Here is a 69,561-nt window from a genome sequence, read left to right as displayed (position 1 = left end):
TCTCTGGGCACGGCCAGGGTTTCTCAGGGCACCACCAGTCCTTCTGGGCACAGCCAGACTTCCTGGGCTTCTTAGGGTACCACCAGTCTCCCCGGGCACAGCCAGGGTTTCTCAGGGCACCACCAGTCCTTCTGGGCACAGCCAGACTTCCTGGGCTTCTTAGGGTACCACCCGTCTTCCCGGACACAGCCAGGGTTTCTCAGGGCACCACCAGTCCTTCTGGGCACAGCCAGACTTCCTGGGCTTCTTAGGGTACCACCAGTCTCCCCGGGCACAGCCAGGGTTTCTCAGGGCACCACCAGTGCTTCTGGGCACAGCCAGACTTCCTGGGATTCTTAGGGCACCACCAGTCTTCCTGGACACAGCCAGGGTTTCTCAGGGCACTGCCACTCTCTCTGGGCACAACCAAACTTCCTGGACTCAGCCAGGGTTTCTCAGGGCACTGCCACTCTCTGTGGGCACAGCCACACTTCCTGGACACAGCCAGGGCTCTCAGGGCACTGCCACTCTCTCTGGGCCTCTCAGGGCACCGTGCTGGAACAACAGCACCTCACAGTCAAGGTGCTTACATATTCTCCATGGCGGCCGGTCAAGACACAAAAGCAAATATCCCCCACATCCACCAGTTCCACTACATGGTGGTATGTTCCCAAACAGTCAAATGGTCCATTAAATTAGGGAGGGAACCCATTCCCCATAGTCCACAGTCATTCACCAGGGCTGGCCTTTGGGTGAGGGATGACCTTGACCTCACCCTCAGCTCCCACAGAGGACTCAGCAAGCGTTGCCTCCTGGGACTACAAGCCCCTCATCCGGGCTGCCTCAGCAAGCACTTCCCAGCCCGCAGGGCCACAATGACCTTTGCTTTCTCCAGCCTGTGCTGGTTGGGGAACCGTCCACATCTTCCCACCCCTCCACGGGGGTCCAACTCTCCGGCAGCTACTCCTCCTGGTCTTCCTCAGACTGGGTGTTCATACGCACAAACTGCTCCAAGGTCCTTCAGAGAGCTTTGGCCAGCACCGTACCCTGCTCGCTGCGCCATGTGTCGTGCAGGGTGCCAGGCGGGGTCTCAGCTCCCGCTCCCCACATAAGAACGCAGGACACGGTGAGCCCAAAAAGGAACAGCCACGGAGCCATAGATAGGGGAGTCATACCACTATAGTCTCGCTGGCGGCTGGGTTGGAGAAACAGGAAGCAGGAGCCACAATGTTCGCAACCCTCACTGCACCGCTTGCAGGTTCAGCCACCATCTTCTTGCTAGCCCCATTTTTTTCTGCTAGCGTAGCCACGGCAGTTATATTAGTGGCCAATGGCTCACTGGTTACAGCTGATGGCCAACTAGCCCCAGCTGATGGCCATCCAGTCACAGCTGATGGCCATTTACTACCTGAGCCAGCACGTTTCCATGTGAGGCCGGGAGCCTGGAAACTGCTTTCTGGGGCTCTGTCCCCACAGTCACTCTGGGAGCAGTATGGACGGCTCAGTGGACAATGGAAATGTGGGTGTGGTAGGGGAGGCGGAGGCCCCTGGGGACTTCCTGAGCCCTCAGATCAGGCTCAGACACTGTCTGGCTTCCTGGACCCCTCCCCATGGCACCTGCTCCTCCCAGATAGAACAGGAAGACCCCCACAACCTCATGGCTGAGGCCCTCCCAGCAGAGACACAGCTTCAAAGATGGGAACTGGCAGGGGGGAGGTGGGGAAAAGGCCACAAAGGCCTCAGCGCACTGCCCCTCTCCCCAGGGACAGACAGATGGAGTGGTAGAGACAGAGACACACACAGCGTCTCAGGGGCAGATTCAGAGAGAAGTTTAGAGGAAAGGAGAGGCAGACAGAGATGTGTCAGGGAAAATGGTTACAGTTTCCCCTGGGTTCTTTGCACAATGGTTTACAAATGGTCTTTGTGTATGCCTGCCCCCAGCTCAGCCCACCGCAGGCCGCCGCGGCCACCATGTGCCTGGGCCCAACCCTCCCTCTCGGCCCTGATGTGGATATCCGAGCACAAGTAAGGATATTTGTGTCCCACGCAGGGCTGGGGACGGGAGGGCCGATGCCCCCCCATGCAGTGCTCACTTGGCCCCAGCCCAGTCTTGGGGGCCCAGCCAGCCAGCTACACCTGGTCTGGGCTGGAGCCCCCAGCACCCACCCTGAATGGCGGTGGAGATGCAGAAACACAGAATCCTAGAAAAGACCTTAAGGTGATATTGGCCTCTGCTTGAATACTCACATCGACAGGGAGCTCTCTACCCCTAGAGGCAGCCCACTTTTTCTCTGGGCATCTTAGCACGTTGCGTACGGCGGGGTTTAAATCCCTCGTGAAGATTCTTGTGATCCATATGCAACGCGTTAAAGTTAGAAAGTAATTCTTGTTTTGAGCAGATTCTTTCTCCCTGTCAGCACCCTGCCCCACAGTTTCCAGCATTGCTCTCTGGAACTCCGCACACCACAAACATTGATTTGACAAACATTTATCAAGTGCCTACTATGTGCTAGGGACTGTTGCTGGTGCTGGAGCCATCCCTTAGGGAGAAAGAAGTCCACCGAGGCCAAGCCAGAGGAGGCAGGAGCGGGCGTTGATCCAGTCTCCCCAGCGTGCCAGTTCTCAGGCACCCTCGTGACAATGTGGGGGACTGTTACCATCCCCACTTCACAGAGGAATTGGGCCCCATGCTGGACCCCGGGCAGGGCGGATGAGCCTGCCTTGGCCGCGTGATGGGCTTAGGGATGATCATGTGACCCCATTCAGGCCAATGAGAGCCACTGGTGAGGGTAAGGCTCCTTTTGTGCTGGACCCAGACTGGCCTGGAGCCATCTTGCTACCAACGGGGGCTGAGAAAGATGCCACGACAGAAAACATTGGCTCCCAGTGGCGAAGAGCACCTGGTCTTGCTCGATGACAGCATTTCAACTCCTGGATGGAGCCGCACCTGAAGGGAGCCTGGAATTTTCACCTAAGTGAACCAACTGACTCTTTTACTTCAGTCAGTTTGAACTGAGTTTTCTGTCACCAGCATTCTAAAGAACCCCAAGTTCAAAGAGTTTACTGTTCGTAAGAAGCATTTCTAGGCATGGGTGTGAGCTGGAGGGTTGGAAAGGAAGGGGGGACCCCACACTGGTGTTACACCAACATTTACCCAGTGCTCAGACTGTACTGAGTGAGGGTTATGCATGGACCAGCCCCTGAATCTCTACAGCAACCCCATGAACTAGATTCTGTCACTCTCTTGGGTGTTAATAGGGTAAGTAACACAGCTGCTATGACACATGACCCCCATTAAATGTCAGTGACTTACACTCAGAGTTTATGACTTGCTCGTGTGACGTCCAAGTCGGTGTTTGGCAGTCAGTCTACACGTGGTGATTCAGGGACCTGGCCCCTTCCGTCCTGGGGCCCTGCCATCCCCCAAGGCCTTGGAATCCGCCGGATCTGGCTGGCTGGCCGACAAGGAATGACAGACAGGAGGAGCACTGTTGGAAGAGTCTTGTGGTCCATGCCCGGTGGTGGCTGGCATCACTTCTGCCCACATTTTGTGGCCCACAACTCAGTCATGTGGCTGCACCTACCTGCAAGGGAGACTGGACACCGTCATCTCGCTGGTACCCAGGAAGAAAAGGAAAGGTCCAGTTCTGCTTTAAGAGATCAGCTAGCGACATTCCAAGTCACACAGGTGGGAGAGGACACAACAGGATCCAGGATTAAAAACCAGGTGCTGTTTCTTAAACAAAACCACGTGATCCCACCTCAGACCCATCAGATGGCTACTGAATGCAGCCAGGTGGGTGAGGACGTGGGGGAATTGAAGCCGTGCCCACTATTGTGAGACTAACATGATGCAGCCGCTGTGTCGCTGTTCCTCAAAGAATTAAACACAGAATTAATGTGTGACCTGGCAATTCCACTTCAGAGTCTACACCCAAAAGAATTGAAAGTAGGGACTTGAAGAGATACCTGCACCCCATGTTCACAGCAGCATTATTCAAAGCAGCCAACAGGTAGAAGCAGCCAGGTGTCTATTGATGGAAAATGTGGTCCATCATACAGTGGAATATTATTCAGCCTTAAAAAGGAAGGCAATTCTGACACATAAAACATGGATGAACCTTGAGAACATTATGCTGCGTGAAGTCAGACAGTCGTGAAGGACACATCCTGTGTGATTTCACTCACACGAAGGATCAGCGGATGGGCCGCCGGTGGTGCAGGCGGTTGGAGCTCTGTGCTCCTAAGGCCGAAGGCTGACAGTTCGATTCCCACATGGGCCAGTGTCCTCTCAACCACAAGGTTGCCAGTTCAACTCCTCGAGTTCCGCAAGGGATGGTGGGCTGTGTCCCCTGCAACTAACAACGGCAACTGGACTTGGAGCTGAGCTGCACCCTCCACAACCAAGATTGAAAGGACAACAACTTGGCTTGGAAAAAGTCCTGGAAGTATACCCTGTTCCCCAATAAAGTCCTGTTCCCCTTCCCCAATAAAATCTTAAAAAAAAAAAAAAAAAAAGAAGGACCAGGGGAGTCAGATTCACAGAGACAGGAAGTAGATGGTGGTGCTGGGAGCTGGGGGAGGGCGTTGGGGAGACTGAGTTTAATGGGGACAGAGTGTCAGTTTGGGAAGATGGAAAGTTCTGGAGACGGACGGTGATGATGGCTGCACACCAGTGTGAATGTGCTTAAGTTGGATGATGGTAATATGCTGACCACCTACTCGCTTCCACTCAGTGGCCACACCACCCCTTCTGGACAAGCCTCCTGAGTTAGTTCCCCACCGCTGCTGTAGCAAATTATCCCAAACTCAGTAACTTGAAACAATGTAAATCTGTTTTCTTATAGTCTGGAGGTCAGAAATCTACAGAGAATCACAGGGCAGCAGGTTCCTTTTGGAAGCTCGAGGGGAGAATCTATTCCTTGCCTTTTCTAGGTTCTCCGGGCTGCCTCCATCTTCCAAGCCAGCAGTGTCATGTCCTCTTGCCTCTCTGACCACCTGTCTCCCCCTTGTCAGGACCCCGGTGCTACATCAGGTCCACCTGGATGGTCTCAACAGCCTTCACCGACTCACAGCTACCAACTTCCCTTGCCACATGACGTAACCCACTCACAGGTTCTGGCTATTAGGACAGGGACATCTGTGTGGGCCATTATGCAGCCACCACACCTGGATCAGATCTCAGAATCTTTTTTACCTCAGTGGTCCGGAAAGCCACAAGAGCCAGAGTTAGCCCTTGTGTTGACACAGCATCACAGCACACATGTCCCTTGCTGTGCAGAGAACGTTACCAGGAGCTACGTGTGGGTGAGGGTGTGCAGGGTAAACTCTTTCCTCTTGTATGCTTTGGAATGTTGTCATTTTTACAATGACCATGTACTCTTACAATCAGATAGAGGATAGATAGATGATAGATAGATAGATAGATAGATAGATAGATAGATAGATAGATAGATAGATAGATGGATAGGAGGTGGGTGGTCAGATAGACAATAGATGGATGGATGGATGGATGGTGGGTGGACAGATAGACAATGGTTTTTCTCTGAAGGTGCTGGAACACCGGCTGCAGCAGCCAGTCTTCATGGAGGCTCAGATGGCCAGTGCAGGGCTGGAGATGGAGTGAGTGTGGAGCCAGTGCTCTGCTGGTGGGTCGAAGGGGCAGCAGTGGGAGACAGGGGTGAGCTCCGTGTGCACGGAGGCCGGCAGGGGCTGCCGGATGGGATCGAGCAGGGGGAAGAGGGTGGATGGAGGTAGGGTGCGGTGAGGTCTGAGCAGGGTGGTGGCTTCCAATCCAAGTCTAGGATGGAGGGGCTGGTCAAGCCTCCGGAAGCCACCGTGGGCGCTGAGTGGGTCCTTTCCACCTTTTCTCCTTTAATTCTCACTCGCTGTGGCCCTTAGGAAGAGGCCCAGAGCCGTGCTGGGACTTGCTCAAGCTCACACAGCTGTGACAGAGCTAGCACAGCCCGGAGCTCTCACACGACAGGGGACCGGGGGCATGGAGGGACAGGTCACTCCCGAGAGGTGGCACAGGAGCCTGAAGGTAGGTTTGGGGCATCGCTGCTGGAAGCTCACAGCCAGGGACCAGCCCCAGAACCCAGGACTCACAGAGCCGGCATCGGGCGGCAGGCTCTCCATCTGGCAGGAATTCAATTAGGTGGGAGAGCCATTATTAATTTTATAGGTTGTGCTGGTCTGGAGGCTGAGCCGGGGGTGAGATCCCGGGACTGCCGCTTCCCTGGGAGCCCGGGGTCAGCCCGCAGAGGCGGTGCGAAGGCACTAGTGGAGCTATTAATGAGATGCCTCTAGGTGCAAATAATAGTTTAATAGGTGTGACTCCACGGGCCGCTCCCCTCGCTGCCACGCGCACCCAGACGGCTGCACCGGCCTCCGCGCCTTGTTAGAATAAGGAATTAGAGTGTACGAACACTCACTTTGACACTTTAATAAAGTGTCAGCCATCACCAATTTGGTATTTAATAAAATAAAATTAAATATTTATTGCATTTTTTGTATGTATTGTATAATATTTAAAATACACTCGTCCCCCACTCACCATCCCCGCATGGGCCCCCAAGGTCTTAATCCCAAGGAAACCCCTTCCCACCTCTCAGAAACCACAACATGGCAGGAGGAGGCTGATAACGGGATGTGTGAGGCAGAGTCGGCGGGAGACACCTCCAAGGCCAGGGAGGGGAACAGACCAGACAGGCCCGGGAGGGGTGAGGTGGGGCGAGGCAGCCTGGCCAGGTGAGCAAGGATGAGGGTGCCACAGACACCGTATGAGGTTTGAAAGCAGACCTTTGTTTTCCTGCCTCCCTGTAATTCTGGGCCAGGACTTGTTCAAAAGCCCCACCCTCCACCCTGAACCCGCCTTTGGCAAATGGCCACTGAGACCCCTGCCAAGCCAGCTTGGTACCTGGCATGGGCCCAGGACAGCAGGTCCCAGGTGCTCCCCTCCCGGGGGAAGCGGGCAGGTGTTGGAGGCAGTGGAGGGGCGGCTCCACAGACCCAGGCTCAAGCATCCAGAGACCCCAAACAGTGTCCACCCCACCCTGGTGACCAAGAACGGGAGTGTCCTGAGGGTCTGGTGGGTCTGGGGAGTTGGGGTCACTCTGTTCCACGAGTGGTGGAAACTGAAAGGCCCCCCGTTCCGCCAACCCCAGCATCCCCCCAAGGTGGAGCCTCACTCTCCCCCCTTTCCTCCCTGGTGCCCCCACCCCATAACAGCTACAAAAATGTTTTCTGATTACAGAAGTGACAACCAGGGAGATTGGTATAAAAGGAAAGATGGCAGGTGAGCAGCAGACATCACGGAATTCAAGCAGAAAGTATTAAACAGGAGCAGGAGGTCCCATGATAACCAGAACAGCCCACCAGGACCCGCCACAGGGCGGCATGGGTCTGTGCACAAAGCTTCGGACCATCCCAGGCGCCCATCCCAGGGCCAGGGCAATGGCAGTTCTCAGAACGTGCTTAGCTGCACTGCCCGTGGTGGCCAGAAACAAAGACCCCAATGCCGGGACCAGGAGGAGAGTACTACGTGGCCAGGAAAAAGCACAACCGACAGACCTATTCATGCTGATTGAAAAGAGCTGGACGTCACACTGGGGTTCCACTTTTAAGACGATCCAGACCTGATGGTGGGGAAGGCAGGTGTGGCTCCTTCCACTCTTCTGATGAGCCAACAATCAGCACTTGGCTTGAAGCCCCTCCTCAGAGACATCTTGGAAGTGGCTCCATCTCCCTCTGCAGGCCTAGACACAACTGCCTCTCCAGGCTTCACCTGCCCTGGGCGGGGTTAGTCTGGAGGGCAGGAGGCCCCCCGCCTTAGGACGCTAGGCAGTGCAGGGTCTTCCGTCCCCTCCCCCCGGCACCCCCTTCACCCACCCTCAGAAGGACACCTTTGTCCCATCACCCGCCCCAGGACAGACAATCCCCGCCCCAATACCCCAGCGCCATGCCCTTCCCAGCTGGCTGCAGCCCGCTGCTGACCAGGGGCCCCACCTTGGGCCCCTGCCATGCGGGCCTGCTGGGTTGCGGGAGGGGGCTGTCTCAGGGCCCCCAGCACCAGCTGCTCCAGTGCAGGACCAGAAACTCCCCTGGGTTAGAGTCTAACCCAGGACCACACCAGCCACACTGCATGGAGCTTCAGACCAAAAGCAAAACCTGTAACACACTTCTGTCTTTATTTTGCATCTTGATACTTCGCTCATCAGGGATTTTGTGTATTAATTTGGAGTATTTTAAATATTGGACTACGCTTGCTGCTCTTGGTGGCTGGGTGCGTGCCCCACTCAGCTCCCGTCGTCCTGGCTCTACTAACTCTCGGTGGTCAGCCCCGGACGCCGGGCCAGAATCCTGGGGCACTGTGTTGGGAGCCAGCAGCGTCCCTGCCTCCAGCCCCGGACAGAGGAAGCTGGGAGTGTCAGGGCTGGTTTTGTGACAAATACGCAGGGTTCTGAGAGACAGCTGAGCTGAGACCCTGACACTCAGCAGGATGGTGGACAACCAGCCAGATCTGTCTGTCTGTCTCTGTTTCTTTCTCTCTCCCAACCCCCCTCCCCGTTTGTAGCTGAACCCCTAGGAATTAAATGCCCTGAAGATGGGGTTCCACTGAAGTCACTGAGTTCCCTGTGCACTGGGCACCATCTCATTTCCCGTCATAGTGGCTCAGCCACCGGTGAGGCACCATTTCCCACGGCAGACAGGGAACCGAGGCTCTGCCTGGAGGTGCCACATGCCCAGACCGCCCAGTACAGACCGTCTTTGGGATCACAGCTCCCCTGGTCTTACTGTCCCCACCCCGTGAGCTGACACATGGGCACTTGCACCTGGCAGGCCCTGGGGGCCTGGGGAGCCATGGCAACCTGGCAGTGGGCACTAGGGACAGCGCTTGCTGACAGGGAGGTGGCGGGGTGGGGGGTGAGGTCGCACCAGCCACACCAGGCAGAGGGGGTCCCGTCACAGCCAGGGCCCTGTGAGGACACCGAGGAGAAGGAGCAGTGGGCCCTGGGCCCTCAACCCGCCTGACCTAGAAGCATCCCAGATCTGTCCACAGCCACAGTGCCTGGTTGCTAACTCCACCCCCACCCCAAGAACCGGAGAGCCAGCAGGGCGGGCAAGCTGGGCTCCAGCCTGGGTCCCAAATGTCCTCTCCTCCCACCCTCTGGGAACCAGGCTGGGTCCATGGGGAGCCCTGCTCTCCTCTCCTTCAACCCTCAGGCCCCCCCATGTTCAGGCCACTGTGCTGAGCTGCCCGAGTGCAGTGGGATGGTCCCCACCTCACAGACTCTCGGCAAACCTTTTGTTGTTGACTCTGAGCTGTGTGGCCCTATTGGTCGGTTTATATGGCAATGTGGGTGGGCTTCTTCCCTGCCTGATGTAAGAGTGGTCTGGCTGAGAGATCTGCACAGACCCCCTCACAGGCAGGAGAGCCCAGCCCCCAAAGATTTTCCCACAGTGCCCTGTGCAAAGTCCCCACCCCATCTGCCTCCCTCACCCCTCCCGCTGTCCCTGATGCCCAGTGCTCAGCTGAGGCAGCAGTGAGTGGGTGATGGTGACAGTGGCCCCACGCTGGAGGCTGGCCTGCCTGGCTCAACCAGCAGAAACCCCAGGACTGTGTTTCCCCCCTTTGGTCTCCAGAGCTGGACCCCCAGGCACCCAGCCTGGGCTTAGACTTCCCTGTAGGACGCCCCTCTCACACCACCTCCCTGGGCACTGGCGGGCAGAGAACAGATTCTCAGGCCCTCTGCCAGCTGGTGTGGGACGCGTGTGCCATCCAGCCTGGAGCCAACATGCTGGCATCGGTGCTGGGACTTCAGGCACCTGTTAGGAGGTAGGGGACTTTGGGGTCCTGTGGCCACCCCAGTCTCCCTGCTCAGTGGAAGCAGAGGAAGCTTCTCTCTCAGTCTCTAGTCTTCACCAGATAACTAACTCTTCCTGTGCTGGGGGAGCTGGTCCCCAGAGACACCCTTTTGCCACTGGGACGTCCCTGAGCCCTGTTGCCCAGCAACCGCCTGGTGAAACCAGAGTAACCGCAGTCCTGATCTCCCAAAGCCCGTGGTGTTTCCACTGCGTCAGCCTCTCGGCCTGGGAGCCAGACCCACCGGCTCAAAGCAGCGCCAGCAGCCTGTCCCACACCCGGGCAGGTGTGGATGCTCGGTTTCTCCCAGGCTGGCAGTTCGAATGGCCACGCTGGTGTCAAGTAGGGGCCCAGTGGTGGAGGCTCTCCCCTGGCCAGGGGGTGGGTGTGGCCCAAACAGCCCGGCTGTCCAGGCCCTTCAGGTGGCCGCCAGCCGGAGGCAAAAGGTGGTTTCCCACTTGGGACAGGCGGGTTCTCAGACCCAGGCTCTGTCACCATCAGGCTCTGGCAGAGGTGACCAGGCTTTGCAAACTGTAAAGTGCCCTGTGTCCTTGTCCCCAAGCGGTGCCCAATCTGAACAATTGCACAAACAGCCCTAGCTACATTTGCATCAAAATTGGTTGCACAGAGCAATTAGCACTTCATTAATAATCAATGAGGTGCCAATTTGCACATCGCCCAAGAACAGCTCCCAGCTTGGGTTTGGCCTGTGCCAGCCAGGCGGCGAGAATTCCAGAGGTGAGGTGGGGGTGCCGCTGGGGCCCTTCCCCACAGAGGAGGGCAGGCATGGGGAATGAATGAACGAATGAACAAATGAATGGGTTCTTCCCTTTGCGGGGCCAGGTGACTGCAGAGGCCACAGCAGGACCCAGGGAACTGCCCACCTCACAGTGTCCCAGTGACTCCTGGGAGGGGCCCGAGGCCCAGTGGGAGGAACCTGCTCCTTCACAGTGTTCCTGCGGGTGGCTGAGGAACCGGACCTACTGCTCCCCCTTGGCGGCCACTGGTAAGCAGCACCTTTGCTGAGCACCTGCTGTATACAGACCATGCTTCCTTCTTCACACAGGTGTCCTCCCGTCCCTACTGGGCTTGAGCGTGGCCCCGCCCCCACACACCTCGATTCTGCGTGCACCGTGGTGACCTCACTTTCCGTCCCCGCTGGCCTGTGGGCATCACTATTTGAGAGCCCCTTTCGTAGCATCCAGCAGAGGGAGACTGGCCGTAAGGCAGGGTCAGGCAAGGAGAGCTCCTTGGAGGACAAGGGGGTGAGCAGAGGACCGCTCTCGCTTTCCTCCCACAGACCAGGCTTTTGCCCTACTGTGCCCCCCACTGTGCCGCCACCTCTTCTCCTTTAAGGCTTAGCTCAAGTTACCCAGAAGCCTTCCCAGCCAAGCCCCAGCTCAGCTGCCCTGTCATCAGGAGTCATTTATCCGATGCATAAAGTGCTCCCACAGGCTGGGAGCACCTCAGGAGTGGCCTTGGGGCTGGCATGCAGTGGGTGCTCGGTAAATGGGGAGTGACACCAGTCAGGCAGGGCAGAGGCCGAGAAAAGACCCATGATGAATAGCTCAGATAACCTCAGAGAGTGGTCAGTGCTGTGAGCGTGTGTTGTCTCAGCAACTGGGGACAGCTTGGGGGGCCGGTGAGACCCCAGACTGGGAACATTTGGAGGCAGAGCTCTCCTGCCAGAGGGAACAGCTCGTGCAAAGGCCCTGAGGTGGGATGGGCACGGACACCAGGACGCCTTGGCATAAGGATCAGAGCAGGTCAAATGGGTGGAGCTTCAGAGTTGAGGGGACAGTCAGCCAAGACAGGGGTCTGGGTTTTATTCTGGCGTCTTCGGCAAGAGGCAGAGGATGTGACCTGGGATGACTGGGAGGAAATGGGCAGGAAACATAAGGAACATCTGGGTGGTGTCGTGGGGGGAGGCTCAGGGAGCTGGGGCCCAGGTGGGCCCAGCTGGGCAGCACAGGGAGTGGCCATGTTACCAGCTTCTCAGCGCCCTGCTTGTTGCTGGCAGGTGTAAGGAGATCCCCAGCTGGGGCCATGCAGGACTTCTCTGATTCCACCCAGGACCGGGCCCTCGCTGCCACCCACCTGCACCCACCACCCTCACCATGAGATTGAATTTACAAAGGACTCCAACACATTTAAATCCATTTATTGCAAAATTACTTTTCAGTAATTACATCACCGTGCCGACTGTGTTGCATAATGAAATTAGCATGAGAGATATTAGAGAGGATATAAAATTATAAGAAATATTGAAACGCCCCTTTCCCGCCTGTCTTCATGAGGCCCCACCGCTTAACTGGGAAGCAGGCGAGCCTGGTGGATGGGCTGGGATTTGCGGAGGGTGATGTCTTTCGTATAAATTAATTATAACCGTTATTGCAGCTTTCCATTATCGGATTGAAATTTCCAAGCCAATTAGGGAAGAAGGGGACCCCAGTTAGTGGCCCCGAGTCCCCTGGGCCCACAAATGCAGGGCGGCAGGAGGATGGCCTGATCTTTGGGGTCAGGCAGGTCAGAGTTCAAATCTTGGCCCTGCTGTGCGTCTCCAGTAAATCCACTTAACTTCTCTGAGCCCAGGTTTTCCTCAACACTAGAAAAGCCCACTGCTGACTTGGCCACACTGCTGGGGACGGACTGTGTGAGGCTACCCTACGAAGCCCCCTAAGCAGTGGCGTCACACGCAGTGAACGGTGATCACTGAAGTCTCTAGGGTGGGGGTCCCCCTTCCAGGTGGTTCCTGACACTGCCAGCTGCTGGTGGGGGCCTCAGCGCCTCCCCTTGGGAAAGGCCGCCTGAGTATCCTCACCACACGCTGCCCCAGAACAGTGACCCACAAGAGCAGCAGGCGCTCTGTGGCCCTGTCAGAAGTCATGCCGGCACCTCCCTGGACTCTGCTGGCCTTTTAGGCCAATGCATCTGGGGTGGGGGCTGCACACAGCCCATGAGACCAGGACCTGAGCCCCCTGGGAGCCTCGCGGGGCCGGGTTTCTCTCCCCTGGGGGTTTCACGGGTGTGGGTCCCCATAGGGCCTCAGCCTTGTCCTGTTCGAGGTGGAAAACACCTTATTTCCTCTCTGGTGTTGCCAGAGTGACGGGAGCCAAGTCCTGGAGCCCTGTGCGAGACGGCCATACCAGTGCCCCTGGCCAAGCACCACAGACTGCCTGGGTTTGGGGGCTTCCAGGGGGCTAGCACACGTCCCTGGGCAAAGTGGCCTGGTGGGACGCCGGACAGAGGAGGGTGGACACAGGAGGGGTGGGAAGTGGCAGTGTCAGCCCTCTCCATGGCCCGCAGGAACCCCAGCACAAAGCGTGTTCCAGGTTTGGACTCGCTGCAGCTTATGGAAAGCTCCAGGGTTGAGAGCAGGCTGGGACCCGCAGGGAGCCACAATCGAGAGAGACTCGTGCTCCCACCCCGCAGTTTGCCAGCGAGAGTGGGAACTTTACAGAAGGCCAGTGGCCCCGAGACCCCTCCCTCCAGCCTGCAACCTCTGTTCTCCAAACCCCCGTTATGTGCCAAGTCCTGTCCTGGCCCTGCCCTCTAGGAACCCTAACTCTCCCTGAGGGTGCGGGCAATCCAGGAAGACTTCCTCCAGGAGGTGGTTTGAACTGAGTCTTTGGAGCAGGAACTAATAGCAGGTACAGGCACTGCATGTTCCACCTGTTTTCCAGGTGAGGGGAAAGGAGGGACTCGCTCAGAGAGGTGAGCTGTGGGCGAGTTTTCTGCTTCAACCCATGTGACCGTAACTCTGAGACTTGGACAGATGCACGTGTGAGCTCCCAGTTTCTGTAGGCCAGGAATCTGGCACTGCTCAGCTCGCTGCTCCGCCTGGGGCCCCAGGGCAGCAACCGGAACACCGGGCCGCGTGCTCACCCACAGGCTGCACCCAGAGGGCTGCTTCTGCTCACACAGGTTGTGGGCAGCAGGTACAGGGTGCCTGGCTTCTCTGCCTAGGCTGCTCCCAGGTCCCGAGGTCACCCATCATTCCTGCCACAGGCCCTGCCACACGGCAGGCTGCTCCTTCAAAGCCAGCAAGGGAGAGTCTGTACAGTCAGTGTGCCACCTGGGCACTGTCTCACCTGAGGTAACCTGACCTGGGGGTGGCACCCCTCACCTGTGCCATATTCACTGTTTGGGACATGGCACAGGTCCTGACCACACTCACAGGGGGGCATCGGGGGGCTCCAAGGTCACTCAGCCCCTCCTGTCCTTCCGAGCGCTACTCTCTCCAGGTGGAGCGTCTGACTGTGGGAGGGCGTGGAGATGCTCGAAGACGAGGTCAGCAGGTGAAGGCAGAGAACAAGGAGGGGGTGCACCCAGGCCACACAGATCCTTCGAAGCTGGGGGGGCCTGCCAGCTGGGGTCAGGAAGATCGGGCTGGGCTGAGCCATCAGGAACCCCCATCACAGAAAACAGGACGAGGCAGAGTGGGGGGCACTGTTCCCCAGCATCCAGTGGTGATGGGGCGACTTGGTGGCACTATTCTTCACACCACCTCGCAGAGACCTTTCCAAGCGTGGCCTCATTTAGTAATGAAGACGGGAAGGCTGTCTGTGGCAGCTAGCGCGCAGCTGGGCAGCTCCACGGGCACCCACAGCCGCGTGACCACCTCTGCCGTGTTTGGAGTTGAGCTGCACTTTCCAAGGGGCTGTGGCCCCTACGTGCCCCCCAGAGACAGACAGTTGGGGTTAACAGATGCAGCTGTTTGCTCCCTGCCCACATGGGAACCCCCAAGGCTGTCATGAAACTACTGTTTAATGAGGTGCTGAAGAGCCCGTCTCCAGCCAGCCCCAAGAATCCGATCAGGGAACAAGAGCCTCCTGTGAGCTGTGGACACCCCAACGCAGAAGTAGGCAGAGGGGCCAGAGTGCTGGCTGGTCACTGCAGGGCCCGAGCAGACGGGCCCAGGGGCCATGTGTCTAGTGCGGCTGAGGCCCAGGCCTCCTCCCTCTGGTCCCAGATGTGCTTCTGCTCGGGAGGGTTGGTCATTGCCAGAGTCCCAGGACCCACCCTGGGTGGGTGGATGGGGAGGGGACTTGGGAGAGCCCCGCGGAGGGGAAGGTACCTCTTACACTTCACTGCTTCTGCCCCCGGCCTCACGCTGCACTCTGGGCCAACACCCCCACTGGGGCGGACCCAGCACTGGCTTCCCAGCCCGCCCTGACCAGCACAGGAGCCCATTCTGGGGCCCACCCCCCAGACCTGAGGATCCGAGCCTCCAGCCCCGGGGACCCAGCCATCCATAGTAATTTTGTTCCGTTTATCTATTTGTTGACAGTTAATGTATTCACAAAGTTTACGGTTTTAAAAATAGAGAAGGGTCCAGTGTATGCTCCCAAAAGAAGCAAACGGCTATCAGAAACTGGAAGCACCCAAACACCCAGCAGCAAAAAAGGGAGGTGACTGAAGTGTGGTGCGGGCGTGTGACGGAATACGCGGCAGTGAAGGAGCAGCTGAGGGTGCACACGACGGACAAGTCTCGGCCGTGCTGTGGAGTGCATGAAGCTGGCACGGGTGGGAACATGCTGCACGGCTCCAGGAGGCACTTCCCAGAGGGCCACGTCATGAGGGCGCGGTGGCACCTTCCCGTGCTTCGGATCCCCATTTCCCTAATGCTTGGTGGTTGAACATCTTTCCAGGTGCTTATTGGCCATTCGTATGTCTTCTTTGGAGAGATGTCTATTCAAGTCCTTTGCCTTCTTTCCAATCGGATTTTTGTGGTCGCTGTTGAGTTGTAGTTCTTTATCGATTCTGGGCAGTAACCTTTTATCAGATATCTGACTCACATAGTTGCTCCCGGTCTATGGGAGCCTTTGCACTCTGTTGAGCGTGTCTAATGCACAGTTTTTAATTTTGATGAATTTATCTGGTTTTTCTCTTGTGCCTGTGCTTTTGGTGTCATATGCAAGAAATCATTGTCAAATCTAATGTCACAAAGGTTATCCTCTGTTTTCTTTTAAAAGTTTTATAGTTTCACTGTTACATTTAGGTCTTTCATTCATGCTGAGTTAATTTTTTGTGTGTGGTGTGAGGTGGGGGTCCTTCATTCTTTTGCACACGAATGTCCAGTTGTCCCAGCACCATTGTTGAAAAGGACTGTCCTTTCCCTGTTGAATGGTCTTGGCACCATAGTGGTTTTTATTTGCTATTTAATGTCATTCTAAGCTTTAAAAATTAAAGTATTAGCATGAATTTTACCGTTCACTTTATATTGTGCAATGTCAGTTTTAAATGCAAACTGAGGACATGTAACTAGAATGCACAACCACCACATTACATGATTGGTATTTCCTTGTCATATGTCATGAGTATTTCCTTCTTATTGGAACAGTAACTGCATTTCCCAAGGATGGTGGACATCAGACATGTTCTTCCAGAACATTCCTTGTCGAGAAGTAGAGTCCATGTCCCCTCCCCTTGAACCTGGGCAGACTTCAGTGACTGCCGCGACCAGCAGCAGAAGTGACTGACAAGGGTAGGTCATGAAAATGCCAGACACTGCTTCTTTGTTCTCTTGGGACCCAGCTGCCATGCTGCGAGGAGGCCCAACTAAGTTCTGGGGTGGTTTGTTACACAGCAATTGGTAACTGATGCACCTGGAACCCTCCAGCATTGCACGCTGCCGTCCAGACATAGACAGAGGGACCAGGAAGCAGTGGGCAGATTCAGGACATGCTCAGGCGTAGAGTGGCCGAGTGGGTGGGATTGGATAGGGGACAAGGGGCAGTCCTGGAAGGCTGAGTGCTGAGCTGTGGCACACTGAGAATAGGACCTTGTTTGGAAGCAGGGTCGTTGCAGATGTGATTAGCTAAGACGAACTCATAGTGGGGTAGGGCGGGGCCCTAATTCAGTTGACTGGGTCCTTATAAAAAGCAGACATTGGATAGACAGGCACAGGAAGAAGGCCCTGTGATGAAGGCAGAGATGGGTGATGTGTCCAAAAGCCCAGGAACGCCCAGGATTGCCGGCACCCACCAGCAGCAAGGGGAGCTGCTCGCCTGGGGCAGACCCTCCGTCTGAACCCCCAGGAGGAGCCAGCTCTGCAACACCGTGATCTAGGACGTCAGCCTCCAGACCTGAGACGATGAAGTCCTGCTGCCCAAGCCGCCCTGTCGGCAGTACTTGGTCATGGCAGTCACTGGACACTGCCACAGACCATAGTCTCCCATCTGTTGATTGGGGGCAGGGGGTGGGAGCTGCCCAGTGGAATCTACTCATTGGCTGGCCCCTCCACACCCCTTCTGGCCAGTTGTGCCCCCAGTGGAGGTAGGTAGGTGGGAGGCTGGTGGGTCTTGACACCTGGGACCTGGAGCCAGCTGTGTGTCCCAGCTGTGTTCTCACCATCTGCCCAGCAGGAGGCAAATGAGCCCCACTGAGCACCAAGTCTCCGGGAGCTGACAATCATTGATTGGGCACCTGCTGTGTGCTTCTCACAGGCTTCATACATGAGGACAGACACTTCTGTTCACCCTTTGAAACCCAGCTCAGGAGTCACCTCCTCCATGAAAGCTTCCCTGCAGTGACTCCCAAAGAGAGGGAAGACCCCCGCCCTGTGTGACCTAGGTCACTTGGTCGTCCTCATTTTCCACTGTAGGACCCTAAACAAAAAGGACAGAGCAACTATGTGGTCCTGCCAAGAAGCTGTGAGCACTGAGAATCTTTTTCATCTCTGTGCTCAAGCACTTGACACAAGGGCTTGCACACAGTAGGTGCTTAATAAATGTTTGTTGAATGAACAGATGTTTGGTCTAGCGGATGTGGCAGTGGAATTGGGCTGAGTCTCTGAGTTTGCTCTTAAGAAGGTGTGGGGACAGAGCCCCAGAAAGCAGTTTCCAGGCTCTCGGCCTCACATAAAAAGCTGCTGGCTCAGGTAGTAAACGGCCGTCAACTGTGATTGGATGGCCATCAGCTGTGGCTAGTTGGCCGTCAGCTGTAACCAGTGAGCCACTGGGCACAAATATAACTGCCGTGGCTACGCTAGGAGAAAAATGGGGGCTAGCAAGAAGATGGTGGCTGGGCTGGCAAGCACGGATTGCTGTTAGGACGGCGGGTTGCAGATTGTGTGGTTCCTGTTTCCTGTTTCTCCAACCCAGCCGCCAGTGAGAATATAGTAGTATGACTCCCCTACCTATATCTCCATGGGTGTTTGTTGGGGCAGGGCCCCAGAAAGTAGTTTACAGGCTCTCGGCCTCACGTGGAGGAGTGCTGGCTCGGGTAGTAGATGGCCGTCAGCTGTGGCTGATTGGCCGTCAGCTGTAACCAGTGAGCCATTGGCCACTAATATAACTGCTGTGGCTACGCTAGCAGAGAGAGGGAGAGAAAGAGGAGGGAGAAAGAATGGGGGCTAGCAAGAAGATGGTGGCTGGGCTGGCAAGTGTGGATGGCGGTTTGCGGACAGTGTGAATCCAGCCTCCATTGAGAGGATAGTGCCGCCAGAGAGAATATAGTGGTATGACTCCCCTACCTATGGCTCCGTGGGTGTTCCTTTTTGGCCTCACCATATCCTGCGTTCTTATGTGGGGAGCAGGAGCAGAGACCCCGCAGGGTCTCCCGCACGACAGGAGACAATCAAGTTCTCACTTTGCTAAATACAAGAATGTGGCCAGTTGGTGCCCTGCCATGGGCACCTGCTGTCCACCAGAGTCTAAGGGGAAATCCAGGAGGTCTTCCTGGAGAAGGGGACATCTGAGACCACTCTCTGAAGCACAGATAGGTTTACTCTGCCCAAGATGAGGAAAGGGAGGACTTTCCAGAAGGAAGTGAAATGGTGGGGTACAAGACTGGAAGGGGGAGAAGTGGGTGGCTGCCCAGGGCCTCCAGGAGGGCCCATCCTGGCAGGTGCCACACTTAGAACCTGCTCACTGTACCCCATATTGCAGTCCCTGCCCTCCCACAGGCCCCATCCCCCAAGCCCTGGAAGATCAACAGCCCCATCTTTGTATGCACCTAACCCTATGGGGCTTCAAGGAGACAGGGGTGTGAGTGCGGACTTGGGGCCCACTGGGCTTACTGGTTGCCATGGATATGGCTGCTCCCCAGCATGCACCTGGGCTGTCCCTGCTCTCAACTGGATGTCCCCAAACTCCCCTGTGACCTCTGGCAATAGTGCTCTGGCCGGGGCCTCGGCTCCCCGGCTCCCCGTCTGTTCACGAAGGGGTCTCACCTAAACCCTCCTGACTCCCCTGCAGCTCAATCCCCCGCCCAGGGCAGTCTTACCCCTCTTTTTCTCCTGGCCTCGCAGGCCCTGGCAGCCTCCGTACAAACTGACCCTGACGTTGGCCGGGCCAGTACCAGGGGGCCTCCAGGAAACTCGGGCCAGGCGGTCGGAGGCAGCCGCAGCCTTGCCGGGCGCACATTCCCGCATCTCCCGGCTGTTTGTTTTCGTAACTAACTCAATATTTAAGACCTGGCCAGCCGCCGCCAAGCTCTAGGGCTCCCCCTTCCTTTGTCTCGGCTCCCCTCCGCCCCTCGCACCTCCTCCGACAAACCGTGCGGTTCTGATGGAAAATTCATTAGTCTGGTCTCTCCCTCCCCTTCCCGCGTTCCCAGGCAGCTCTGCGCCTGATGTGTCAGCCTCTCCGTCCTGATTATCTGGAGACGCCAATTTCAAAGAGACATCTTAATAGTGATGTCAACGAATTAATTAGATGTGTTAATGAGCTAAAAGCAACCCAAATTAAATTAATGCAGTAATAAGCGCAGACAGCAAAATTAGCTCCAATTTCTCTAAATGATTCTGAACTGTACACAACACCTCATCTCGCTAGAACATCACCATCCCCCAAAGCTAATCAAGAACCCAGCGCAATTAACTGCTTAATTACAAACAGGCGCGCGCACGGGCGGGCGGGCGCACGCACACGCCGGTGAGAAATTCGGCGGGCGGGCGGAAGGGTTTCGCCAGGGCCAGTTTTGGGGGTAATGCGGCCGCCAGATCCCCCGGAATGGCGCAGGTGACTGTCACCTCGCCACCCGTCCTTGTTCCAAACCCGCGAAGGAGGGCAGGCGGGGAGCGGGACGACGGGAGTGCTCCGGCCGCGCCCCGGGTGTCCACGGGGTGGGGCTGGCCGGGAGGGCCGAGGAGCAGGAGGTGGAGGGAGGCCGAGAGGAGAGGGAGGGAGGGAGGAGGGCGGGGGCGCGGGAGCTGTGAATGCTGAGTTGTTTATTGCTTGCATCAGAATCTGAGTTGCAAGTAAAAAGCTAATTGTCCGGCCCGGCTGATTTCCCACTGGGCAGGGAGAGCTGCTAATAGCTTCTCGAGCGGCTCAGGTATCTGATTAGCTGTAATTGCAGCTAGAGACAGGAGAGGGTGAGGACGGAGTGGGGAGGGGGTAGGGAGGGGCGTGTAGGGGACCGGGAGCCTACGGCCCAGCGAGGCCTGTGGAGCGCGGGCCCAGGGCAGAGGTGCCAGTCAGGTGCAGAGAGGAGGGCCTGTAACCAGAGGAGGGGAGGTGGGGGGCAGAGGTGACCTGAGGGGTCAGCCCGCCCGCGCGCGTGGGTGAGGACCCACGACTGGCAGGATCCCCAAAGTGACTGCCTTGCAGGCCACACCATCTCAGGGGAGGCCTGTCCCTCTGCAGGCCCATCTATAAAACGGGGGTAGAATCAGCCTGGCCAGTGGCCTGGCCGATTGGGGGGGCGTGACCCAGAGCCAGGACTACCGTGTTTCCCTGAACATAAGACCTAGCCAGACAATCCACTCTAATGCATCTTTTGGAGCGAAAGTTAATATAAGACCTGGTCTTCTTTTACTATAATATAAGACTGGGTCTTATCTAATATAACATAAGACCGGGTCTTATATTAATTTTCGCTCCAAAAGACGCATTAGAGGTGATTGTCCGACTAGGTCGTATTTTCGGGGAAACAGGGTAGGAGCAGGCCCAGAGCTGTACGCAGTCAGTGCCAAGAGACAGGGGCTGGAGCAGCTGCCCAATGGGCACAGGGCCGGTGGGCAGTGAAGTCCGGACCCCCCCCAAGTCTCCCACCCTCTCACGTTTTACAACAATGAGTTCAGTCTCCCAAGTCAAGGGTGTTTTTTGCTCATTTCCGATCCAGGTGATTGATTTGGGGAGAGAAAGGAGCTGATCAGTGTGGCCCTTCCCGCTGGCCTGCGGTTGCCTCGCCCCAGGGAGAGTGGCTCTCCCCAGAGCAGGGCAGGAGGCACGGACCCCAGGTGGACCACAGATGGGGTTCGGGACACAGGCGCTTAGCAATCCCCCCCCATGGACTCCAGGCCCACCCTCTTGCCTGCCCTGCAGAAGTCTCGCCCCCTTGCCTTCTCTATTCCTTCCTCCCTCCCTTCGTTCTTCCTCCTTCCCTCCCTCCCTGCCTCCTCTCTCCTTCCCTTGTGTCTGTGTATTTTTTGCTCTTGCATGTTCATTCATCCACTTGTTTGTTTTTCAACTTATTGATTCATTTAAAATATATCCATTTCCACCCAGTTCCAAACAGGAAGTGAGGTAGTGCCACCTCATAACCCCCTGGTCATAAGCTCTGCCCCTTTTGGGGGGCACCAAGCCCCCAGGGACCCTCCAGGTAACTAACCACTGTCCCTGCCCTTGCAGGCTCCTGTGTGCTGTGACAGGAAGAAGCAGTTGCAGCCTGTAACATATGCACTAATGGTGTAAGCACAGGGTTCCAGGGGCACCCTGGGGGGGCAGAGGAGAGTGGGGGTGCTTTGGAGGCATAGCATGTAGATTAATGGGCAGGAGGGAGAGATGGGGTGCCGGAGGTTCTGCGGCAGGAAAGCTAGGAGCTGCCTGAGAAGACATGCAGGGCGCTGGCCCCTCACCTTCCAGAGCCACACTGCTCACCCAAGGCGGGTGCCCCACATGCTGTGAGCACATGGACCACAGAACCCTGCAAGAAACTAGTGGGCCGCTGACCCAGACCCTCAGCCTGGGGTTCTGGGGACCTGTCTCCAAACCCCACTCCAAACGCCAGAGCCAGTCCTCAACCTGCAAAACGGGGAATGACAGTTGTGCTTCTAAGGAAGGGGGACGCTCAGGGTCTCCAGGGAGAGACGTGCTGCCGCCCAAACCGCTGCAGCCGCAGGCCCACAGAGGGGGCGTCACGCAGCGCTCAGGAGGGCCACGGCCGTGCCCACCTCGGTGGGAGAGTGTGGCCCCACAGGTCCAAATTCCCAGGCCCGGACCTGGCTTTGCTTCCCAGGTGGGAGTGTGAGGCTGGCTGCCGGGGGCTGCTCAGGATCACAGGGGCCCTAGATGCCAGCTCAGCTTTGGACTCTTCCAGGGGTGCGCTTCCCAGCAGGAAGAAAAGGATTGTTTGGCTCAGGAGAGTCCTCCCTCCACTGAGCTTCCCACTTCCAGAGCGAGGGCCACTGGGGGCAGGGACAGCAGGGCTGGGAGGGGCCGCTGTGGGCGGGGACAGCGGGGCTGGGAGGGGCCACTGCGGGCGGGACGGGCTATGGAGATGGGGCGGGGCTCACCTGGGTGTCCCTGGGGCTGCCATCCTGGGCACCAGTTGTCCTCCACATGCAGACCAATGCAGGGTGGGGGACTGGAAGTGGCAGCCACACAGGCCATCCTTGGTCCCCATCTGCTATCATGGGAGGGGGGCCAGCGAGTGAGCTGGGAGCTGCTGTCAAGGGAGAGCTATGTGGCAGGGCACACGGCGTGTCTGGTCATGCCAGGCACACACAGGACAGCGGCAGGAGTCAGGCAGGCCTCAGGGAGCGACCATCACCGTGTCAGGTGCACACCTGGAGGCCACCGCCCAGGCTCCCGCAGCCCAGGCCAATTAGGAACCCACTTTACGTTATTTTAATTTGTCTCTGGGGCCCTAGAAGAAAAGTCATGCGATTATTCGATTATTATTTATTTATTTTTTTGTCTGGAAACTCCAGCAGCCATTATATAAATTACATATAATTGAATCCATCAGAGGCTGTTTATTTTAAACAGTCGTGTTTTTATTCCCCAACTACAGGGCCACCCTCGCCCCATGATGCACCTCCGAACCCCTGACATGAGAATCTCCTGGGGGGAGGAGGAAGGCCTCCAGACCACCCAGGCCACCTCACCCACGGGGGCCAGAGATCTTTGGAATCCTCCCTCGCTGCACCACCCTCTCTACACTTCTGGCTGGCTTGCTGTGTAGCCTAGAGCAAATTGCCTAACTTCTCTGAGCCTCAGTTTTCTCGTCCTTGTTAGCTTCTGACTCAAATGGCTGGCTGGCATGAAGTCTAAAGGAGGTAATGCCTGGAATGCCACCAGTGTGGTGCCTGTACTGAGTGTCTGTTCAGAGGACAGTCTCCAGCCACCAGGAGTGTCCTCAGCTGCCACTCGGGCACCTAGTACTGGGGGTGTCAAATGGTGCCTGGGGTTTGTTTTAACCAGGTAGGGAAGACACACAGATCAAAGATGACAGTCAGGAAAGAACAGGTTTGTGTTATACTCACAGTCCCCTGGAAATAGGAGGCTGGACGCCATGCAGGGCCACTCAGGGAAGCACCAGGGTCCTCAGGAGGCAGAGGGAGGGGAACGGGGACAAGAGCCTTTACTGTGGTTTGCGTGGCAGGAGCGGGAGAGACAGGGTGATGGGCTTAGGACTGGCTGTTTGGACAACTCCAGCGGGCTCTGGGCACAGGTCCGTCCCATGGTGTCTGGTACTGGCCCTGGGTGATAAGAGCAAGTGGACAGTGGCCCAGAGGGTGAGAGCCCACGGAGGAGGGGAGGGTGTGGGCTCTGGGCCCGTGGGTTTTCATCTGAAAGGTGTGCTCCTGGGTGAGAGGTTCACTCTCTAGGACTCGGCTGGCCCTGGGAGGGGCCGTCCCTGCAGGGTCTGCAGGGCCCCGGATGTCAGGGCATCAGAACACAGACAGTAAGAAAACAGTGAATACATACAAGGGAGTGAAGCAGATGCCGGCCGCTGAGGGACCAAGTCCTGCCAGGCACTCAGCCCTCTCCGCCGGCCGTGGAGAGATGGCCCCACAGTCACCCAGTGGGGCTGGGAGGGCGCTTCCTGCTCCTGGAGCTAAGGACACTGAGGCCCAGACATGGAGGGGGCGAATGCCTGGACAGGCCCAGCACGCGTGGCCCTGGCGGGAATACTACGCACGCAGTACCTGAGAGGACACCATGGGGAACATGGCCGGTCACAGAGAAGCCAAGAAGAAGTAAGATGAGCGTGACACACTGCCACTGCCGGGACAGGTGAGAAGTACTTCAGTCCTCAGATGCTGAGCACTTCTGGACACACAGGGATCTGGCAGCGGCCAGGCACCCTGGTCTGCAGGGGCAGAAGCGTCACCTCTAGCCCTTGAGTTACTGCGGTCGCCTCCTCCCAGCAGCCTCAGTGCACTCTCGTTAAGGACGCTTCAGGCGTACCAGGTGTACAGCCGAGAAAACCGAAAATGTCCATCCATGCAGTCTGCACACCCTCATTCATGGCAGCATTGCTCATAGCCCAAGAGCGGAAGCAACCCAGATGTCCCCCAGCAGGTGAACAGATAAACGTGACCTTGTCCAGCCATAGAGGAACAAAGCAGTGACACACCACACTGTGGACGTACCCTGAAGACACTGCTCAGAGAAAGAAGCTGGACGCAGAGAATACATGCCGTAAGGTGCTGTTGATGTGAAATGTTCTGATAGAGACATGTAGAGACAGAGGCTGTGGCTTGGGGGGAACGGGGAGTGCCTGCCGATAGGGGTGATGAAATGTTCTCAGATTAGACAGCGGGGTGGCTGCACAGCTCTGCGAATACACTGAACTGTGCCATTCAGAGGCGGACTCATACGCTATTTTGTATGAGTTTCCTGTGGCTGCTGTAACCAAGTGCCACAAACCAGGTGACTTGAAACAACAGAAATGTATTGTGTCTCAGTTATGGAGGCCAGAATCCGAGATCAAGGTGTCGGCAGCGCCAGCCTTTCTCCAAACGGCCGAGGGAAGGACTCTTCCTTGCCCGATCAACTCCTGGGGTGGCCGGCAGCCCTCAGCATTCCTTGGCTTCTGGCAGCATCACTCCATGTCTGTCCCCATCTGCACGTGACCTTGTCTTCTCATAAAGTCACCAGGCATCCTGGATTAGGGCCCCCCCACTGATCTCACCTTAGTTTGACTACCTCTGTAAGGCCCTATTCCCAAACAAGGTCAATCCCACAGGCCTGGGGTTAGGGCTTCCACATATCTTTCAGGGGGTACCATTCAATCCACAGCATATGTGAATTATAGCTCAATAAAGCAATTTTTTTTAAGTTTTAAGCAATAAAATATAAAAAGAGAGAGAAGAAATACGCCCCACTGCAGGGAACCCTGAGCTGGAATCAGTTAACGGAGTGACCAACAGAGCAGCCAGGAGACCCCACTCAGGGAGGCCTTTGCCACCCTTACGCCACATCACTCAGATACTGTGGGCGAGCACCACTGCTGTAAGAACAACACCCCTGGCCTGCAGCTCTGCCTCCCTCCCACCCCCAGGCAAGCCTGTCACGTGCTGTGTTCCTTACTTGTGAAGTAACAACCCGTCACACCCACAACCTCTTTGCGCCCCAAATGTTCTCTGATCTGTGTAACCTGCAGTTGATGTCGTGCCGTTTGATAGTAATATCTTTTGTTTGTGTCAGGGTTCTGCGGAAACTAATTAAGGTGTGTTCTCGGCGTATCTGGGGTGTTCGAACAATCCCGCGGAGCAGACAATGCAAGCTGTTGACCTGCGCGGATAACTGCTCACTGAGGACTCAGGGCGGCATGCTGGGTACCAGGGCTGTTCCTTCCAGATGGGGCACCAGCCTGGCCGCATGCCGGCCACTCTGTGTACAGGCAGCAGTGTCCCCATCTTCACTGGGGGTGTTTATCATAGCAGCGACTCTCTGTATGTGCATCTGTGTGTATACACACACGTGCAGATGCGCACACACGTACACAGCATACACGAGCAAGGCCTCCCTGGTCAAGCACCTCCTGCCTCGACAGCCCTCCCCACCAGTGCTCTGGGAGGTGGGCATAATGACCCATTGCACAGATGGGGAAGCTGAGGCTTGTGGTGCCCTGGGAGGATGCGTGTGTTAAAACAGGAGCTCTGGGCCACCTCTCAGCTGCCATCAGGTCCCAGCAAACCTGCATCTGAGAGGGCTGGGCCTGACTTTGGCCCCAGGCAAATAATGACACACACAGCCTGCAGTCCATCCTCAGGGGCAGGCCGGGCAAAAATGTCATTCCTCTTGGACAGACAGGAAACTGAGCTACCGAGAGCAGGGGCTTGCCCAGGACACACTGGGCTGCTGGCACAGATGGCCCTCCCTGACCCTGCAGGCCACAGCCAGACTCCCTTTTGAGGGACTCACTTAAGCTCGGACAGGACCAAGAGCCCAAGGCCAGAAATAAGAGTCCTTCAGTCCGAGGGGGGCTCCGGGGCCCTGCAGCCTGGGATTCTGGCCCCATACGCAGGTGACCTAGGCAAGTGCCCCTCTCCAGCCCCAGTTAGTCCCCCTGGGAGAACCCAGCAGGCAGGGTTGATACAGCATTATAGCCTGTCAGTCTCTGTCCCCAGATGGCACCCAGTAGGTGGCACTCAGAGCTGCCATCATCACTGCTGCAGTTGTCACAGCTCCGGGGTCAGCAAACCCACTGCCCTGCGGGGGTTGTGGGGCTGTGCTCTGCAGTGTGCGTGGTGTAGGACAATGCCCATTGCAGCCCCTGCTCCAGCTCAGGGCCTGCCTGCCCATCAGAGCTGCCAAATCCGGGTTCTGGCTCCAGGCCCCAGGACGTTCGGTGGGCTTCACTCTCCCCACCTGTGAGTTGGGGAGGAGGCTGAACGCGGACACTGATGTCCCAGACTCTGAGTGTCCTGCATAGGGAAAGCCGGAGGTCAGCTCTGCTGAGAGCCAGGTGCGGGAAGGCAGCCTGAAGCAGGGGGTTCAGTGGGGAGGAGGCGTTTGGTTAAGGTAACCAGTGGACTGCGCAGGACTGCGCCCGTGTGTGCATGTGTGCAATGGATACTCAGGTGTGCGGCCTACGTGCGGGCGCGATTCCTGGCGGGGAACCGGAGCGTCTGCCTAGCGCATCCAGCTGGGCCTCGCTGCCCATGCGGCTTAGGAAACGCCGCAGCGCCACCTGCCGGCTGCGCTCTGGGCCGCACCGAGGGCGCGCGGCTGGACTCGAGGCTCCGAGGCCCCGCCCCTCCAGACCCCACCCCCACACGAAGCCCCGCCCTGTCCTGTGTGGGGCGCGGTCCAGAAGGCAAGCCTGGGGACCCTGACCCAGTAGTGCCTCCAAGAAGTGGGCAGCTGGGACTCAGCTTTAGGGGCCCCCGCTGAGAAGTGGGGATAGCTTCGAGGACTAAACACGTACCAGGAGTACAATAAGTACAGTTCCTCTATGCACACTCCCTGTGTCACATAACCCTGCCTTTATATGGCCCCATTTTACAGATAAGGAAACTGAGGCAGAGAAGTCACCAGCAGGCACCCCAATGTCCTACACGATGTCCTACAAGGTGTGGCAAGGTGTGGCATAGCGGGCTATGGGCTCAGCAGCCTGGGCACAGAGTGTGCTGGGCACTGGGCACAGAGTGTGCACTCAACACTGATCTCCAGCCCCTAGTAAATTGAGATGCACTTAATAATTATTAATTCTTGTGTTTTTTCTTCCCCCTTTCTTCTGCCTCCCCTACCCCCTCCAGTTCAAGCCGTTGTGTCTCAGTCTAGTTGTGTAGGACACAGCTCCCTGGCCCATGCTGGTCTTATGAGCCTTGTTCTCCCCCCCTGGCTGAGGCAGTTGGTCGCTAGTCGTCGGTCAGCAGCTCACAGCAGCTCTTGCTGGCTACTGGCCACTCACGCTGGCCGCCGGCCACTCACGCCAGCCTGCGGTGGCCCATGGCAGCACACCGCAGCCGGCAGCCCAGCTCCTGAGGCTGTTGTTCACAATCTTAGCTGTAGAGGGCACAGCCCACTGGCCCATGTGGGAATCGAACCGGCAGCCTTCCGCATTAGGAGCACGGCGCTCCAACCACCTGAGCCACTGGGGCTGGCCCTATTCATTCTCATTCACAAGTATAACCCCATGTAACCCTCACACTGTTTTGTAATAAGTGTGCTGACACCTGTCTCATAAGTGAGGCGCAGAGATCTACCTGCCTGTATCTAGAAGTGACCGGGGCAGGACTCACCCCTGCATTCTGAGCTGTCACCATCCCTGACATGGCAGGAATTTGGGGTGGAGGCCAAGACTATCATTTCAGAGTAAAGTCAGCAGAAGTCAGGAGTGGGATGTGGGAGGTCACCTCCTGGTCGGGACTGCAAGGCAGGGGCCCCGCTCCAGCTGCAATCTCACTGAGTAGCCCTCAGCAAGTCCTTGACCCCCACTGAGCCTTAGTTTCCCCAGCTGTACGAGGGGGACAGCTAGAATAGATATTTGCTCAAGTTCTGACCCTGCTCCTCCAGACAGTACAGGATTCCAGGAATCCATGAAGGGATGAGCTGGTCCTTATGGAACTGGGGTTTCAGGTGGTCTGTTGCTCCACCCAGCCCCCTGTGGGGTCCCTCCTGGCTCCCATGACTATCACGATGGGAAGTTGAGCACCTCTGCCCAGCACTGTCCACATCTCCCGCCATGACCCAGGGCCCCCTCAAGGGGGGAGCATCTTGGAGGGTAAGGGGCTGCCAGGGGCAGATGGTATCGGCCCAGGTGCCAGCACAGCTACAGCCTGCTTGTTGAGAGCCTCTGCCAAGCACATGGCTGGCTCTGCACTCGGGTGCACCTGGGGGTGGGGGGTTGTCATGCTGGGGGGACCATGAGGGCCTTCCAGACTGTAACCATTTGCCTGACCCCCCCACACAGACACACATACAAAGGTGTGCCCAGGCTCACACCTGCCCACCTTTCCACCACAAGTGTGTCTGCTAGTCTGAGCTAAGTCACGTACCTGCTTTTGAATATTCAGATGCTGGGCAGTCAGTGTAACCCTACAACGTCCACTGTACTTTTTGGATGGGTGGATGGATAGGTGAGGAGTTGGGGAGGGATGGACAGACAGATGGTGGGTGGATGGTTGGATGGCTAGATGGTGGATGGATGGATTGTGAATGGGTGGTAGTTGGATGATGAATGGATGGTGGGTGGGTGGATGGATGGATGGATGATGGATGGAGGGAGGGAGGGGGAGGGCAGGATGGGACCAATGGATGGATGGTGAGTGGGTGGGTGAATAGATGGATCAAGGAGTAGAGAACCTGAAACTAAGTGCACAGCTAATGCCCCCACGGCTTCATAGTGGTGGCGGGTTAGTAGTAGGCTCTAAGGCCTACTATGGGCCTCATTTTATAGATGAGAAAACTGAGGTGGGAGATAGGAAGTGACTGGTACAGGGTCACACCGCAGATCTCAGTGAAGCCCAGCATGCTGTCCTCATGGAGGCATCTGCCTGGCGGTACAGGTGGTGTCACCACAGCATAGCCACGAGGACTCTCAGAGCGCCCTGCTGGGGCCCCTGCCCCTGCACTGCCCACAGTCCTGTACAGGGTGTCTTCCTCCTCCCCCAGGCCCACACATCAGCCTCAGCGGCCTGGGGACCACCTGCCCTGGCTGCTCGCCAGAGCTCCCCTCACAACCTGGGCTGGACTTGAGGGGCTGAGAAGCAGGGCATGGCAGCGTGAGGCCCGGGGAGTCTCCTCACCAAGCCAATTAAAGGCATTGTTACACAGGAGTTTGTAATGAAAGACTTGAGCCTCATCAGACGTCCCAGCCTGGTGCCTGATGAGTTAATGATGAGGACGCCAGACTCCAGGTGTACGTCCTCACCCCTGAGTGCAGAGTGGTGGCACTGAGCCTTCCTGTGGGGGACACATTCTGGGAAGCCAGGGTGTAGGGGCAGGAGGCCCAGGTCTCAACACCCTCAGCCCTCCCCACGTCCCTGTCCTGCCTCCAGTTCTGTCAGCAGCCCCTCGCCCACCCAAGACCCAGGCCAGAAATGGGAGGTCCTCCTGGCTGCTTTCCCACCTCCCCACGTCTCCAGCTGCTTCAGACTCAGACTCTGTGAGTTCCAAACCTGACCCCCATCTGCTCCTCCCCTCACTGTCCTCCAGCCCCTCCCACTCCCCTCTCCCGTGGAGCCCCATCCCACCCTACAGTGCCCACGGGTTTCCTGTTGCCCCTCCAGCCACCTCCCCAGGTAGCCAGACTCATGTTCTCAGAACCCAGATGTGATGTGAACCTTCCTCCCAAATCCAGGACCCTAATCTAACAACAAGAAAAATCTCAGACAAACCCAAATCAAAGGGCATTTGGCAAAATATCTGCTCAGTACTGCTCAAGGTCATCCAGGCAAGGGAGGTCACAGGCCAGAGGAGCCCAAGGAGAGCTGATGAGGAAGTGTCCTGTGGCCGCCTGGATGGGCTCCCAGAACAGAAAAGGGCATTGGGGAAACTGAGGAATGTAGACAAAGTGTGGAGTTTAGTGCTAGGCATGTGTGGCATGAGTGTTGTGGCTGTGACACAGGCCAGCGCAAGATAGGCTGTTACGGTCGGGGAGACTGTGTGCAGCGTGCACAGGCGCTCCCTGTGCTGTCTGCGACTTTCTGTAAATCTAAAATGAAACATTTGTTTTAAAAAGAGAGAGAGCACATACAAGCAATCTGATTAAAATATGGCAAAATGTTCACATCTGTTCAGTCTGGTGGTAGGTAGCTGGGTGTCTGTTATACTGTTTTCTGTACTTTCCCGTGTGTTTGAAATGCTTCATAATTAAGCATTTAAGAAAAACCAAACCAGAGCGCCAGGCGGCCGGATAGCTCGGTTGGTTAGAGCGCGAGCTTTTTTTTTTTGTTAATTTTTTTTGGGGGGAACAGTGTGTTTCTCCAGGGCCCATTAGCTCCAAGACATTGTCCTTCAAGCTAGTTGTGGGGGGCACAGCTCAGCTCCAAGTCCAGTCATCATTTTCAATCTTTAGTTGTAGGGGGCACAGCCCACCATCCCATGTGGGAATCGAACCAGCAACCTTGTCGTTGAGACCTTGTGCTCTAACCAACTGAGCCATCCGGCCGCCCCTCTGGAAGCTCAGTGGCAGCTCGTTGTCTTCAATCTAGTTGTGGAGGGCTCAGCTCACTGGCCCATGTGGGAATCGAACTGGCAACCCTATTGTTCAGAGCTCACGCTCTAACCAACTGAGCCATCTGGCCACCCAGAGCGCGACCTCTGAACAGCAAGGTTGCCGGTTCAATTCCCACATGGGATGGTGGGCTGCACCCCCTGCAACTAAAGATTGAACACGGCAACTGGACTTGGAGCTGACCTGCGCCCTCCACAATTAGACTGAAGGACAATGACTTGACGTGGAGCTGATGGGCCCTGGAGAAGTGCACTGTTCCCCAGTAATCCCCAATTAAAAAAAAAAAAGAAAAACCTAACCCAGACTAAGTATGTCAACCTAGCCTGACACCCGACACCCTGCAAAGGTGCCCAGGAGCCCTTAGGATCATGTCCAATGAAGATGGACAAGGAACCTCCCACCCTCTGACGTCACACAGGACCGGGAGCCTTTTCCTGCCAACCTGTTCTAGTCCCTGGGCCAGGCTCCCAGTCCACCACTTTTGCAGGTCCAGCATTGGGAGGGAGGGGCCACCACTAGTTTTCCCTGCTGGTCATCACCTGTTGTGGTTCACAAAACCCTCCTAACCCCCAGGCCAGGATCCCGGGGCCACCTGTGAAGCAGGCGTCATTCTCCCATTTCACAGATGGGAAAACTGAGGCTGCCCAGGAAATAGAGGATCTCGACTGCACTGCCCTCCCAGCCCTGGTTTCCCACTGGTGAAATATTACAGGGACCAAGAATCTAGCCTCCAGCCTGGACAGAAGAAATGGTCAGGCCCTTGTGTTCTGGACCCTGTTGCGTTTTGTCCCTCGTGTCCCCCTCCTGCCTCATTCCACTGGGTCTCAGTGGCCTCTTGCCTGTCTCGTCACCATGCCAACCTGTCACAGGGCCTTGGTATTTGCCAGTCCTATGCGTATGCTCTGCCCTCAGAGAGGCATTTCCTGACCTGGAACAACAGCTCTGAGCTCTCCCTGCTGGCTGGCCACTCCTGGGAGGGCCCACAGTACGGCTCCCTCCAACACAGGCAGGAAACTGAGGCCCAGGGAGCAGGGGCCTCTCAGGGGGCCAGGTGTGTATAGGTAGGTAGGCAGGTGTGTGGCTCACCTGGTGGGCAGGTGTCCCAGGGCACAGCAGAGTGTCCTGGTGGGAGAATTTGGCCAAAGCACCAGTCACAGCTAGAGGTCTGGTGAGGCCAGCTGGGCCAGCCAACTGGCTCCAAGAAAGGGAAACTGAGGCATGGAGGAGGGCTGCCCCTTGCCTAAGATGCTCCAGTGTACCTGGGTCCCTACATCTTTTTGCCCTGTCCACCCAGCCTCAGTGACAAAAGGAAACCTGGGCCGGGGGCCACGTCCCACCCTTGCCTCATCCTGCCCCAACCCCCCCAAGGAACAATTTACCTTTCAGAGCCAGTCCAAGATATTAATTAAGATAAATCTACCTCAATTTTGAGATTCTCTTATCATGTAATTTATCAAAATTATGTTAATTATTTCTGTAGGGCAGCAAAATTATTACCTCTTTTGTGTCTGATTTGTATTAATATTCATAATTTAATAATTCAGCATCCTGGCCATCTGGTCGGGGAGCAGGCTTCCTTCCCGCCCTTAGTCCCAGCCAAAGCGTCCCCACCGCCCTGCCGGGTGTCACTGGGACCCGGCACCCGTCCCTGTACCTTCCCATGCTCCGGCCTGGTGGACACTGCCCCTGCCCAGGCCCCCGCCCTAGTGGCCCCAGGTGGCTGGGCATCTGCAGGTCGGTGCCCAGGTCCGCACCCAGGTCCGTCACACGCTCGCCACCCCCGCTTGGCAGGTGAGCCAAGCTGAATTGACATTTTCCACACTTTGTGAGTTTTACACTGTAATTTGACATAATTAATGCCTACATTACTGCTGATAATTTAGCTAGTTAATTAAACTCGGAGGAGATAATTAAGGAAAGGCTACTGCTTGGATTGCTAATTGTTTTTGTCATTATTTCAGGGGGCCGACAGCTGCCGGCTGAGTCATCCTGTTTTGTCAGCTGACGGGTCATGTGACATGGGGGTCCCTAGGGGTCTCCCACTTCCAGGGGAGGGAGGCACGCAGCCGGCTACCTGGCTGCTGCCTGGAGCCCCGCCAAGTGCTGCTGGCTGGTCCAGCCCCTCTTCCTCCCCCCACTCCTCTCAGCAGTGACAGCCTCTCCCACCACTGGCCTCTGGGGCCCTCTGAGCCCCTGCCACAGAGCTCTGGCCTGGGGTCACATGAAGGTCAGCCTAAGCAAGCTGGAGGAATAAGGGACCCCCAGCCCCACATCCAAGCCCAAGGGGTGAAGTGACCCCTGGCAACACCCCAGCCTCCTGCAGTGGTTGCTGGAAGCTGGAACGGATTATCCCACACAGCGAAAAGTGACAGGGAGAATGTGGGAGCAGGAGGGAGGGAGGAGGGAAGGGATGGGGGGGGGTACCGTGCTCCTCAAGGTCTGATGTCCACAGAGCAGAAGCTGGTTTGGAGGAGTTCTCTGAGCTGTGCCCCCATTACCAACCCTCCCCACCAAGTGGCAGGTACACCTGAGACCAGGGCAGAGGGGCAACTGACCTCACACACACCGTACCCAGTAAAGCGGCTGCCACGGCCCCTGGACACTGGGGCTGCCCTGTGGCCCGCTCTCCCTGGGCCCAGCCATCAGCCTGCTGGTGATGGCACCTCCCGCTTATAACACCCGGCCTGTACACAGTAGAGCATGGAATGCATCGTCACTGGTGTCCACGTTTTCCTGATGGGGAAGCCAGAGCCCTGCTCAAAGCTACACAACAGACCTGAGGGAGGACCAGGAGCCGCACTGTCCTCACAGGGGTTGGACGTGTGGTCGTGAGGCCAGTATCAGGCCCTCCTAACCAAGGAGCTAATAGCCTGACTGGGGGCACTGGAGGAGGAGGAGAAAGGGCTCCACCAGCTGGCAGAACACTCAGGTCAAAGATCTCAAACAATCCTGGTTTATTACCCTCAGGACAAGAAGTCTACATGTGGGGCCGGCCCGGTGGCTCAGGTGTTTGGAGCACCATGCTCCTAACTCCGAAGGCTGCTGGTTCGATTCCCACATGGGCCAGTGGGCTCTCAACCACAAGGTTGCCAGTTCAATTCCTCGAGTCCCACAAGGGATGGTGGGCTCCGCCCCCTGCAACTAAGATTGAACACGGCACCTTGAGCTGAGCTGCCGCTGAGCTCCTGGATGGCTCAGTTGGTTGGAATGCGTCCTCTCAACCACAAGGTTGCCAGTTCAACTCCCGCAAGGGATGGTGGGCTGTGTTCCCTGCAACTAGCAACAGCAACTGGACCTGGAGCTGAGCTGTGCCCTCCACAACTAAGACTGAAAGGACAACAATTTGACTTGGAAAAGTCCTGGAAGTACACACTGTTCCCCAGTAAAGTCCTGTTCCCCTTCCCCAATAAAAAATAAAAATAAAAAAAAAAAAGGAAATGAGCTTATGAAAAAAAAAAAGAAGTCTACATGCAAGAAGGTTCTAGATTAACTAATGCAGGGCTTAGTGACATTAACAGGACCTCACCCAAGACCCAAGCTCCTTCCCTCTGTCTGCCCTGCCAGTGTCTGCTTGGCGGGCATATCTTCCCTCATGGCCCCAATCTGGCTGCTGTGGCACCGTGAGTCCCAAGTCCCACCATGGCTCCCAGCAAAATGGCGGTGGTGTCTTTCACATAATCTTATTATAGTCTTAATGGGAGGTTTTCAGGGAGGCCGAGAAACTCGAGGTTTGCTCCTATTAAACCTTCTACTTCCTTTTTACTACTGGCAAGAGCTTAAGCTTCACCGGTAAGAAGTGGTTTTGCCCCGTGGCAGAGCCCCACTGGGCATGCCTGGCTTTAGACTGCTCTCAGTAAATCCCTCATTTCCTTCCTCTAGCTTTCACATAGGCTGCCTTCAACCCCAAGTCATCACTCTCTCGTCAGGTCTTACTGAAAGCCACAAGAACTAGTCAATTAATACTGATATTCCGAATATTTTCCTACTATTTTCCTGGCCTTATTGAATACGTGGGCTGAGACCCAAGGTCACTAGGTAACAGCTGGACCTAATTTTATGTGAGTCCATCACAATGACCAGCTTCCCAACCTCAAGGGTGGGGCCTCACTGTCCAGTGCGCTGTGATCCTCAGGCAATTCCACATGTGAGGTTCTGTTAATTGTCACACCCCCACCCCTGGACATGTTCGTTTACAAATATCAGAAAACCTGAGTAAGGGCGGACGGGTGGCTCCGTTGGTTAGAGCATGAGCTCTGGGCAACAGGGCTACTGGTTCGATTCCTACATGGACCAGCGAGCTGCGCCCTCCGCAACTAGAATGAAGTCAGTGAACTGCCGCTCAGCTCCTGGGTGGCCAGATGGCTCAGTTGGTTGGAGCGCAGGCTCTCAACCACAAGGTTGCCAGTTTGACTCCCGCAAGGGATGGTGGGCAGCGCCCCCTGCAACTAACAACGGCAACTGGACCTGGAGCTGAGCAGTGCCCTCCACAACTAAGACTGAAAGGACAACAATTTGACTTGGAAAAGTCCCGGAAGTACACACTGTTCCCCAGTAAAGTCCTGTTCCCCTTCCCCAATAAAATCTTTAAAAAAAAAAAAAAAAAAGAAAAAGAAAAGAAAGAAAACCTGAGTAAGAGTGTAGACAAACGGGGGTGGTCATCCCCTATGCAGTGGCTGAGTGTCCCCCAAACTTCACGTCCACCCGGAACTTCACGCTGAGACTATATTTGGAATCGGGTCTTTGCAGCTGGTCAAGCTGAATGAAGTCATTAGGGTGCATCCTGGTCCGATATGACTGTGTCCTTATCAAAAGGCATTTGGCACAGACACGCACAGGGAGAAGCCACAGTGAAGAGGGAGCAGAGGTTGCAGTGCTGCGGCCACAGACCAGGGATGCCCAGCATGGCAGGAGAGCCAGAAGTTGGAGGAGGCAGGAAGGACCTTCTTGAGAGCTTTTAGGGAGAATGCGGCCCTGCCCCCACTTTGACCTCGGACTGGCCACATTGCAGGTGCCAATAGCAACACATGGGCAACGCCTCATGTGCTGGGCAGCTCAGCAGACTAAGATACCATCCTGTCACTCATCATCATCTGGCAGGGAGGGGCCCTGTCCTACCTCAAAGTGGCAGTAGAAAACCTTCTGCTTGCAGGCTGCCCAGCAGACCCACGCATGTCCTCAAGGTCAACTGGCCACCTGCTGATGCCCAGCGGGCTGCCCTGTGTCCCCACGCCCTTGCTGGCTGTCCAGCTTGTCTGTTATCGTCACATTGTGTCCAGTTCCAGACTTTTCCCTCCATTGTGAACACTGACAGTATCAAAACACAGCCAGTACGACGCTCCGCCGACGCTCCGTCCCTTGGAGGGCCTGGGACGCTGCCCCACGCACAAGGACGGGCAAGTCCACCACTCAGGCACCAGCCCCAGCGCCTGCACCTCCACACACGATCCACTCACCCCTTTCCAGAAAGTTCTCCCTTGTATATGAGAATAGAAATGGCCCATATGGAAACATAATGGTGTTAAAACCACTGATTAAGTTTTACACAAACGTGGGAGAGCAAACGAAAGGTTTTAGCTTTTTAATTTAAGAAAAGAGAAATGTGATATAATTTCAATTTGTGATGAGATGAGATGTTCCCGATATTGTGGTTTCAATTGGATTACATCTGAACGCATTTTGTAAAGTGTCAGCTGGCTGCAGACTAAGGTGTGTGCATGATACTTTTTATTAACAATGTAACGGGCCACGCTCACTCCATTATCTTCCTCAGCGCTTCTGGTCCTGGGAGGCCTGGTTAGCACTGAGTCTGGATCTCCAACCCCGGACCAGCGGGTGCCCAGGGGCCTGTGTTGGTTCTGCTCACCCAGCAGAGGGCCCTTAGGGGAGCCCGGGGCCACCCCCTTCTCTTCCCACCTGGGACCAGAGGGCCAGAATGAGATAACTAGGTGGACAGGTGACAGACAGGCTCTTAGGACCTGTCACAGCCACCTGAGCAAGGCCTCTGCTGGGGTGGTGGTCCCCAGGGAGGCAGGGCAGGAGGGTCCCGGGAATCAGAGCTCCAGACTGGTGGGGTGAGTGGGAGCCACAGCAGCCTCTGGGGCAGGGAGGTTCCAGGCTGCCAAAGAGCCAGGTCTGCAGCACATACCTGGTAGGAGGAGAGGCTGGACTGCACCCCACCCCGCAGGGTTAGAGGTGGGCTGGGCCAAGGGGACCCAATCACCCAGGGGTCATGTCCACCACCCACAGCATGCTGCAGGTACTGGGACACCCAAATGCCCTAACCACACAGCTCAGAAACCCCCTTCGGGGTCAGCATGCGCCCCCAACCACTGGTGTGCACAAGCAGAAGGCGACGTGGGAGAAATAGCCCCCCAGGGCAGGACAGGCCCCAGGTGGAAAGAGAAGGGGGTGACCCCAGGCTCCCCTAAGGGCCCTAGGGGGACAGAGCTAGGAGTGCAGTTTCCAGGCTCTCACCCTCATGTGGAAAGGTGCTCACTCGGGTAGTAAATGGCCATCAACTGTGATTGGATGGCAATCAGCTGTGGCTAGTTGGCCATCAGCTGTAACCAGTGAGCCATTGGCCACTAATAAAACTGCCGTGGCTACGCTAGCAGAAAATGGGGGCTAGCAAGAAGATGGTGGCTGAGCCTGCAAGCGCGGATTGCAGTTTGCATGGCGAATTGCAGCTAGCAAGTGAGGTTTGTTGTCAGAGAGTGGACGGCAGGTTGCAGATAGTGTGGCTCCTGCTTCCTGTGTCTCCAACCCAGCCGCCAGCGAGACTATAGTGGTACAATTCCCCTATCTATGGCTCCGTGGTTGTTCCTTTTTGGCCTCACCATGTCCTGCGTTCTTATGTGGGGAGGAGGACCAGAGACCCTGCAGGCCACCCTGCATGACAGGCCCTCTGCTGGGTGAGCAGATGCAGCCCAGGCCCCTGGGCACCCTCTCAGTGACCCCACCATGAAGGGAAGGCCAGCCCTGTGGCCAGTGGGTGACCCAGCAGGACATGGGTGGGTGGAAGCTGGGTGGGATCCTGGAGAGGATGCATAGAGACCTGGCCGTCCCTTTCTTTCTTTCTTTCTCTCTCTCTCTCTCTCTCTCTCTCTCTCTCTCTCTCTCTCTCTCTCTCTCTCTCTCTCTCTCTCTCTCTTTCTTTCTTTCTTTCTTTTCCTTTACCCCTTCTCACGCCTCCTCCCCCCACTCCAGTTCAAGCTGTTGTGTCTCAGTTTAGTTGTGTAGGACCCAGCTCCCTGGCCCCTGGTGGCATTATGAGCCTTGCACTCCCCCGGCTGAGGCAGTCGGTCACCAGTAGCCAGTCACTGGTCAGCTGCTCACAGCTGCCGGCCTGGGCAACCCTTTCTTACTGCGGGAACCCTGGAGATGCCGGGGTATGGAGACACAAGGCCACACAGAGGTTCCATTTGTGGGTGACTGTAGCTCCCCCAGACCGTCACACAGGGTCCCTCCCCTGGGGAGCCTCAAAATGGAGCAGGGGCAGCAGAGCCCCCAGGGGCGGCCCCTCACTGGGGATTCCAGGCTGCACTCCCTGCAACCTCCCATATGGGGCCAAGGACATGGCAATCCAGGACCTGCCACTCCTGACATGTGACCCTGGGCCCTCCTTTGTGACTCAGTTTCCCCTCTTGTCAAAGGGACAAAATGTTGCCTATGACTCCCTAATTTCTGTGAAGGGCCTGCCTCCACCCTCCACCCAGTGTCCCCCCTTCCTGCCGCATGAACCCACTGCCTCATGTGTGTGCTCCATGTGAACTTCTGCAAAGCCGGGTCTTTGCCCATGGGCCCCTCTGCCCTGAATGTCCTCCAGTTCAGGCCCCAGACCCCAGACCCACGGGGCTGTGGGGCTCGAGGACACGTGTGGATGTGGGGGTGAGGGGTGCTGTCCAGGCACGCCTAACATGCCTGCTCCCACCATGACGTGCTCTCCTCCCACGCCCACATCTACTGATGAGAACACTGGTTTTTCTGGGCCACATCTGGGGAGAAAAAGGTCCTGGCACGTATTGAGCGCCTCCTGCATGCAGGCGGAAGCACAGCACAGGGAGCCACCCAGCAAACGTGGGCCTGCGTCCAGCTAGGCCTCTCGCTCCGTAGCTGCAGCCTCTGGAAACAGCTGAGTCTGTCTCTTATCCAGGATGTGGGCCGCCTGGGCTTCCTTGCAAGTTGTTGACGGTCCCCAGAGTGGATGGGACCTGGGCTGATTCTCCTCCAGGTTGGGGGTGGGGCAGTGGTGAAGCCAGGCCCCACTTGTATGTACCCCAGGGGCCACCCCAGTGGTCCCCATGGCCCCGCCTGTTCTGTCTCTGGGCTGAATGGATGTCACAGGACCCGGTAACTCCCGTGACCCCAGTCCTGCCATCACGGTGTTGTGGAGAGCAAGGACACCTTGCCAGTGGCTCAGGGCCTGGGTGAGTAGCAGGGGTTACATTTACTGAGCACCAATCTGTGCCCACCTGGCACCCCAGGCAGCCTCTGGGGTCCCAGGGAGCAGCTGTATGAAGGGGAGCCCCCTCGCCCTGCAGAATGCCTCTGACATGCGTGTCCCCAGGGGCAGGACCAGCCCCACTTGCCCACGGCTGTAACAAGCTGGACAACATACCCTCTGTGGAACCCTTCCCTGCCCCGCTCAAAGACCCCATATATACCCCAGCCCCCCAGGAGGTGGATCCCAGATTACAGTCCCAGGCCACATCTTCTTGCTGTGTGACTTCAGGGCAGTCCAATAGTCTCTCTGAACCTCAGTTTTCTTATCTGTAAAATGAAGCCACTGGGCGCTCCAGGCCGCCCCATCCCAGATGTGTGGCCCTCTGCCTCCCTCTGGTGGTGAAGAGGCCACACTGCGTGGGTCAGGTGGGGCAGGTCCTGGATAGTGGCGGGTCTCAGCTAGAGGGTCAGGCAGGCCCTGTAGGCCATCATCCTGACAGCAAGTCTCACCCCGGGGCCTCTGCTCAGAACCGCCCACGGCATCCTGTGCCCAAGAAACGAGCTCCAGCGGCTCTACCAGCTGGGTCCCTCTGTGGCCCAGGTCCTGCTGAGGGCCCAGGGCAGCCAGTACCCATGACCCACCCTCAGGTCTCTCCAGTGGGGTCTCGCTGTGAACACGGGGCAAGCAGGCAGTCCCTTCACCATCACTGTTAGTGCAGACAAACCCATGTGACCCTATCCATCCCCATTGCCCACATGCAGCCAGTCCACTGGCCACCAAAGGCTCAGAGAGGGCAGAGCCCTAGCCCAAGGCCACCCAGCTGAGCAGTAGAGCTGTGACCGAATCCACCTCTGCACCAGGCAGCTGCCCTCCCTGTCCCATGTCACACCCCAACGTCAAGTCCCAAGAATCCCTAGCTGAGACCCTCCAACAGTCATGGGCTCCCACAGTGGCTGGATACCATGCAGGAAGACAGCTACAAGCCCTCCCTTCACACAGGTGGGGAGACTGAGGCCCAAGGGGAAGCCACTCCCCCAGGGAACTGAGAGTGGGGCAGTGCTGAGCGAGGAATCAGGTTGAGCTACAAGGGACTCTGCCACCCTCAGTCCTTCTCTGCCCAACTGTGTCCTCTCTGCCAGGAGTCGGGAAGGCGAGCCCTTCTCCTCTGCTGGACACCAGGAGCTTGGCCATCAGGGCTCAGCACTCAGATTCCTCCATCCCAGGACCAAAGTCACAGACGTCCTGCTATGGACATGCCCATGTGGGGCTGGCACCTGAGTGCAGCTTGCATAGGCCCCACCCACCCTTGGCTCCTGTGAGGCTCACATCTAGCCCATCCCTGTGGCCAGGCCAGGAAGCAGCTAAAATTCCCATGTCGTAGGGCCCAGAAGAGGCCAGCACCTGCCCAAGGCCACAGGCAGGTCCAGGCTGCTGCAGACCTGGCACTTGGCCCAAACCGCCCAGGAGCACATGGGTAACACAAGATGGAGCCCAGGCCACAAGGTCAGTTTCTTTATTGAGGCTGCTTGGACCCCACGGAGACCTGTGCAGGTCATGCTGCCCTGGTTCCCATCCCTGGTGCCCAGCATGCCTGGCGAGGGTCTTGCAGCCCGGCCAGGCAGCTCACTCGGGGGTCCTGCTTCTGCTCTTCGGGGACCAGATCTTGGACAAGCGGAACTTGGGCTTTTTCCTCTGGAGGTCTGCAGGCAGAGACACTGAGGACGCTGGCCCAGCTCCCGGCCACTGCCCGTGCTCTTCCCTCCGACCTACCACAGCCCCTCCGGGCCCCCAGGCCCCAGCAGAAGCCCAGACCCTCTGTCCTCCCCAGGGGAACCAGCCAGACGCCTGTCTTTAGAGTGTCCACCTGGTCTGGGCTCCCCTGCAGGGCAAGGCCCTGCCAAGTGTGCCCCTCACCCTGACTAGGAGATGACCAGTTGCTTCTCAGGCCCCTCCAGTGAAGGAACGCCCTCCCTTAGGGTGAGCCTGCCTGCCTTCCCCCCAAAGGAGTCAGAAGCACCCGATCCCAGGAGCCCAGCCGTCCCCCGACCACCTGCCCTGTCCCCCACTTACCCAGATTCTGGATCATGTTCTGCAGCGTCTCATCCTCTTCCTGTTCTCTGGAACAGGAACCAGGGCCGTGAGTGAGGGGCATGGGTCCCTTTCAGTCAGCCTCACACCTGAGCCCTCAGTCCATCTGACACCATGGGCACCTGCCCTCTCACCTGACAACAAGCCACACCTTGGCGCCACCCTCTCGCTCCCTGGGCCCAGACCCTCATTGTTGATATGGGGACAGAAGGGCCCTGGAACAACGTGTGACAGTGACATGGGGGTGGAAGGTCTCTGGGACATCCTGGGCCAAGGGTCCTTCAAGCTCATAGTGGCATGTGACCTTGGCCACTAGCCCTGTGTGGCCTGGACAGGTCCCTTGTCTAGACATGGGGACAGGAAAGCTCTGTGGGGTAGTCACAAAGCTGGTGGCCCAGTGCAGCACCAGGAGACACACGTGGTTACGTGTATTTAAAATGTAAATAAAATGTAAAATTCTGTCCCTGTGTCTGTTGCACAGGCCACACTGGAAGTACTCGATAACCGTGTGTGCCCCATGGCTGCCATCGTAAACAGCACGATTACAGAACATTCTGTCACTGCGGGAAGTTCCATCGGTCTGAGCTGACCCTGAGGATCAGGCACATGGGGTGCAAAGGGCTTTGTGCCAGGGAACCTCTAAGACAGGCTGCCTGGGTGGAGCCTGCCCTCAGGGCCCAGCTGTGAAATGCACAGATCAGATCAGGCCAGGAAGGTTCTGGGCGTGAGGTGGGCGGGGCCTGGGCCCCCCTCCCCTGGGCCCCGCCCACCTGAGCCGGTCCTCGTCCAGGGAGTCGATGATGTCGCTGCGGTAGTTGACTGTGCTCACATACTGGTTCAGCAGGTCCTGCTCCCGCTGCCAGTCCTGGGGTGACTTCAGACCCTCTGCAGGGACAGCCTGCCATCAGCTGGAGCCCTGCGGTCACACCCGCTCAGGCCACAGCGTTACCACTCCCCAAGTGTCAGGCTTGTCCCTGGAGGAGGGGGTAGGGTCTTCGGGGTACCCAGGGCAGAGTGTGTGGCCTGCGCTGGGCTCTTGGCAAAGCAGATTGAATGAATGAATGAATGAATGACCATATCAGAGACGGAGTGTTGCTGGCCCCTCTCTGGGTCACCTCACACATCTGCCCATTGTAGAGATGTGGGAACTGAGGCTCAGGGCAGAGGGGGGACTGCCAGGATCAGGATCCCTGGCGCCAACACAACACACTTATCAGCACCTTGCAGGCGTTAACTCTTAATCCCCACAACAGCTGGAGAACCTGGGAGCTAGTGACGTCCCCACTCTGTGGGGATGAAACCCAGGCACAGAGAGGGTGAGTGACTTGGCCAAGGATGCACAGCCAGGAAGTGGAACAGCTGGGACTTGACTTGACTGGGGCTCCAGAGACGTGTGCCCTAAATAGGACCTATCAGCCTCTCCAATGGGTGACCAACCCAGGCATCCAGCAGGACGGTGCCCTGGAAAGCCTGCACCTCCTGGTCTGAAGCTCCCTCCCCGGGCTGGCCTGGGCTCCCTGGCAGGAGGGCGGGACGCACCGGGCTTGGCCATCAGCTGGCGCAGCTCCCCCTCGAGGTCCAGTTGCTTCTCCTCCAGTTGCTGGTCCTTGGCCCTGCCAAGGTGACGCAGACGTGAGGCTGGCCCACTGCCCGTGCACAGCCCGCACAGGGACGGGTGGCCACCAGGAGGGCCTGTGGGCTGGGCCTCTCACTTGTACATCAGCTCCGACTCCAGCCGCAGCAGAAGCTGCTTCTCATGGATGAGCCGGAACCAGTCCACCATGAGCGCGTCTTCTGAGTCGTCTGCGGAGAGAAGCCAGGCTGGGGAGACTCGCACGGGGTCCCCAGGGTCAGACTGGCCACTGCCAGAGCTGGGCAGGGGGTTGGTCCGCCCCTGGCTGCTTGGGGGCCTGTGGTGGGGAGGGCATAGCTTACCCCCCTCAGCCGCCCGCAGGCGTTTCTCCAGCTCCACGCCCCTGAGCTCCAGTGCGTCCAGCTGCCTCTGGATGCTTTCCACCTGGCTCTGGATCTCTTCCTCGGGCATGTAGTCGGGGTGTAGCTGGGGACGAAGGGGTGGTTAAGGGGCAATCAGGGTGCCAGACCACACTCCCAGGGAGGCTGAGCTCCTCGCCCACCCCTACCCCTGGCCTACTTACCCTGACAGGGGAAGTCACCGCCTTGCCAGGTGGATCAGGGACACCAACCGGGAGCAAGGGCCTCCCTGGGGAAGGGGCAGGACAAGCGTCCTGAACCAGGGTCACCAGGCCCAAGACAACCCAGACATGGCCTGGAAGGGGTCTGACCTCCAATAGCTGGGTCCCCACCCAGGCCCCCCATGTCCCCTGCACCACCACCCCACTTCCCTACCCCCACACAGTTCCCTGGGCAGCCCCCCACTGGGGCCCAAAGGGCATAGCTCACAGCAGGTCCAGGCACCGTCTCCATAAGTCCCCACACCCACCCTGGCCTCTGACCCCGTCCAGGTCAGCAGCACCAGATACCCCACCAGCACCCCAGCCGCCAGGCCCACCAGCTGCCAAGAGCAAACCCTCCATGTTATCAGATCTCAGTGCCCCAGGCGCCAGGAGGCACCGGGCTCTGTCCAATCCTCCCTTCTGCTCGTGGGGAAGGGCCAGGGGCTGGGTCCTCCAAGCCTCCTGCCCCACCTCAAACCTGCACAGCTCAGCCGCCTCCAGGCGTGCATGCCTGGGGACGCCCCACTCCCGTGTGCCTTCCCGTCACTCTAGGCCTGATGAGCTCCTGTTCGTCCCCCAAGTCCCCACCAGGCACCTCCTCCTCAGGAGCCCCCTTTATCTTCACCCCAGCAGGAACGGGGCGGCGTCTCTGGGCTGACCTGGTTTGCCCTGAGACGAGGGCTTCTCCTCCTCCTTCCAGCTCCGGACCGATCCTCCCTGCCCCGCAGACTCGGGCTGAAGCCAGTCACCAGAAACGTCCAGGCTGGCAGGGACGGCCACCCTCCTGCGGCATGGGGGCGGGGCGGGGGAGGGGGAGGCAGCTGCCACAGGCAGGAGGCAGAGCCACATGTCAGGCCAGCAGGTGAGGTGCCTTCCCCTCACTGTTCCCCTGAGCCAGACACCCACAGGGCACCACGGGCCTCCCCAGCCAACACGTCACCCACAGCCCTGTGCCCACATGCTGCCCGACTGCCACATCTACACAGTGAGGGCAGAATCCTCCGCCCTGTGGGCTGGTGACCCACTGAAGGTCACACAGGAAGTAGGTGGGAGCTAGACGTGGATACAGGGGCCACTGAGTGCCGGGGACAGACACCCCCACCACGTGTGCTCAGCACAGGCTCACTCGTGCACACCATGTGCACCCCCACTGCCGGCCCAGGACTCCCAGTTCCTCCCACGGACCCGGGCTCCGGTCCTGCCCCTCCCCTCAGTAGGGTGGTCCCTCAGGGCCCAGGCCCTTCACAGCTGCCCCCAGAGGAGACGAACCCGTGTTTCCTGGCTTGCGGGGCAGGCGAGCATCAGGCCCTGGGTTCCCACCCAACATTACCTGAGAGACTGGGCCCGGGGTTGGCTGGGCCAGGTGTCCTGTCCTGCTGCACAGGACTCAGGGTGACGCGGACACCCCTCTCGGAGCTCCCAGGGACCTTCAGGGGCGCATGCCCCGCCCTCAGCTCTCCAGAGCCCTGCGGTTCCTTCAGCTCCAGGTCTCTGGACAGAAGGCAGGTCAGCTGAGGGAGGGTCAGGCAGCCCCGCAGCCACACACGAGCCTGAGCTCAGCACACAGGCCAGGGAAAGGGAGGACCACGTGCTGTACCCTGGGGCTCACGCGCCTGCCCACCTGTGGCCCTCCTAGAGCAACAGGTGTGTTTACGCAGTACCCCCTCAGCAGGTGTGAGCACGTGCTCACGGCCAGTGAACACACGGCAGACACTCCACTCAGGCCAGGACCCCAGTGTGCACACGCAGCCTGCTGCCCACCCGTGCATGGCATGTCCCTGTGCACAGCCGGCCACTCTGCACAGCTGGCCCTGGAGCCCCGTGCCCAGTGCCCAGGGTGGACCGCCCAGCTGTGGCATGTCCCAGGGAGGCTGCAGTGGCGCTCTCTGCCTCCCCGTCCTAACAAGCTGTCTGTGGGCAGCCGCCCTGCCACTACCGCCAAGCTGACGAGTGGGTCAGGCCCACTGAATGCGGGCTTGTCCCTTAGCCACCAAGTCTGGTTCACACAAGTGAGGATCCTGGGGCTGATGAACCCTCCCGTCGCCCACATTCCTGACTTTCCAGTTGCACAACAGGAATGTGGCCCTGTGTTACTCAGGCTTGTGTAAACTGTGACCTGTCAATCATGCGGCTATGAGCCATCCCCTGTGACTCAGGCTGGTGTGAGCAGACCCTGTCACTCAGGCCCATATGAACTGGCACCCATCACTCAGGCTGGTGTGAGCAGACCCCTAGCTCTCAAGCCAGTGTGAACTGTCCCATTACCGAGGTGGGTGTGATCGTGCCATCATTCAGGCGGTGTGAACTGGCTTCTCCTGCTTCAGCTACAATGCACAGGTGACGTGCACACCCCTGCTTGCGGTGTGTCAGTCAGTTGGTGTGTGTGTGTGTGTGTGTGTGTGCCGCCTTTCATCCACAAGCATTTGTTAAACACCTACTGTGTGCTGGGCCCTGTGCAGCCCTAGGGCATGGGCTCCTGCTCAGGCGCCCTGAGCACAAACCAATAGAAACAAGTTCAGGTCCAGCAGTGTGAGTACCCACACCTGTCAGCAGGGTTTTTCTTCTCCACGGGCTTCAGGAGGCCCCTCCATCCTGCTGGCCCAGCCTCCTGGCCTTCCTGGGGGCTGGCACTAGCGCCTGGGTAGAGCATAGGGAGAAGGGTCATATTGGGGGGGAACCTGCTAGGAAAGTCTGGACCTCACCTATCCCGTCTTCCTACAGCTGTCTCTCCCTCAGGTGCCCCACAGCCAGCCAGGGTCGCAGGAAGGAGCACTGGCGGGAGTTAGGCATAGAACTTCCAGCCTGGCCACCTGTGCTGTGTGTGCCTGGGGGAATCACACCGTCTCTGGACCTCAACTTCCCCTGCTGCCAAACAGGCGAGCGTGTGTCCAGGTGAGCCCATGGACATGGACTGTCCGTGCCTCTGTGGTCACCTCCTACACCCGTGTCCCTCACTCGTCCACATAAGGGGAGTACCTACCCTTTCCCAGTGGGGTCTCCAGCTTCTGCCTGGAGCCAGCACCTGCCCTGCCGGCCCCTGGGGATACCACTGAGCTCTTCACGCCCGCCTGGGATGATGTGGAGGCCGTCGAGGTGGTGCCCATACTCAAGGGGGCCTGTGGCTCAGTCCTTGCAGCAGGCCTAAGAGCCAAGGGAGACAGCTTGGCAGATGGACTTGCTTGTAGCCCTTCTGTTCTGGGATGGCAGTTCAGACCAGGGGTGGTGGCTGAGGAGGGCCTGTGGCTGTGAGGGCAAGCATCAGACACAGGTGGATCCAGGAGCCCCTCCCCCGAGGGCCCCCAGGCAGAAGCCCCTTTGCTGGCTGGTTCCCAATGCCCACCATCCTGTGGGAGGCCAGACAGCCCCTCTGAGGGACTAGGGACAGGCAACGGGCACACACCTCTGGTACTAGCCTGTGTCGGCATATGACTTTACGCTGCTGTTTAACTCTGCTGTCAGCGGGATTAAAATGGTCCCAAAACACATCATGCATCTGTTGTGTGGGTAAGGGCTGCACCCCCGTCCCTCCCTCCTTCACCCACTTGCCTAGAGCCATGGTCTGGCCTGGGTCTGCCTAGCTCACTGTCCTGGCCCTGTGGCCACCCTGGGAACCCCTGGGCACCTCTGCTGACCCAATGGGGGTTGGGCAGCTCTGAGCTGGGAATACCATCCCCCAGATAGAGGCAGAATGAGACAGTGGGTACAGCATTTTCAGTGAGCCTGGTGTGGAATTTCCTTACTCACTAGGTGACTTTAGTGAGGTGAATGGGGTCCCCTAAATTCGCGTCCACCTGGCAGCTCAGAGTATGACCTTATTTGGAAATGGGCTCTTTGTAGGTTTAATCAAGTTAGGATGAGGTCGTCCTGGATTAGGATGGGCCTAAATCCAATGACAAGTGTCCTTATAAGAGACAGAAAAACAGACATACAGACATACCGAGGGGAGACAGCCATGTGACAAGAGGCAGAGATAGGGATGCGGCCACGAGCCCAGGGATTCCCGGGGCCCCCAGAAGCTGGAAGAGGCAGGGAGGACCCTCCCCTGGAGCCTTAGGAAAAAGTGTGGCCCTGCCGACACCTTGACCTCAGACTTGTGGACCCAGAACCGAGAAGGAGTAAGTGTCTGTTAGTTTAGCCCCCAGTCAGTCAGTGGTACGTTGTCCTGGAAGCCCGAGAACACTACCCTGGGGACCCTCCGTCCCATCACAGCATCTGCTCCATGTCCAGTGTGCAGAAGGCTCTGGGACATGGGCAGGGCGGCTCAGAGCCCCGCTCGGGAAAGACGAACTGACACTTGGACCACCCCAGCCTCTGCTTCCTCATCTGTTAAACAGGTGTCCTCAGTAGGACTGAGTGTGTGTCTTGTGGGGGCTCCAGGTGGCAGTGTCACTGTACCTGGTCCCCCACCCAGAGCGTGGAGACAGTGGTTTTACACTGATAACCATGTCCCCCTCCTGTTGACCCAGGTACTCCAGCTCCCGTCTCATTTGCCCCATCTTCCAAATGAGAAATCTGAGGCTGGGGCATGAAGCCCCAGTGTCACACAGCAGACGGGCAGAGCTCGGGACCCTCCCAGCCACCCCTAACCCCTCAGGCCTCCTGAGGCCCCAGTGGCTGCTGGGCAGGTAGGGGCTGCCCACCTCCCTGGTCCCTCTTTCCCCACCCACCTGCCAGGTGCCTGAACGCAAGTCTCCACAGGCCCTGGAAGAGCCTTCCGGAGGCAGCTCCGTGCTTGCTCTCTGCTGCTGACCCATGAAGACACCTCTGCTGCAGCTGGGGCCCTGCCGGTTGTGCCAGTGGTGGGGGCAGCTGCGGGCATCTGGAAGAACTTCTCACGGGTCTGCTGTGTCCTGGAGGCTGATGGGGTCCAGGCCGGGGTGTCTGCTGGGCCTGAAGACGCTGGACTCAAACTGGGCTTGGTCTGCAGGGCTGACAGTTGGGTTGCCCGGCTTTGTGGTGTGGCCGGGCGAGGGTCCGGGGCACTCGGGGTCACAGCAGGACGGGGGCTGACTGCTGCCGCGTCTTGTGCCAGCCGTGACCACCCTGTTGGGGAATTATTGGTCACATGCATACTGGCTCTGCCACCAAGGGGACCCACCGTGAGCCTGTGCGCAGCTGGGCTCCTCAGGGGGACATGGGAGAGGGTGGTGGCCGGAGTGTCAGCTGCAGCAGGGACAAAGCCTTTGGCAGTTGAGTTGCCCACCACGGGCTCCCAGGCAGCGGGCCTGCGCTCTGGCCCAGCATCTCTCTGCCCACACGCCTCCTGGGCTTTCTGTGGGGCACTGAGAGGCTTCGAGTCCGTGGGGTCGGCTGCTGGCTGTGTGGGGACGAGGCCTGGCAACCTGGGGCTTGCAGAGGCAGGTGTGGAGTGGTGGCTGGAACTGACAAAGATGCCGGGCTTGGCTGTGGCCTCGTAGGTGCCTGAGTGCAGCGTGTTGGAGTACTGCTTACACCTGTGGGGGCAGAGGAAGCCAGGGCAGCTGTGGGCATGGGTTCATTCCCTCGCTCACGCTTTCCTGGGAGCACACACCTAGGCTCCTGTGTCCACTCCTGTGGTCGTTCATTCACTCAACAGACACCTCTTCTCAAGGCTGCTAACCATTTTGAGTCACAGACTCCACCCAGAACCTTACTAGGGGTGCAGACACCCCAGAAAGTGCTTGCACCTGTCAGCTCACATGCACGCACACACGCACACGCATGTATACAGGCCCTACCTGAAGCAGCTCCGATGGTAGAGCTTCCCATCAACCAGGTGTCGCTGCACCAGGTGCACGTGCTGGCCGCAGACCCCACAGGTGCTGCTGAGGGAGACGGGGGAGCAGTCCACCGAGTCCTGGCCCTTGGGAGGGGTGCCAGCTGACGTTTCTGAGCTCTTACCACGGGCCCTGCCCACCCTCCTGAAGCTGCCCCATGAGCCTTGAGAGGACCCTATGTGTTCTACAGATGGGAGGCCACAGCGGGGCAGCCAGCGATCATGCCCAGGCCACTGGACGCCAAGTTCAGGGTCCCCAGCCTGGCCCAAGGGGATGGGGCTGGGGGCCTGACTGTGGGGTGGAGGGAGGAGGTCCAGACCCCACCCCAAGGTACAGAAATTCAATCCAATTCCCAACGTCCTTTAGCCTGGTATGACAGCCTGGGGACAGCAGGGGGCGCCCAAGCACAAGTTATCACCCTCATCAGTCTCCACCTCTGAAAAGTGGGGACACCCAAGCTCACTGTGCAGGGCGGGCCTAGCAGTAGACACACCCAGACTTCTCTCCTGGCCTCACCCAACACGGAACAGCTAGAAGTGAGAAACCCACTTGGAGCCCAGAAAGATCTGGGTTCAAGGTTCGAGCTTAGCTCGGCCTGTGACCTCTGAGCCTCAGTTTACCCGTCTGCACAGTGGGGATCAGATCCCGACCACACAGGACTGAAGGAGCTCGGGAGCCTGTATGGTGTGCTCCTGAGGGGACTCCACCCCCCCCACCCCCCCACCCCGCCCCCGCACTGTGGTGGGTCTACACTCAGTCCCTCCAGCCTGCTCAGTGATAGCCAGTGGAAAACCCAAGAACCACAGGGAGGGTGGGGCTGGGAGCTTACAGCAGTCTGCAGGGGGCCCTCTGTGCCCCTGTCCTTCTGCCTGACAATGGGGTTTGTGCTGACTGGAGACAGCGGGGGTCCGCGGGCTGGGGCGGGCGAGGGCCTGGCCGGCTGGAGTGGGGCCTTCTTCCTGGACAGCTCCTCTTCAGAGTCGGACGGGGGCCTCTTAATGCCAGCCATGCCCCCAACTGGCACAAGATACACAGGGTCAGGGGGCCCGGCCCGGCCCTACACCCTGGGCCACCCCTGCCTGGGTCTCCTGGAGGTGCATGTGTCCAGCAGGGGCCTAGAGTCGCGGGAGGGGGTGGGGGCAGCTCATGCCGGTTGGGGGGCCAGTGGGGAGGGGCAGCCCCAGCCAGATTCCCTGCTGAGCCTGGCCTCACCCACTGCCTCCTCTCCCTCTCTCCCTCCCTCTGAGACCCAGATCTGGGGTCAGAGAAAAGGGACTTTTCTATTTCTCCACAAAGTGGGAATATAAAGGCAGGGCTGGCCCTGAGCCCAGAGCGATTCCGGGGATTTCTAAGGCCTGGATGAGGAATGTGGGGGGAGGGAGGGAAGTACAAAGCAGCTGGAATAGCCGCCCTTCCCCTGCCCACAGAGCCTGGAGCCAGGGCCAGCCGGGTTTCCACAGGGCCAAATGTCAGGACCAGATTGGGGGGGTGGGGTGCATCTAGAGAGAGTCTGGGAGCCCGTATGGGGTCTACCAAGCTACTGGAGGCAGGACTGCTGGGCACAGAGCCCCAGGGGTGCAGGCAAGGCAACTGAGGCCCAGAGGGGAAGGAGAGGTGGGAGCTGCGTGCCTCTGATCAGTGGACAGGCGGGAGTGGAGTGGGGACGGCTGAGGCCGCTCCCAGCAGGGTGCGTGGCAGGACCAGTGACCAGTGCCTTGCTCAGCACTCCTAGCAGGGCCAGGGGCTCGGGCCCCCTGGGAGGAAGCCCCAGCACTGGGAGCTGCACACGCCTGCATGCCAGGAAGTGCTGGGTGCCACCTACTGGGGGGACAGGTGGCACCTGCCCACAGCTGTGTGGGAGTCCCAACTCACTGGGGGAGCGTCCGTGGAAGTAGTTGTAGTACTGTGACACATAGGTCAGCACGCTCAGCCGGTCTGGCACCTTCAGAGCCACCATGTCCTCTGCGTCCAGCAAGGCAGGGATACCCAGCTGCTCCTCCGCTACTTGGAAGGCCTGGGGGAGGGGGCGGTCAGCAGGGAGCAGGCCAGGAGACCTCTCCTACCCCTGGCCAGGCCACCAGCTCCCCTCCGGAGGAGGAGGATGAAGGGAGGCAAGGGCCAGAGGCAGGAACACTTCTTGAAGCCCAGAAAGGTCTGGGTTCAGGGTTCGAGCTCGGCTCGGCCTGCGTGACCTCTGGGCCTCAGTGCACCCATCTGCACAGTGGGGATCAGATCGCGACCACACAGGACTGAAGGAGCTCGGAAGCCAGTCCTGTGGGCCTCACTCATGTCCTCCCTGGCAGGAGCGCGGTGCACACCTGACAGGCCAGGGGCTCTGCCTTCTGTGCCCGTTGGAAACAGAGCTTATTTTGCAGCAAGGACACTGAAGCTGGTTGGCATGGGAAGGGTCTTGCAGCTGGTATGGCAAGGCCGCCTGACAACATGGTCAGAGCAGTGTGTTCAGGGCCCTGGTGGCCACGGCTGAGTGGGTGGGGCCGGGGCGGTGGTCCCTGGAATAGCCAGCCGCTGGCCGTCCCAGGACCCACCCAGCACCACCTCTGGACACTGCTTTGCCTTAGGCGGGAAGGATGGTCCAATCACTCCCCACCCCTTCCCTCACCCGCTCGCCCGCATGAGGAACAGGGGACCAGGTGGGCCTGGCTGCAGATCAGAGGCTACTTCAGGAGCTGAGGTCACAGACAGCAAGCCCTGCCTCCACAACTCCCATGGCGTGGGGCAGGACCAGAACTCACCAGTTTGTTGTTTTCATAAATGTTTTCCTTCCTGAGAGCACTGAAGTTTCTGGAAGATAAAACACAAGTGTCCAAAGGAGGGAGGACCAGAAAGGCCTCAGAAGTCGTCCTACCTAAATTGGGAAACTGACGTGGGGGTGATAGGAGCCGTGTGAAACAAGGAGGTCACAGCGGCCTTGAGGAGCCCAGGGCCAGCACCAGGGGCTCTAGCCCTGCTCTGGGCTCAGCAATGCTCCAGTGTCCCCAGTGACCTGGGCACTGATGGCCTCACAGCCGCAGCCCAGTCCTGACCACTGTTCCTGTGCCAGCCACGGCACAGCTCACAGGGCTGCCTCCCAACCCCTGCGAAGCTCGTAGGCCAGTGAGAACACGGGACGGACGTGGCGGGATCCAGGGTGGGGAGAGCGACGTGCAGTGACGGATGGAGCTCAGCCATCTCCCTCCCACCATTCACTTCATTTCCCCGGTACCTCCCACGACACCTGCTCACTCAGTGCTCACACCCGTACACACTGCCAACGTCCACCTCTCACAGATAAGGAAACTGAGGCACAGAGCGGCTCTGGGACGTGCCTGAGGTCACAAGCGGGAAGACCAAAGCCAGGCCAGGGCCCTAGCGTCCAGGCGTTTGAAGTTTAACCATTTGGGGAGTGGCATTAAGCGCTCACCAGGTACCCAACCTCCTCCTGAGGGGGCAAACCCTCACCCACGTGGCTGAGACTATTAGAGCCCCTGCCCAACCCCACACTTGACCACAGGGGTGTGGGGCACCCCAGGGGCAGGAGTCCCAGGCCCGACCCGGACAGCAGGACTTCCTGGAGAGGCCAAGAGCACAGTCGTTCTGAAAGGAGCCCTGGGCAGCTCCAGGCTGCCCGCAACCCTGTGCACATGGCCTCGCACACACGGGAGGATGCTCTCAGCAGAATGCACAGCTGGACCCCAGCAGGCACGCAGCCCCCCCCGGACGCTCAGCCTGACTCGGGCTGATGGTTCCGGGAAGGCTGGTTAAACAGTGTCTGTGGGGCCTGAATGGCAGCCTTGCCGTTTCAGTGTGACCTAGATTGTTCTGGAAGCCTCACAGCACAGACAGCTCAGGCTGAAAGCTGCGTCTCCACTCCTCCAGGCCATGCTGTCTGACCCTGGGCGAGCCCTCTCTTCTCTGGGGCCCCAGTGTCCCATGCAAGAGGACAGGGCATCTTCTGGTGATGAATTGAAGGGCCCTGGCTGAAGGCCAGGGAGTCTCAAACGGAGGGGGTGATGCTGTGGCTACCTGGCCTGGGACCCCATCGCAACCCTGGGCAGCTTGTTACAGATGAGGAAACTGAGGCCAGGGCAGTGGCGGGCCCATAGCCACACAGTGGGGAGTGGGAGAGGCCAGGGCTGTGGTTTGCCCACCTGCCTCCTAGAGGCCCCGCCGTCCATCAGCCTGCCTGGCTCTTCCGGAAACCACCCCATTTCCGCTTGGACCACCTCCCAGGTAACGTGTTCCAGATGCTACGACCACCCCACGAGCACAGAGGGTGCTTTTGTGCATAGGACAAGATGGTGGACAGATCTGTCTCTGGGTGAACAAATGACCGGAAGGAGTGGGCAGGGTGGGCGATGCATCGGTCAGCACAGCCTGCACCCCCACTGTGCATTTAGTGTGTCCCACCAGTGTCCACAGGCTCGTGGAGCGCGGGTCTCCATCCAACACCCTGGGGGCTCTCAGCCACGCTGGCCCTCGTCCCTGGTGTCGGGCTCGGAAGCCCCCGCCCCCATCCCTTTGAAAGCTCAATCTCTTCTCCAGACCTGCCCTGGGTCACTGACCAACGCCGTGTCCTCAGCAAGATGCCCGGTGGTGGGAGGGCAAGATAGCAAGTTCTGTTTTGTCTCCAAACAAACGAGAGGAGGCCCTCTGCGTGGGCCTCAGTATGTCCCTTGGGGTGGCCAGTTGTCCCGTGCGGCCCTCTCTTCCTCCACACCCAGAGTGAGCCTCAGGGCTCCCGGTAGATCAGGTACCCACATGGCCAGCCAGCCCTGCTGGGCAGGGTCAGAGGTAAGCAAGTCGGGGCCACAGAATTGCTCTTCCATTCAAGTTCAAGGATCGCAGCCCCTCAGGACCAAGTCCACGCTGGACTGGACCACCCTGGCCAGCCCTCCAGGACCAGGCTCCTCCAAGTATCCCCAAGTGGACACTTTCCTGCCTTTGGATGGTTGAGTCCCAAGCACACATCCCTTGATGCCAGGGGGGAGTCTGAGACCAGTGCTGGTGGAAATCACTGGAGTGAAAGAGACACGGAGACCCTGCCCGGCCCTCAGGAAGTCCATCCTGACACGCTTTCTGCCAGCCTGGTGGGATGGGCTGGATTGTGCCCCCAAAAAAGATATATGTTGGAGTACTCTCCCCCGAAACCTTGGAATGAAACCTTATTTGGAAATAGCATCTTTACAGAGAGAATCAACTACAAATGAGGTCACTGGGGTGGGCCGTAATCCAAAATGACTGTCCTTATGAAAAGGAAGTCTGAACAGAGGGATGCAGAGGGCAGACAACGTGAGGACACGGGGAAGATAGCTGTCCACACACCCATGACAGAGGCCTCAGGAGGGACTGGCTGCCGACACCCGACCTCGGGCTTTTGCATGCTCTGCTGTGCTCAACCGCCCCATTTGCAGTGCTTTGCTCAGCAGATGAACACCCAGCTTTGGCGGGACCTCGGGGAGGCACTGGCTTGCATTTAACGCCCTGTTGGACCACAGTGCATCACTGTCACCCTCGCTCGGCTGTGAGCAGCTGGTCCTCGGGGAGGCAGCCCGAGCCTCAGAACTTGCCGCCAGGAGGGCTGGGGCCTGGGCACCCTCCGAGTTAGGTCGTTTTTTCAGTCAAATTCCCAAAATTTATAATCAGGTGTGTTCTAGTATGCCAAGGTAACTGCCAGGGGCCAGGCACACAGCTGGCGCTCCATAAATGCTTGTGGAGTGAGCAGACTCTCGTGGCACTCGTTTATCATTTCAGCACTGGAATGAATAGCCTCGGGTCTATACGTCGTCATCCTTGCGTGATTGCATGCCAGAACTGTCTGCTGAGTGCTACCATGCGCCCAGCCCGGCCCGCTCTGCCTCATGAGGCCACAATTTGACCTCAGACTGTCAAGCACCTGGGGGCTCTGGGGAACGTGTGCCCCCTTTCAAATTCCCAGAGAGCTGACCTTATGCTGCTTATTTCCTGGAACAAAATGCAGCCCGGGATAGGGGGTGGTCCTGGTGCGGCGGGCGAGCGGGGCAGACAGAGGGAAAGTGCCTGGGCCTTCCCCAGGCACCTCCAACACATCTGGAGTTAATCCTGCGGGAAGGGAAGCAGAGAGGGTGTGGGGACAGACAGAGGGACAGACAGAGAAAGAGCTGGAGACAGACAGACACAAACAGACAAAGATGGAGAGGGACAGACACCAGAAGGGAGACGCCACAAGGCAGAGGCGGAGAGATGGGGTTCAGGAAAGAGACCCAAGGCAGACATGCTAGGAGAGGGTGACAGCACTGGGTGAGGAAGGGGGCCTGAGAGGGCCGGGTCCCAGGGCCCCCACCTTCTGGCACCTGGTGGGCAAATGAGGCCCCTTGCCAGCTGCCTGACTGCAGGTCTCCCCCGAAGCCAGAGCTCACCCTGACCCCCACCTCAGCCCAGAGCAGGGCCCAGCCAGGAGGGGTCAGCCCTGGGCCTTCTGCAGTGGTCTGGGGTGGGGTCCCCAGGGCCCTGGACTGCCCCCAAGGAGGGGCTGGCAACCACTCCCGCATCCGTCCTGGAGATTCCGGCTGGAAGGCAGCAGCAGGGACTGGGCAGCAAGCCTGAGGCTGGGGCATAGCAGGCCTCTGTCCCACGCATCTTCCTGCTGACCTTATGAAGGAGGGGGTCAGCCTGGCCCAGGAAGGGAAGCAGTACTGCCTCAGAGCTTTGGGGTGGGGCCTCTGGGAGTGAGTCTCCCTGACCCCCAACAGCAGGCGCGTCTACAAGACAGTCAGGGGGCCGCCCCCTGCTTCTGGCCAGCCCTGACACCCTCCAGAGAAAGATCAGGTCAGTCCCTCCACGGGGCTGGGGCTCGGGCTCGGGCTGCAGAGGCCAGCAGGCTTCCAGCCCCGTTCCTGACACCCCAGCCAGGCCGTCCACAACTGCCACACATGGCCTGGCCTCCATGGCGCCTCCTTCCTTGACCAGCTCTGGAACCCTGTGACTGCTGCTGGGAAGTGCTCCCTGTACAGCCACTAGCTGGGCACCGGCCCCTCCTCCTGCTCCTGGAAACCACGGAAGGCTGCTGCAGTCCAGACAGTTTGTTTGTTCTGGGTGGTTCCTGTGCTCACCTGGCCTCATGGGGAAACAGACTCTGAGGGCAGAGCCGCCGGGCAGCCAGCACTGTGGCAGGCACCCTAACACACACATGCAGAAACCCCACAGCTGTGGGGTGGGCACGGGCCGGCTGCTTCCCAGCTGGACAGCGCTGGGGGAGCCTGTCTCCCAACAACAGAGATTCACGCACACCTCCCAGGGTCCCTGTGGGGCCACCAAAGCAGGTCACACTGCCTCTTGGAGCAGGGCCACACGTGAACTCCTGGGCAGAGGCAGAAGTAGGAGTCAGCGTCAGGCAGCCCAAGGCCCCACCAGGCTGGCTCAGTGCCCAGCGGCTCCTTCACAGCGGCTCTCCCTCTGAGGAGGAAACGGGCTCCCATGCAGCAGGAAGGACTGAGATGAGACAAAGGGAAGGACTTCCTGGTGGCAAAGCTAGGCGATACGGAGACAGGATCTCCACCTTCCTGCCACCAGAGGGTCTTCACAGGATGGGCAGTGTGGGGGTGGGTCTCACCCCAAGAGGATGGCCACCCTGCGTTGTCCTTCACCACTGGGGGCGGGGCGGGCAGCTTAGGGCTTCCTGGTGAGAGCCCTCTCCCGGCCACCAACTTGCCCAAAGGCACTGCAGGGACCAGAGTGGGGACAGGTGTTTAAGACACAGACACAGGCACATCAAAGGGCTGGGGCACAGGGACATGCGTGTGCCCACACTCCAGTGCGAACACACCCACAGCACATGCGTGTACTCCTTCAGCCAGATCTATGGAGCCCCCACTGCACCTCACCACATCTCGAGGCCTGCGTTAGTGTCCTGGGCTGGTCGTAACAAATGACCACAAACTGGGCAGCTTAAAACAAGATATTTATTCTCCACAGTTCTGGAGTCAGACGTCTGACCGTGTCGCGGGGCCCCTCCCCTCTGGAGCTCTGGACGGATTCTGTTCCTTATCCCTCCCAGCTTCAGGTGGCTTCAGTCCTGCCTTAGCTTTGTGGCCACATCACTCCAATCTCTGCCTCTGTGGTCACATGGCCACCTCCGCGTCCCTTCTGCACTCGCACCAGCAGAGCCTTACTTTACAACTCCCACCGAACTCCTGCCATACCTACTGAGCCCTTATCTGTAGACCTCCAAATACACGCTGATGGCTACTGACCACCTGTCATGTGCCAAACACACCAGGTACTGGGGGACACAGCCGTGAACACAACAGACACCTCTACACTTCTGGAGCTGAAAGTCCAGTGGGGAGATAAACAACAGTCAAATCAGCAGCAAGATAATGCAATGCCCACATGTAACGGGGAGGGTGGACGGCCTCCTCTTCTTCCTAGTCCTGGCCCTCACCACTCTCTGGAGTTGCCTTGAACTTTTAGGCATTTATCTGTTCACTGTCTGTCTCTGTGACTCAAATGTCACTTACTAAGGCAGGGGCCAAGGCCATGTTGTAAAGTATTCAGTACTGAGTACAAAGCCGGCACTCAATAATGGTTAAATGAACGGTTCTATGATGCCTGCTTGTGCCAGCTCGTGTACCCACCCACATGTGCATGCTTGTGCTCACCCATGGGCAGTGCATGCTGGGACAGGCACACACACACACACACACACACACACACACACACACAGCCTCCAACCCACCACAACTGGGAGCAGATGGAAGCTCCCAGGGCTCGGAAAGGCCCCAAATCTCCAGTTACATCTGTGCCATCATCCCGAGGCTGCTGAGCCGGCAGACCACCATCTTTCCCTCCAATCACAGACTTCTCACGCTGGCCTCGTCCAGGCTGCCTCAGCTCAGTCCCCCACCAGCCTTATGCAGGACTCTGCAAGCACCGGCAGGGCTCAGCCTGCCCACCTCTGTTCCTGGTCCCTCTCCCAGTTTTCACATCCTCAGCCCAACCTGTCAGAGCTCAGCTTTGGGTGTTCAATGTGGAAGCACATTCTGCCCCATCTTCTGCCTCTAGTGGTGACCAAACACCTCTCCAGGCAGGAAGCAGAGGTTGCTGCCCAACTGCAACATGGGGCCTCCCCACGAGGCTCCACAAATGCATTTCACAACCTCAGGCGGGAAGAGGAATTACATGCAGGCAGGCCTCTCTCAAAACTAGCTTCCTCGTAGTGAGGTGCTCGGGGACAATCCCTGGGGTGGAAAGGATATCTGGGCACCGGGGAGGAGCCCCAACTGCCAGCCCTGACTCTGCCTTACATCCTCTGCGACCTGAACAAGGGTGTCTCCTCTCTGGGCCTTAGTTTCCCCACCTATGGAGCAAGAGGCCTGAGGGCAGCATTTAGAAAGTGTGGCCTCTGGCCTCTCCCGGCCCCAAGACCTCCCTGCAGACACACTCCACCCACCCCTGGCTCCAGCCTGGACTTCTCTGGAGAATGAATGCCTTCCTTCAAGCCTGCTTTTTCCAGAAGGCGCCTGAACTTCAGGTGGCCTTCCCACTCCGCCCTTCCAGAGCCTCTGTCCAGCCAGCCCAGGCACACCCCTTGCAGCTTTGACCCTCCAGAGTTCACAGGAGGTGAGGCGGGTGGGGACCAGGGACTCCCCACACAGAGCTGTCTCAGCAAGTCGGGTCCCAGTCCCAGCCAAAGAGCATTTGCTGAGTGAATAATGGTGGAAGTGGGTCTAGGGTGGGGATGAGATCCCAAAACAAGGTGGGACGCCGCCTCTACCTCATCGCTTATCACCCTTCACCCTAAGGTGTGGAGGCCTGACAGGACCTGGGGGTCGCAGGCTTCCTGCTCAGTGTCCCTGAGCTGCATCCTTCAAGGTGCCTGGACAGGCTGGAGGAGGGGCAGTACCACACAGGAAACCCTGAGTGACCCCACCCCCTGAGCTGCTGGGCAGGTCCCAGGACAGTAAGGCTGTCTGGACCCCGCCGGACAACTCTGCCGTCCCCTTCCTAGGGAGGTGAGCGGGAGGGGAGGCTGTGACCAGAGCCCAGGACGCCGGACTGAGTCACCGCCTGACTAAGCCAGCGGGGGCGGCCGGACGTCGTGGCTCCGACCCAGCTCCACTTGGTGGATGGGCAAACTGAGGCCATCAGGGGCAGCCTCCAGGGCCATAGCGGGTTGCGCTCCCCTTCCCGGCCGTGGTCCTATAGTTCCTGTCTGTTTCCCCATGGGAGTCGGGGCACTCACATGAGGTCGGGCCGGTGGCGGTGCAGGATGGCGCAGAAGGCCAGGCCGTCGCGGAACGACGTGGTCATGTTGGTAATGCTCACGTCCCGGTAGCCCTCGCACTGCTGCTGGCACCACTGCTGCAGCGCCTTGATGGCGGCCATGCGGACAGCTGGCTGCCCGGGCGGCAGAGACCGAATGGTGCCTCTCGGGAACCGCGGGCCGGCCACCCCAGAGGACCAGGAGCCCGATCCCGGAGCTGGAAGGACGAGGAGTCGCGGCCGTGCTGCGGGCGGGAACGCCGCTGGAGGGTGTGCAGCTGGAGTCCACCCGCACAGCCCCGCCCCCAACAAGCCCCGCCCCCGCCCCACCGGGCCCAGGCACAGGCTCCGACCTCGACCAGGCCCCGCCCCTGCCGTGCCACGGCCCCGCCCCTCCAGAGCAAGGTCTCGCCAAAGCCCCGCCCATCCACCGGGGCCCCCACACGCCGCTTCCCTCCCCTCACAGTTGCCAGCCCGGGGAAGGGGAGGCGCCCGCGCTGGGGTCCTGGCCGCCAGTGCTCCTGGGAGGCTTTCAAATTGTTTCTTTCCAAGCACCCCCCTACACACACGCACACCACCAACCCTCATTAAGAAATGGAAGACATGGCCACCTTTCTGAAGGGGAAACTGACGCTTGCCTCTGGTCACATGCCTGGGAAATGATGGAGCTGGCCTCTCTGCCTGCCTGTGGTCTCCCGGGAGACCCCCGACCCCACCCCACTGAGCCCCTCTCAAAGGTCTTTCCCATCGGGGTTCTCATGCCGGTGGGGGTGCCAGGCAAGGCGGGCCTTACTCCTCATTTACAGAAGAGGCAACTGAGGCTGGGACAGGGGCACGGTGCCCAGGGTGGGCCAGCTAGGAGGATGCACACCAAAGAGTCTCCCTCCTGGGACCTGTCCACTCAGGCTGCTTCTGCAGCACAAAATCCTTGGGGGGCACGACGATCTGTTGTGTTTCCCAGTGTCCCACTTTGAGCTTCTGTGACACAAGTAACTAAAGAAAAACACCTCTTGGGGGCCCTCAATTATCAGAATGAGTCCCCTACACATTCTCCTCGTGGAGCCCTGTCTGTGGCCATGTGATGGACAGCCCTAAATGCCGTGAATGTGAGAGCCCAGCCACCTGGCCACCCAGCCCCAGGGCTTGTTCAGTCAAGGCCCGCAGGGAGGAACATGTTTCCCTGACAGTGGCCTGTGGCAAGGAGACAGGATGGTTTCTGTGCCCACTTGAAGAAGCAGACACTGAGGTCGTGCAGCCCAGAGCCAGCATGTGGCACTCTGGCGCTTTCCTGCAGCGGGACCCCGAGGTGTGGACACCCCCTGCCCCACCGTGTGAGTGAGGCCTGTGCACAGATGGCACGCTCCCTGTTGCACAGGGCCTGCAAGCAGGTGGTCAACAGGGAGCCCCTGTGTCCTGGGATTGCAGCTGGCCATGGCGGCTGCCCTGACTTGCTGGATGTTCTAGCAAGAGGCCAAAGAGTGATGTGCCAGTTGGGCCATGCTGGTGGCTGGTCCCTGAACAGGAACCAACCAGGAACCAACTGGGTTTTCTTGACCCCCAGGGAAGCAGTTAGGAGAACTGGAAAAGCCAGTGAGGAAGGGAAAGGCCAAGAAAGGGTGCGGAGCACAGGGCTTGGGACCCACCTCCCTTAGAAGGAAGAGTGCGGAGGCAGCCCGAGCTCTGATTTTTAGAAGTTTAAGTTGTATTCTTGCCCCCACCAATCACCACATGGCCTCCTCTGGGGACAGTGACAGAGGCAGCACTGTCGTTGTGTCCCCACCAGCACCTCACACACAGCACTGCCTCCTGTCGGCAGCTCCTCTCCACAGCCCACAAGCCAGGACACCCCCAGTCAACCCACTTCTCCCCACTGCCACCCCTCCCATCCAGGCCATCTTGCCCCTGACCACTGTGCCCGTCTTCCTAGGCTCCCTCCTGCCCTCTAGCACCCATAGTCCCCTCCCCAGCAGCTGAGGGTTCTAGAAAACCAATCAGACAAGCCCTTCTCTGCTTGGCCTCCACAGCACTCTGAATAAAGTCCAGGACCTTATCACATCTTCAGGCCTTTTATCACCCCTGCTGCGTCCTGGCCTCACCTCCCCACGGCCCTGCCCAATGTCCCTGCACTCAGCCACACCCCCTCCTCCTAGAGCCCACACCAGTTGCACCCACAGCTGGCAGACGGGTCACTGATGGTGACTCCCACTTGGCAGTTACTCAGGTCAAAAGCCTGGGTGCGCTCCTTGCCTCCTGTCCTCTCGCTGGCCACATTGGATCTAGGAGGAAACTGACCATTGCCACCCCTCCATGGCCCCCGTCCCCAACCCCCCACTGAGAGCCTGGATTTGTCCAGGAGCCTTCTAACCTGCTCTGCTTCTGCCTTACCAGCTGGTCTATTGTCAACACAGAATCTTCAACAATGGGAGTGAGAGCATACCACCCTGCTCAAACCCCTCCCGGGTCTCCCACCTCAAGGTGAAAGCACAGGCCTTAGAATGGGCTCTCCAACCCTGCCCCCAGTCCTTACCTCTCCCACCTCCCCTATGACTCGCCCTCAAACACCCCTGTGTCCCTGTCTCAGGACTTTTGGACTCTGTCTGGACCAAATTTTCCAGCCTCCCTGGCTGGTGGATGGGGCGGTGCGGCTGAGTTCCAGCCAATGGAGGTGATGTGTGCACCTCCAGAATTTCCATTTCCCTCATCCTCTGGCTGGATGAAAAGGACCTGCTAGATGACAGGGCCACAGATGGAGAAGCCTGGACACTGCAGGGTCAGGCGGAGGCCACCACTGACCAGGAACAGCTATACTGGCTTCTGGATGAGTGAGAAATAAATGTGAGCTGGGTTCAGTTGCTGGAAACTTGGGATCTGTTTGTTACAGTAGCTCGCTAGCATCCTTCCCTGACTGACACATGAACACAAACACATGCTGTGCTGCACTTGTCACAGTGCTCCAAGGGGACACACGGTGCCACTCAATGGTGAAAGACGGGCTTCTGTCTTGGCCTGGAAGGCGAAGGTGGCTTTCATGAAGGACCTGAGAACTAAGCCCTGAAGATAAGTCGGTGTGTCAGGGGATGTGAAGAACTTCGCAGGCAGAGGGAATGGTGGGAGGAAGGAAGGAAGCCCATGGAAGTTTGGCAGAGGAAGTGGGGAGGAGGGAGCAGGGTCCAGACAGCCCCCTCCAGCCTCTTCTATCACTTTTCGGGCCCACTTTCTCATTAAACTTACAGCTACTCTTTAAAAGTGGGTTCACTCTACCTACTCCGCAACTCAAAAGACAGATTCTTAGAAGAGAAGGGACGACCTGATCAGCCAGGCAGAACCTGGATGAGGGTTAACCCCAACGCGGGGTGAGGGCCCAAGGAGCCAGGGTCAGCCCAGGCCAGCGTCCTGCACGAATGCCAACCCTTCTGGTCAGGACCTCCAAGCAACACAGTCTCTTTTCCCTACTGCTGCTGCCAGCATGTGTCCTGACCCTCAGTGATGGTGGAGGGGCAGTGCTGGGACGGACCCAGGGAGAGGCAGGGCCAAAGGCATCATGAATTTTTATTCAAAACCAGCTCCAGCTTGCCCATCAGCTTAGCTCCTGGAGGACATGATGGCTTCTGGGCCCCTAAAGGGGTTGCAGTGATGGGGCTTGGGCCCCACGCCTTGGAGTGTAGACCCTTCAGCTGGTAGATTCAACCCCAAGTAACTGATTTGATCAAGGCCAAGGGACCGAACTAGAATAGATCCAGGTCATCTGCCCAAACACACCAGCCCTGCAGTGCTTTGAGGCAGAGGGGGACAAACCAGGAGAGAAGGGGGGGGGGGGATGGAAAGAAGAATGAGGGAGGTGTTTGTCCAAGCCTTCACCCCAAGGGAGTGGCCACATGACACCTTGGTTCCCCAACCAACCTGCCTGTGGAACCCCTGCTGCAGGAGCATGTCACCAACGAGAGTTGCACAGAACAGAAGTGGGCCTTGTGCAAATGACAGGGTTCAGAGTCAGACAGCGGCCCGAGTTGGGACCCACGCTCAGACGTTGGCTTGGCCCGTGACCTGCATTAGGCCACTCACTTTCCTGAGCCTCCTGCTCTTGTTGGGAAGACAGCCCCTCGTCCAGGCCATTCTGGGAAGGTGGCACCAGGGCCAACCTGTGGAAGGAAATGTAGCTCCCTGCCTAACTCACAGCAATCGTGGCTGTAGGAGGCGGACACTGGGGAGAGGTGGGCAGAGTCCCCACAGTGGACACCAGCCCCCTACCACCTACCCCAGAAGTACCATTGAGGGGTAACAATGGCTTCACAACAGGACATCCAAGGGATGTCCCTCCTCCCCCCGATTCCCAAGGCCATGGCCCCAGGCAGGAGAGGGGGCTGGAGGCGGTGACACCCCACTTTGAGGGGCCACCATTAATTAATTAGGCCCCATGAATAACGCATGCCGCCTCGGGTGTGTTAATGGGGTACTCATACGCGTGCTACGGGCAGTGTACATCCTCGTCGGAGCGCCTCACAAATAATTCAGACCCTGGGCCTCCGCAGGCTCGGGGAAAAGCGGCCAGGGTTTCCGCGGGGCTCGTGGGCTGCTTCCAACAGCCCAGCTTTACATTTCATTATAAATGGCTTTGCTGGGCATGTCTGCAACTTTTACATTTCCATCCACTTTATTATTAATGGCTTTCCTGAACTGTAGTAGCCCAACGTCGCACACAATGCGTTATAAATATTTGATCCACATCTATAGTCTGCCATTTATCATTTATAACGGGTTACAAAAACATTATAAAACATTTACCGCCCATTTATAGATCATTTTTGGCTACCACAACGACGTGTTATAAATGCATTATTAATCCTCTTCACACCATTATAGGAACCCCGTGGAATGGGGCTCGGCCCTCCGGCTCCCGATGAGGAGCCTGCAGGGCTGGCAGGGGTGGCCAGGGGGCATGGGAGCCCCGCCCTGCCTGTGATCGCTGTGTGTCCTTGGCCAGACACAGCACCTCTCTGTTCATACAGGTCAGAGACAGCCACCCTCTGCTGAATACTTCCTGTGTGTCAGGCACTGCTCACAGCCCTTAGCCCCGGACGCTATGTTCACGCCCATTTTACAGACTGGAAAGGAGAGGATTTGCCCAAGGCCATAACCATGGAGAGCTGGCATCAGACCCAGGGGTTTCTGTCTGTACCTCTAATGCTACCTGTCCTAGGTTGGGGTGAGAGGTCAGACAAGGCTGTCCCTGGCCTTAAGGGGAGCAGGACTGCAGGACTCAGGGAGTGGAACTCAGACAAAGGTTAGGGTGCTCGAGGTGGGGGCCCTGAGGTGAGGGGCCTGCATTCTGGCCTCTGACCTGGCAGCCCTCAGCTCCTGCAGCCACATGCTTTGCCATCTCAAAGGCTCTCCCAGCTGGAACTCTGGCCTGTGGGCTCCTGGGCTGATGTCTGTAATGCTGAGCGGGGAAGAAGGGGCCTGAGGAGTTTGGGACCCAGCAGCCCCTCCACAGCACCCCAGCTCTGTGTTCTCAGGGGGCCCCCAGGAGACTGAGCACAGCAGTCACAGCCGTGGTGTGCAGAATAGGTGGCAGGTGGTCAGCGGCGGCTTCCTCCATCAGAGTGGTCAGTGGGGCCTTGGGCTCTGCAGCCAAAGTCTTGCCCTAACCCAGCCAGCTCCTCTCTGTATGCGGTGAGTGACTTTGGCGACCAAACCTTGTTGGGGGGTGGCTCCCCCAATTTTCCTCTCGGGGTCTGCTCTCCCTACCTAGAGCAGCTGGAACCACATCATTTGCTGGACAAATGTCCACTGAGCCCTACTGTGTGCAAGACCACCCCTTGCTCCCCACCGAGCCCTAAGTCCCCTCCAGGCTGGACTTTCCACCAGGAGGGCACAGGTGGGAAACCAGGGCAGTAGGCTCACCACTCACATGTGATGACAGATGTGCCCCTAACTAGGTTGGTAAGTTGAGAATCCTCACCTAGAAAACTCCTATTCACCCTTCAAGACCCACTTGCCATTCCACCTTCTCTAAGCAGCCCTTTCTGACTCCCCCAGGTATGGCCCCCTGGAGGCACAGCCTGGGCCTGGCACTGGGACCAGGTCTGCACCGGAGAGGGCTCTGGGGTGAGGAGACTGGACTTCTAGCTCGGTATGCCAGCCCTCCCAGGAGTGTTCCTAACAGGTCACCTCCCCCAGGAGGGAAGGGGTGGCAGCCCCTGGGGGAGGCCTCAAGCCACACCCTCCTCTGCCAAGACACCTGAAATGACCCCACCTCTGCTTGTCCTGGACTAACTGGGTCAGAGCTAAAAGTCGCTCTGAGGAAAGACACTGGGCGAAGGGGGAGGGAGCATTCTGGACCAGGACCCCCAAGCAGCTCCACCCTATGTGACCTTGGACACCTGCCCCCTCATCTGTGAAGTGGGGCCATCAGCCAGTCCTCCCAGGGTGGACGTGAGGGCACTGGCCCTGGGGAGCTGCCATGGGGAGACCCAGGGACCCCAGGGTCCCAGGCTGCCTTGCCTATCAGCCCAGCTGGCTGCTGGCTGACCTGTTTGAAGGTCAGGGGCCACTCCTTCCCAGAACTGAAAATGAAACCAGGTGTTTGCTATGAAGCTGTAAGGAAGCAGGTGAGCTTGTCACCATGGCAACACCACACCTGGCCCCACCCTCCCCACCTGGGGAAGGAAGACCTATGAGTAGTTGCTTTTTCACCCTGCCTGGACCTGGCCGCCCTCCTCCCCTGGGCGACCCTTTCTCCCAGAGTGGAGGGCACTGCAGGGCCTGGGGCTGGACTCCCGTGGAGCCCTGGAGCTGTCGGCCTGGAGCACGCCACTGGCACTCACTGATCCCAGAGCAGAGACAGGGACCCCACTTCAGGGTTCACATTGAGTGTCCCCTCCCCACGGCTGCTCCCTGGGCCCAACAGTTCTGTGGGGAGTGGCCACGGGTGAGGAGCTCTGAGGGCTGAGAGGGAGGTCAGGGGCATGGGTCGTGGCCAGACTGTGGCCACTGGTCATCCACACCCTCTCTGTCCACCCTCGGGTCAGCACCATCGCTCTGAGCAGCACACCTTTGCCTCAGTCCTCCCGCCGCCCACTCCTGGCCCAGGTCCCCTTTGTCTGTCCGGGATGGTCAGGGGCTGTCCTCCAGGGGCCTGATGTGTGAGTGCCCTGACCTGGCTGTCTGCTCCCTCAGTGCTCAGCAGAGGCGCACCCACCACCTGCCCACCCAGCACGTGTTTCACGAGATACCTCAGCTCAGATAACCTCCATTTTCTCGTCTAGTGGGTGGGTGAGTGCAGCCCCTCTTAAGGAGAGGGAAACTAAGGCTCAGACAAGGGAGTCTGAGTGGGCCCCACCCTGCCCCCACTCACCTCACCACCTTCCTGACACTCAAGGACTCCCTTCCCCAAACCTGGTCAACTTCCTGGAATTGGCATGAGCAGCCCCAGGGAGCTTGGCTTTGAGGGCTGGGGTGGGACACACAGGCTGGGCCAGTGCCCTTTCCCCCGCTCCCACCCAGGTCCAGGCTCTGGGCTCTCAAACACTGCACCTCCCTCACCTGCTCAGCGCACCCCAGCCAGGCAGACCCCACTCCAGTCTGGTGTGGAGCAGCAAGCAGTAAAAACACACAGAACCCAGCAGAGGAGGCAGCTGCCGTGGGGTGCAGGAAGCCTTCCTGGAGGAGGTGCCCCAAGAGCTGAGAGTTGAATATGAAAGGGGGCTGGCAGAATGTGCAGCAACAGGAAAGAGGGCTTGTGCCAAGGCGCCGTGGCCAAGTCTGGGCTTCAGAGGGGATGCTGAGCCGGGGGAAAGGGCGAGGATCAGAAGGTTCTGACCGACTTGCTAGGCCACCCCACCTCAGCGGCCAAGCCCACAGGTCTGCAGGGTCCAAGGCTCCCTGGCTTTGGAGTTCAGGTGAGGGGCGGTAGCAGACAGGCCAGGCCAGGCCCCCTGCTGTTTCTGTCCTGAGACCCAGGTGACTTGGGACACTGCGAGGGGCTCACTCGGCCCCTTGGTACAGCTTGCACGCACGCCCTCTATGTCCTTACACCCACGTGTGCTCCGTCACCCACCCCCATGCACACCTGCCTCCCGGGGCAGCCTGGCAGCTCCTGGCTTTCGCTTTGCACAAACCACAGGCCCAGGCCCAGGGCTGGGTGCACGTGGTCAGTGGTCGGGGGGCAGACTCTGGCTGCTGCACTCAGCTCTGCCCAGTGCTAGCTGGTGACCTGGGGGCTCAATACCCCACCTCCTTGGGCTTCAGTTTCTTTGTGTGTGAAATGGGACAGTGCAATCAGAGGCTGCCACTCAGCATGGCTGGGCCGGCGTTCAGTGCCAGTGCTGGTCCAGGAGCCCCTCCGGCATGATGCCTGAGCCTGGGCAGCTGACGTGCAAGCACAGACAGCCCTGCGCACCTGCTGCGACCCCCTCTCGCCAGCGTGCAGGCGTGTACGGCCCGTTCTCGAGGGCCAGGCCAGCGGCCTGCACATGTGATGCTGTGGTGACCGAACCGGCCACCCTTATGGGCTGTAGGTGCTGCCAGACCACCCTCCATGGGGCCCTTCCATGGTCACTGGCTGGCTGGCTGGCTGCTGGTCAGCCTGAGTGTGGGAGGTGGGGTCTTGGGACTGATGGGCTTCCCCTCCTGCTGAGGCTGAGCCCCTCCTGCATACTCACCCAACCCTTCACCCCCACGCTGCCATGCTACGAGGGAGTCAGGCCAACGTGGGCACAGGGCTCTGATACTGGTGCAAGCGGGGAGGAGGGGTCCGGGAGCCCCTCACACTTGTCCCGGGAGGTGCTCCAGACCACCATGGAATGCACCACCAGCCCGTGGGTGGCTGTGGGGCCCTGGGTGAGGGACGTGGTAGCACTCTGGGGCACGTGGGTGTCCCAGTGGCTGTTGCCCGTGCCGTGGCCCTGTGTGAATCACATGACACAAAGCGGACTTTCTGGACGTGGTAGCTCCTGGTGGCCAGGCTCGGGGCCCTCACTGGGCAGGTGGGAAGGCGTGGTGCTCACGGCACCTGGGCTGGCAGCAGGAGGCATGTGTTGGCTCCTTGACTCAGAACCTGCTCTCTGGATCGGGGCTGAGACCCTCACCTCAGGAGTGGCCATCAGGCCAGCTCCACATGCCCGAACTAGGCTCTGTGAGCCACAAAACAGGGCCGAAAACAAGCCACTGGGCCGGGGGTCCTGGGACTCCCATGGCTGGACAGAGGGGCCATCACACGGGCAGTGGCCTGGAGGCTGACAGGCCAAGCGCTCAGGATGGGGAGATCAGGCAGTGCAAATGGGGTGGGCGCCCTTGACAGGAAGGATCTGGAGAGGAGGGAGGGGCTGAGCACAGGCCTGTTCCAGGCTCGGAGGGTGCAGTGACCGACCCATCCCCAGGGTCCCCTGGGTGAGGGGGGACGTGACTCCTGGCCCTCGGAGGGTCAGTCTCCAGAAGCCAGGACCTGTCCTGCCTCACCCAACCAGGAAGGGCCTGGGTCTGGTTTCAGCCACAGTGCCCCCTGGTGGCCCCAGCTGAGCAGGAACCAGGCAGGTGAGGGACCCAGTGCTAGAATCCTGACCGCCCCTGGCAGCAGGGAGCCACCAGCCGGAAGGGAGGACAGGGGACATCTGTGTGCTGGAAGGATCCTCTGGCTGCTGTGAGTGTGGACGGGGTGGGATGCTTTACCCCAAGGAAAGGCGAGGAAACAGACCCGGAGGAAACAATGCAGCCAGGCCCCGGCCCCCTAGAGGCTGACTTCCTGGGCACTGCCCCATCCCTGCCGGTGCCCCAAGGCTAAGTTCTGGGGCAGAGCCTGTGGGGACAGAAACGGTTCCTGGCCTCTGTCCCTTAGCCAGCATTGCAAGCAGGCCTCGCCGGCCCTGGTTTCCTGGAGAGATGCCCACAGCCGAGGGCTTCACCCTGGGTCCCTTG

At 58.6% G+C, this 69,561-nt stretch overlaps 1 protein-coding gene across 3 annotated transcripts; it reads right to left on the bottom strand.

Moving 5' to 3' along the window:
- Positions 1-40,868: 40,868 nt before the first annotated feature.
- Positions 40,869-59,942, bottom strand: MICALL2 (MICAL like 2). Of its 3 annotated transcripts, none has more exons than XM_019747513.2 (17): positions 59,630-59,942; positions 52,164-52,212; positions 51,283-51,424; positions 50,240-50,427; positions 49,372-49,496; positions 48,322-49,107; positions 46,635-46,897; positions 46,198-46,291; positions 44,985-45,145; positions 44,314-44,475; positions 43,616-43,680; positions 43,395-43,518; positions 43,172-43,262; positions 42,999-43,072; positions 42,230-42,344; positions 41,442-41,488; positions 40,869-41,071 (listed from the first exon to the last, which is right to left on the bottom strand). In XM_019747513.2, the coding sequence occupies exons 1-17, from the start codon at positions 59,770-59,772 to the stop codon at positions 40,995-40,997; spliced, it is 2,706 nt and encodes a 901-aa protein (XP_019603072.2). In that variant the 5' UTR covers positions 59,773-59,942; the 3' UTR covers positions 40,869-40,994. The 3 variants fall into 3 exon arrangements, with proteins under 3 accessions (XP_019603072.2, XP_019603073.2, XP_019603074.2); XM_019747514.2 differs by having other exon boundaries at positions 46,635-46,795; XM_019747515.2 differs by lacking the exons at positions 40,869-41,071; positions 41,442-41,488; positions 42,230-42,344; positions 42,999-43,072; positions 43,172-43,262 and having other exon boundaries at positions 44,314-44,438.
- Positions 59,943-69,561: the final 9,619 nt, after the last annotated feature.

The sequence above is a fragment of the Rhinolophus sinicus genome, linkage group LG10, assembly GCF_036562045.2.
Source record: "Rhinolophus sinicus isolate RSC01 linkage group LG10, ASM3656204v1, whole genome shotgun sequence".
In the NCBI taxonomy this organism is placed as follows: Eukaryota; Metazoa; Chordata; class Mammalia; order Chiroptera; family Rhinolophidae; genus Rhinolophus; species Rhinolophus sinicus.
This window is presented reverse-complemented; position numbering and strand designations above follow the sequence as displayed.

Coding starts and splice junctions, on each gene's coding strand:
- MICALL2 (XM_019747513.2), bottom strand. CDS start 59,772: ATGGCCGCCATCAAGGCGCTGCAGCAGTGGTGCCAGCAGCAGTGCGAG. Junction 43,681..44,313: donor CTCGTCTCAGGGCAAACCAG/GTCAGCCCAGAG, acceptor CCCCTTCCCCAG/GGAGGCCCTTGCTCCCGGTT. Junction 43,519..43,615: donor CGGTGACTTCCCCTGTCAGG/GTAAGTAGGCCA, acceptor CTTCGTCCCCAG/CTACACCCCGACTACATGCC.